This window comes from Microtus oregoni, unplaced genomic scaffold, assembly GCF_018167655.1.
Source record: "Microtus oregoni isolate MIOR12 unplaced genomic scaffold, Mior012 000046F_ref0000063, whole genome shotgun sequence".
Taxonomy (NCBI): domain Eukaryota; kingdom Metazoa; phylum Chordata; class Mammalia; order Rodentia; family Cricetidae; genus Microtus; species Microtus oregoni.
The window spans coordinates 4128572-4189519 of NW_024543220.1; the positions used below are offsets into that span (position 1 = coordinate 4128572).

At 40.0% G+C, this 60948-nt stretch overlaps 1 protein-coding gene and 1 pseudogene across 1 annotated transcript in view; both read right to left on the reverse strand.

Annotated features, from left to right (window-relative positions):
* LOC121435532 (TRPM8 channel-associated factor 3-like) overlaps positions 1 to 1475 on the reverse strand; it is an 11635-nt gene extending 10160 nt beyond the window's left edge. The window contains exons 1-2 of the mRNA XM_041634939.1: positions 1364 to 1475; positions 235 to 871 (exon numbers count right to left, since the gene is read on the reverse strand). Of these exons, the coding sequence (XP_041490873.1) occupies positions 235 to 871; positions 1364 to 1394 (668 nt within the window). The 5' untranslated portion in view covers positions 1395 to 1475. The remainder of the gene's footprint in view (positions 1 to 234; positions 872 to 1363) is intronic.
* A 37385-nt stretch (positions 1476 to 38860) lies between these two features.
* On the reverse strand, positions 38861 to 60569 carry LOC121435678 (annotated as a pseudogene).
* Positions 60570 to 60948: the final 379 nt, after the last annotated feature.

The following is a 60948-nucleotide window of genomic DNA, read 5'->3' on the forward strand; positions in this document are numbered from 1 at the left end:
GACGTGTAAGCCAGCCCTGATTAAATGTGTCCCTTTCTGAGTTCCCATGACCATGGTGTCTCATCACAGAAATAGAACAGTAACTAAGACAACTACCATAGGTGAAAACTACATTAGTATTTATAATTATTTAACTCCGTGATAACCAACTTATCCACTGCTAAACTGAAAGCTCCTTTTAAAATAGGGTAATTGGGTAATTGACACTTAACAAGAAAGGGAAACGTCACTTACTTGACATAAAGCGTGAGATTGGGTATCTCTTGAGAGACATCGAGCCAGTCTCTACTCCCACAGACATCTGTGAAGTACACGCCAGCCACACTTGTCACCTGGTTCCCGGGGAAACTGGACAGCACTTTGTCATGGCCATGTTGACTGGCCCAATACCAGGCCTGGCCCCCGATGAGCAAGCCCCCACCGCGCTTCACAAACTGGACCAGCTTCTCAGTCAAACTGTCATTGTAGGCATCAGTGCAGTAAACACCCGGAGCCTCTCCAGGCTCAGGCTGAACCAGCGCCTCTAGACCAGAATAACGAAGGATGTTTACCAGTGATGCCAAGGAGGAATGCACTGTGATGGGAGCCCCTTTGGAGGGGCAGAGCCAGTTCACTGCGTTTGCAAGAAATGGGGCCAAGTTAGTATGCAGCAGGTAACTCTCATGGGATACGACAACCAGGCGGCCTCGGCCATAGGAAGAGGCAGCAATGAGCACCTGGCCCTTAGCATTCACCATCACTGGGAAGGCAGCCTCCCCAATAAGAAGGAGTTCACAAGGGATGTAAGTTTTAGGAAGATCCCAGCTGGTCACTCCATTCATGAGGGTCTCAAAAGCAGCATCAGGATTTGTTGCCATGGTTCTTCCAACTGCTGCAGAAGACACAGAGACTCAGGATGTGAATGAATAAACAGGAACTAAATGAATAAAAGCAATATGTATTCTTTTACAGTGTTTTGCACAAGAAAGTCTGGACTCAAGCTTAAGAAGTTAGAGTGCATCCATCTATGTGTCTAGGAAGGAGAAAAAGAAAAGATATCCTGAGTAAATTGGGAGCATGGCAACCACAGGGGAGGGGAGGGGAGAGAGGGAAGAAAGGAAAGGGAGTGAAGAAAATGTATAGCTCAATAAAAATATTTTTTAAAAGAGTATAGAAGGAAAGAAGAAGAAGAAGAAGAAGAAGAAGAAGAAGAAGAAGTGTAAGAAGAAGAAGAAGTAGAAGAAGAAGTAGATGAAGAAGAAGAAGTAGAAGAAGAAGAAGTAGATGAAGAAGAAGAAGTAGAAGAAGAAGAAGTAGAAGAAGAAGAAGAAGAAGAAGAAGAAGAAGAAGAAGAAGTAGAAGAAGAAGTTGTTAGAGTACTTACCTCTCGCTTCTCCCTTAGGATGTATTTTCATCACTCAGTTCTTGCTTTCTCTTTCCTTACTTCTACCCAGATGCTCCCTATAACTCTCTTCCATTGTTTTGACTCTTTTTTTTCTGACTCCGTGCTGCCCACCAGCTGCTCTTCATTTATAAGATCCCCATGGCTATGGCTTCTTTAAGGTACACAAATCCTTTATTTTGCTAGGCATATTACAGTTATCAGCTCCATTTCTTATTTGTGAGGAACTAAGCTCATCTTTCCAAAAGAGCAAACATATGAACTTATTTCTTTCCGTGTAAAGATGATACTATCAGCCTTGAGAGGTCTGATGTGAAAGCTGGTTTGTTTAGAGACTGGCGTATACATCTGTCAAAAGCCGACTCCTGTTTGTTTATCATTCTCCCCAGTTACTCAGAATGATGGGGAGCAGCACATTTGCCCTCTTCTTTTCTCCATTTCAAACACCCCATCATCAAACTTCACAGCATATGAATCCCATCTCTTTCCACTCTTGGCATTCCTAGCCTGTTTCAGGACCTTAAGATTTCAGGCTTGGACTACACCAGTTATCACATGAGCTCTCCTGGTAAGAAACCCTCACTGTTGATTGGCTTTAATGTCAAGTAGGCACAACCTAGACCCTCCTGGGAAAAGAATCTCAACCAGGAATTATCCTGACTGAGTTGGCCTGTGAGCATGTCGTGGGGATGGTTGCCTGGACTGTGAATTGGTTGGTTTTTTTTTTAATTTTTATTGATTTTTATTAAGCTCTACATTTTTCTCTGCTCCCCTCCCTGCCTCTCCTCTCCCATTCAACCCTCTCCCAAGGTCCCCATGATCCCAATTTACTCAGGAGATCTTATCTTTTTCTACTACCCATGTAGATTATTAGATCTATGTATGTCTCTCTTAGGGTCCTCATTGTTGTCTAGGTTTTCTGGGATTGTGGTTTATAGGCTGGAGTGGAAAGACCCAAGGAGGCCCTTCATGTGTTGGGTCCTGGATTGTGCAAGAGTGGAAGAAGCTAGCTGGGCCCTCAGCAAGCAAGTAGTAGGCATGATGCATTCATTTCTCTATGTTCATCACTGGGGATGTGGTGTGACATTCTTAAGCTCCTACCCATATGAATCCCCTGAAATTATAGACTGCAACCCGAAACTGCAAACTAAAATAAATCTTTCCACCCCTAAGTTACTTTTTTGTCAGGGTCTTTGTTGGCTCAGGAGAAACAAAACCAGAGAAGGCGCCTCATTCCTGGAAAATGGGAACCTTTCTTTCAGCCTGCAAATGACGTCCCGGTGTGCCTCGCCATGGCCTTTCAGCTTTATATCCCATTCTAGTCTCAGTAAAGACTATTTAAAAACAACATGAATCTGCCTTGCGATTTTGAGTCTGCAGCAGCTCATTTCCTGCACACTGCCCTTTTTTTCTTTCCCTGGTTTTACAGTTTCCCAATACTCATTTACTAAGAGAAGTCAGGTGACCAAGTTTCTGCCTTTATACTGACCACAGAGACTAGTTCATAGAAAGTACAGGATACAGGATTTTAGATGCAAAACATGACTTTGGTTCATGTTGAGGTCACATTGTGAACAGGTCTTGTAATAGGAATAACGTGCCTTCCCAGTGAGAGATCACTCCATGCACTTAGAGATGAAGGGAAAGCTCTTTGCCAGTGTGCCTAGCTGACTGCGCCTAAGGCCCAAAGAAGAGTTGGGCTTGAACAGAAGGTTTTACCAGCTTATGTACAATTTAGGCTTATGCATTCCCCAAATACTGTCATCTTCAAATCTCTTTTGTCTTGGCCCCAGGACTTTGAAGAATTTGGACATTTAAACAGAGACAGGAGACTGTAAGTCTGGTAGCTTAGGCAGATAGGATTTACACAGCAAAGCTGTTGCCAGAGTTATTTCTTAAGTACACCTGTGTTGCTCTTTCAAAGAGTTGCTACCCAGGATCATCTTGCTCAACTGGAAGAATTGTGTTTTTCCTGATAAGAGCACAGGGAACTTAATGGCAGACTAGACTCAGTGGTGGTTGTAACCCTGTGCTGCCCCTCTTCAGCTGCCTTGGAGGTATGAGTTTAGGGATGGGCAAAATGACTGAATGTAAGTCAGGGCCATTTCTTTATTATTGGCATGGAGCCTCATGATAGGTGGATAAGCATGCACATCCTAGCATCCTAAATGTAGCTTGTCTCTCACAGGCCTGATTATCAGACTTCTTTGGGGTATTGTGGAGGCAATGTTCCTTTACTTAAATTCCCATTGTGTGACTTAATGTCTCCTAAATAAATCTACTAGTAAATCTTTTATAACCAAGGTTCTCAACCTGTGGGTCTCAACCCTTTGTCAAACTTTTGTCTCTAAAAATATTTACTTTACGATTCATAACAGTAGCAAAACTACAGTTATGAAGTAGCGATGATGTAGTTTTATGCTTTGGGGTCACCACAACATGAAAACCGTATTAAAGGGTCACAGCATTAGGAAGGTTTAGAGCCACCGCTGTAGAGCATGCATTTGATTATTTTGCATTTCTTTGATATCCATAAAGCACTGAGAGTCTTCCCCAGCTGACTGCACAGCCTAACTGCACAGCACCTTTCTAGTTATCAAGGTTGTTGAGTGAGTGAGAGGAGAGCCTTATCCATTTTGAGAAGAATGAAGGCTAAACAAGATGCTTCAATTTCAGCACTATCTCAACCTGTCAGCTATAGCAGGGCGACTGGTTTTCAGACAGTTCATAGGCTTGCTTACCCCATGCAAGTTTCAGAAAGAGCAGGTGTAAGCACACTGCCCTCTCTGAGTTCTTTCATGTAGCTGCAGATTAGCTCTGCTTAACACAAGGATTCTTTGTCTCTTATTGAGGTAGCCAGAGACATAGGCAAAGAAAGCTTTACTTTGACAAAGAAATGGATAATTTCTTCCCTTTAAAAATATTTATTTTTTATTTTATGTGCATTGGTGTTTTGCATACACGTAAGTCTGTGTGAGGGTTCAGATCTTGGAATTACAGACAATCGAGAGCTGCCATGTGGGTGCTGGGAATTGAATCTGGGGCTCTTGGAAAAGCAGACTTAAATCGTAAGCCATCTTGCCATTCCAGAAATGGATACTTCCAATCAACCAATTCTAGAAGGAATACTATTCACATTCAGCATCATTTCAGAAGCAAAGCTAAGGATCCAGAGCGAGGTTTAAAAACCCATCTACTGGCTTTGCTTGAAGGGGAAAGGGTAGTGTTTGGTTCCTCAGGTCAAAGGAGATCTTATCAGAAATTATAGGTGTGAGAGAACCAGTCCAGAATGTGGAGAGAGAAACATGTTGTTACTACCTAATGATAGGGGACAGGAGGCCATGCATAGGGTAGGTGGCCCATGGAATCTGCTAACTTCAGCATGTGTAAGTGAAGGATAAGGAGCGGGCATCTTGGATGAAAGGGCATGTGTAAAGATTTGTTTTAAGGACATAGCACAAATCTTTTTTCAAAATCTGGTTATCAGGGTGGGTGAGATGGCTAAGTGAATTAAGGGGCTTGCCATTATTAAACTTGATAACCTGAGTGTGGCACCTAGAACCCATATGGTGGAAGGGGAGAACTGGCCCCCAAGAGTTGTCGAGTTGTCCTCTGACTGACTTCCATATGGACGGCACCTCTCTCTTTCTCTCTCTCTCTCTCTCTCTCTCTCTCTCTCTCTCTCTCTTCTTTTTAATTTTTAAAGCAAGCTCTCTAACCCAGGCTGGCCTCAACATCTCAACTGATGATGACCCTGAACTTCTGATTCTCCTGTCTTCACTTCCTGAGATCTGACGTTACAGACATGTACCACTATACCCATTTTTGCAGTGCTGAAGATCAAACCCAGGGATTCATGAATGCTAGTCACGTTTTACCAACTGAGCCCAAACCCAACACATATGCCTTTCATGGATAGATGGCTCAACATGACACCATCTTTCTGTATGCTGTGGTTTGTGTACAATTTCCCCCCTCAGAACTTAAACCGAGACTGATTGCTAATGTAATATTAGTGAAAAGTGATGGGCCCTTAATAGGTGATCAGGTCTTCAAGAGGGATTTATGCCTTTTCCCAGGAACTTGGAAAATTCTCTCTTGGGTCTAGATGACTTCTGAGAGGATGGGTTTGCACAAAGTGAGGCTTCTCCTCATGTTTTCTTCCATATGGGCTAGTGTGCCCTTCCCTCTTTCCAGTATAAGGTGAAAAAACACAAGACCCGGACTATTGTCTGCTAGATCTTGGACTCTGAAGCCTCTGGATCTATGAACCTAAATTACCATATTTTGTTTATAAACCACACGTTTTAGGGTATTTTTTTACAGTAATAGAGAATATAATGAACCATAGTGTGACCACGACTGGTTTGAGAGATCTGCTGGCTTATACAGGGAAAGAATAGCTTAAAGAGAAAGAAGCTGATTTCTTAGGATAGAGCTAGCATTGCAACTGAAGAGGCTGGAAAATCTCAAAGCTCAGGTCACTTAAGCAAGGGTTATGGACATAGATCTCTCAAGACATAAATCACAGACTCACAAGAAGCACAGTCTCCGTGTCCCTTAAATGTTTAAGGAAGTCTCCAAGCCAAGCACCACCTTCCAAGAGGAAGCAGGAAGAAGGATATAACTCAAAAATGATCATACCTCCTTTTTATGTACAAAATCTCCAGATCGTCCATCCTATGTCCACACAGATATCCTTTCTCCTTGGGTTGGCCTGTGATCATATCTATAGAGGAATGCCTTAATTAAGTTAATTGATGTTGAATTAACCAAGACACTGTGGGTAGTACCATTCCTTAGGCACTACCTAAAGGTACAAACCTTAGGGATTGTGGTCAAATTCCATTGAAGAATTTCCTCTGAAGACCCATTCCTTTTCTTTGATCTTCAATTAGGAACTGGAATATCTCTACTAGTCAGATGGAGCCAACTGGGGAATTGTGAGTTGGGTGTCTGTCACTGGGGTAAGAGGCACAAAACAATGTGCTGGTCTAGGTCATGGGCAGATTAGCTGTGACTAGCTGTGACCTCTCTAAGATTCCCAGGATGAGTGCTGATTCATCCATGACAACTAACTCACCAAAATCAATAGGTTAAACAGCCATTCACTAGAATCTACTCACCAACACATTGGCCGATGTGCCTACTACCTAATTTATTGAGTTCAATGGTTTTTGTTACTTGTACAACATTCAATGTTTTATACCGAATGAAGGACATATTTTAATGAATTATGAAAACATATGTCTAATCTAAATTTGGACTAGTTTTTATTTTAATTAGTTAACTTTGTCTTATTTTTCTTTTTCATATGTGGAGTACATATTCATCATATTAATGTGGATATGTGTGCTTGCATAAGTTTTCATAGGGTGCACATGGACAGGTGTGTATGCATGTCACAGTCAGAGGTAGAATTTGGGAATTTTCCCCAGTCAGTCTTTCATATATACATTATTTCATGGTCTCTCAATGAACTGGTCCAGCTAGTTGAGTTTGGAGATTCCTTGTCTGTGCCTTATGTGGCACTATAGGGGCTACCATGCCCACACAGCCCTGACATGGATCTATAGGTGCCTAAGGACACATTATAGGAACAGCTTTGTCCAGCCAGTATTGACATGGGATCTGCTGGTTCCCTAGAAAGCATTATAAAGGCTGCTGTGCCCACCCAGTGTTGACATGGGATCTGCAGGTCTTCACACTTGGATGGCAAACACATGAACTGCTGAGCCATCTCTCCAGTCCATACTTTATAATCCATATCTACAACTAGAAAATTTCTCAATGATTCTTTCTACCAAAGACCTCTTACTGTGTTGTTCAAGAGAAACAGAACATAGAATAAGCCCTATTATGCAAAAGATAGGTGAAGAGGAAAATATACACTTTTAAGAGTTAATGTTTAAGAAGAAAAAAAAATCAAAAACAGATTAAACTAGACACCATCTAAAGCACTTACAAAATGATGGTATTATCTTAGTGCTTTCACAAAGCAGAAAAAGTGGCATGGAACTTAGGGTAGAGAGTTTAAAGAGAAAGTAAAAACAAACAAGCACAAAATTAGTTGTTTGAAATAACAAAATTTTTGCAAAGAAAAAAGGAGGAATGAGAAAAGCATAAATAATTGTTATTCCAATTGGAAAAAGGAGCAAAGTGGGAGGGTGATACAGGATGGCAGAATAGCGTGGAGATACTGGGAGAGATTTTAAACCCAAATGTTTGAAAATTCAGACAAAAATAAATGGGGTGTTTAACACATAGCTTCCAAAAACTGAACTGAAAATGTTAGCTGATATGAAAATAAAATTTATTATAAAGAAAATTCCAGACTGTGGCTTGTGAACTACTTGAAAAGTTCAAAGAACAAATAATTTTAAAAGTTATGAAACATTCCCAATAAGGTAAAGTAAGAAACACCACATAACTTATTTTATGAAGAAGAGTATAAGTTTGATGTCAAAACATGGTCAGAACACTAAAATGATGATCACAGGTCTGTCAACCGGTAAATTTAGATCAAAGAGTCCAAAGAGCAGCATTACAACTGTAAACAGTAATTATATAGCTCATAATATACATGCCTAATTAGATTAACACTAATTGGGACTGAATATTAGTTTAACATCAGAAAACACATAACTATATCCACCTGTTTAATATAAGAAAAATACATTATGATTTCAGGTGTTGAACAAATACTTTTTTGTTAAGTTCAAAGATTTTTCATAAAAATCTCTTAGAAAATAAATGCAAATTTTCCAAATCTGTGAATAGGTATGTGTAGAATTTTAATTAAACACAATAGTTAAGTGATGAAAAGACCAAAGCTTTCCTTTTGAGATCAGAAATTAAAACTATGTTTTATTTTAAACTGGCACACAATCGTTGCACCCACTTTGGGAATGCATAATGACATTCATTTCTGAAAAGAATTATTTTTACATATGTGTATGTTTCTGTAAGAATATGCACATGCATTTTGTGAGAGACTGTGTAGGCCAGAGAGGCTGGGGCTACAAGTAGTTGTTGATGGTCCAATACAGATGCTGAGAACAGAATTCTGTTCCTATCCTGAAGTATAATTTATACCTGTGAGACTCCACTGGAGAAAACTGGTTTTTTCCCCTTGGCCCAGTAGGTTTCAATTCCAAATAGCTTCCTGGATATGGCTGGGTACCTGTGTACACTTTCCCTTCTCAATGATGGGACCCTGTCTGGCTTGAACCTGGGCAGGCCATGGGTGTATTGACACAGTCTCTGTGAGTTTATAAGAGTTGTGTCTGGAAGACAACGTTTCTTTGGAGTCAGTCATCCATCACCTCTGGCTCTTGCTATCTTGCTACCTCCTCTTCCAGATAGCTTCTGGACCCCCAAGGGAAGGGTTTGATGAAAAAGTACCATTTAGGAGTGGGTGCTCCAGAGTCTCTCTTTACATTGTCCAGTTGTGAGTCTTTTTATTAGTTCCCATCTTTTGCAAGAAGAAGCTTCCCTGAAGATGACTGAGTGAAGCACTGGCCTCTGAGTATGGAAGTATGTTATTAACAATCATTTTTTGACTCGTTACGTTAGCAAAACAACTATACTTGGTTTTCCTCTGTACCCATATCCAGTTACAAGAATTTTACCCAGTTATCTTGCATCAATAGGGACAACTGTGTGGCTTTTGTTCCTCGTTCTGTTGGTGTGATAAAATACATTTATTAATTGGCACATTTTAAACTCACCTTGTACTCTTGAAATAAATTGACCATAAACAGATAAGCTATTAAATCCAATTATTCTAGTATGTATCTTTTTTCAATTCGTGTTTTTCAGGGATATTGGTCTAAATTTAGTTTTTGTTGGTGTGCCCTTATTTGATTTTAGCATTTCAGTAATTTGGGGCAGATAGAAAGGGTTTGGAAGGGTGATATCCCTTCCAATTATTTGGATCAATTTGATAAGATTTGGAGTTATTTCTTTTTATATGTATTCCAAAGAATCAAAGCCAGTGATTATAGAGATATTTATATATCCACACTCATTATGAAATTAGCCCAGCACCCACCAATGGATAATGGATAAAGAAATTGTGGTATATCCACACAGAGAACTTTTTACTAAGCTAGAAAATAAATGAAATTGTGTTATTGTTAGAAAAATGTCTGAAAGTGAAAATCATTGGATGAGAGGAACCACTCCTACAGAGACAAGTATCGTGTTTGTCTCATATATGAATCTTGTAGAGGAAGGAAAGAAAGGAACAAAGGGTGGGGCTATTAGGATGTTCAAGGAGGAGGGGCAATGGGGAGAGGTAGATGAGATTAACAAAAAAGAGCTAGAGAAAGAAGAGGAGGAAGAAAAGTAATAAGAAAATATGATCAAAGTACATTAAGTGCATCTATGTGAATTACATAACAAAGCCCCTTACTTTACATAATTAATGTATACCCATGAAAATTTTATGAAGTTGAGTAGCATAGCTATCATCCCTGAGCTTTTCTTTGTTCAGAAACTATTCATTGCTTGTTCAAATTAGTATTCGTTATAGGCCTGTTCAATTCTACCAAGTCTTCATATGTGGTTCAGTTTGGGTAGATACCGTTTGTATATGAAATGTTACATTCTGGCTCACATAGCTAACAACTTGGTCCCCATCTAGTGGTCCTGCTTTGATAGGTCCTAGAACCGTTAGGAGGTGGATGGAGCCCAGCTGCTCAAACTGTGTTACTTGGGTGTGAACCCTGGCAGCTATTTCCTGACACAGTTCCCTGCTCTCTGGCCTCTGAGGCATGAAGAGCCTGTGATGCTCACTGCTACGGCATGGTCTGCTGAGGCATGAAGGGCCTCTTACATGTGCTGCTACTGGCATGAATTCCAACCAGCTTTTCCCCTCATGATCAACTGAATCCTTTGAAACTGTGAATTAAAAGAAATCATTTTTATTAAATTGTCCTATCAGAAATGTTGTTACAGTAATGAACCAATAGAGTGGATTACATCAGTCCAAGAATTTATTCATGTTTTCTAAACTTTAAATGGCACATAATTCTCATGATATTCTCTTATGAGTCTTTTATTTCTTGGTATAAACTATAATTTTTTCCTTTTAACCACTACTTTTATTTATTTAAATCACATCTTTTCCCCAATTAGTCTATAAATAAGATCTGTTTATTTTATATTTTCATTAAAAATCTCTTTATAAAATTAATATTTGTATTTTTATGTATCAATTTCATTTACATATGCACTAGTCTTTGTTATTTCATTCCTTCTAAAAGATTTATTAGATTTTGTTCAAATAATGTTCTCTGATAAAGTAGAGTATCAAAGTCATCAGATATTACTGTATTGGGGTCTATCTCTCTATCTATTTAGTTCTAAGAATTTTCGAAATATACAATTCTGTGTTCATTATTAGGCATGTTTATGTCTACAGTGGTTATTTCCTGTCAAATAGTTGATCTTGATTAATAAACAATGAATTTTTTTTACTTAAAAGCATTTTAACAGCTGTAATTACCCTACATGCTTGCTTTCCCCACAGTAAATCCATCTATGTATGCCTTCACCACTGAAAGAATTTCTTTTCTGAATACAGCATTGAGTCTTGTTTTTAACTCATTCATTCTTCAAAGCTTTTAACTTACATGCTTTTTGTTGCTAGAGAAGGACTTTCTCCTGTCATTTAATGAACATTTTAGTTGCTGCACATATTCATCTCTTTGATTTGGTTTCTTTATTGATGAAGTTTGATTCTTTTTCTCTTGTGTGTATCTGCTCTGCTAGGGAGAATTATTCTTGTGTCTATTTTTATGATGATAACTACCATTCTTCTCACTCTAGTTCAGCATCATGTTTTGTCTTAAATACTTCTTGGAGGACTGGCATGATGCAATGAATTCTCTTGCTTTTTGATTCCCTGGAAAGACCATTCCTCCTTCATTTCTAAAATATCTGCTCACTGAACTAAAGGCATACATAGATAAAAAATGAAGTTATGGGCTAGGTAGTGTATATCCATAACATGAAAGTGGATGTGTGTGAGAGAAAGAGAGGGAAAAGGGAGAGAGAGAGAAAGACAGAGAGAGAGAGAGAGAGAGAGAGAGAGAGAACAAGTAGGAAAATGGGAGGCAGAAGAAGTAAAAATATGGAAAATAGAATCTTCATTAGCACAGTTAAAATATGTATGAATTAAGAAAAAATAAAAAGATCATATATTTATCTTGGAAACCCACAAATCTGTAAAGAAAATTATGAGAGAAAGTATCAATATGTAAACTTGAGGTATAAGAGAAAAAGTAATTGTGATAAACTCAGTTCTCTCAATGTATTGATCTATGGTCTGAAGAAATCACTCAGGATAAAAATTCCAAAAGGCTTCCTGTTGCTGTCTTTATTTGCTTCAGTAGAAGCCATGAGGAGTGTTGAACGGGACCTCAGAGATAGGGATTGTTGAGCATTTTAAAAGAAAATCAAGTATAATAAATACTGGATTAATATAATAAATACTGAGATAATACAATAACGTCCCACAACACAAATGTAAAATAGAGAATCTATATACAATACTAAGTTTTAAAAAAACTATAAAAACACGTTGGAGATTTTACCATGTTAAGTTAATTCTGGTTGATTTTCTTCATTAATAAGATCGGCTATTCTTCACTGCAGAATAGTTATGTTAATAATGGATTCATGTTCTTTGATGATATAAAGGAGGACTGAGGTTCTAAAGGCAAGTTAATAATTAATCGTCATATTGCAACCTTCTGGGTTACAGGGTTTTATACATTTGGCCTCCTATGAAAGGACAAAGATAAAGCTCTAAGCTATTTGGACGTTCAGACAGAAGTCCAAACATGTTTATTAAAACTGTCAGCATCACATATGTGATCTATAAATGAAAACTGTAGTCTCACTGGTCCTATAATGATTATAATTAGGACAAAATGCTTTTTAAAGATTTATTTATTGCACATACAGTATTCTGCATGCAGGCATGCTTGCATGCCAGAAGAGGACATCAGATCTCATTATAGAATGTTGTGAGCCACCATGTGGTTGGCTGGGAATTGAACTCAGAACCTCTTGAAGAATATGCAGTACTCTTAACCCCTGAGCCAATCTCTCCAGCCCCTGGACAAAATGCTTATATTATGAGTCTATATACATTCTTTTTTTTTGTCTATATACATTCTAAGGTTCTAAAATATATAAAAGCCCGAGAATATCAATAAAGATTATAAGGATCTGAAGGCATAAAATCTTGGATTAAATGGATCTGAGAGAATATTATGAAAAATATAGAAACAATTTATAAGAAATAATGGCTTTACATGTATATACATTGTTACAAGATTTTTTTTCCCTTCCATAATATCACTAAAGTAGGATTTCAAAGTTCAGAGTTTAACACTAATAGAATTCTGACAAGCTAAGAGAATAATGATTGCTTACTGATTGGGTCACAAGCTCAAGATTTTAAAATTCTTTTGGTTGTCATCTGAGTATAGTCTTACATGCTGTTTGATGTGGGAATGATTTCTCTCTAATCTGTTGCTTTCATTGGTTAATTAATAAAGAAACTGACTAGGCCCATTTGATAGGCCAACCCTTAGGTGGGTGGAGTAAACAGAACAGAATGCTGGGAGAAAGAAGCTGAGTCAGGGAGTAGCCATGATTCTCCCACTCCAGACAGATGCAGGTTAAGATCTTTTTTGGTAAGCCAGCTCGTGGAGCTACACAGATTATTAGAAATGGGTTAGATCAATATGTAAGAGCTAGCCAATAAGAGGCTAGAGCTAGTGGGCCAGGCAGTGTTTAAGAATACAGTTTCCATGTAATTATTTCTGGTAAAGCTAGCTGGGTGAAGGGACACAGCCTGCCGCAGTTCCTTCTATGGAGTGGCGCTCCAACGTGATGGGCTAAATCCACTTAAAAACCTAAGAGAGCTTAATTTTAAACAGAGATAAAACAGAGTTTAACACAGAGTTTTGCTGTTTGTTGGTAGCGTGCCTTTGAGAGATTTCCTGATTCAGCAACAGCAGCAGAAAAAAAAAGCTGCGTCATTTTAAAGCGCAGCTTCCTGGGGCTGTGCTGCCAGTGTGAACTCTGGTTTTAAAGCATTTCAATGGATTTTATGGGACTGGATGTTTCTGTTCCCAGTTGAGATCGAAAGGAGAGTGCTCTGAGACCATGCTGATGGCTCAGAGCTCCCCGCCTGCACCTGGGCAGACAGCAGAATCAGGCTTAGGCAGGCGGAAGAACATGGCAGATTCCTGCCACCATACAGAGACGTGTTTTCAGACTGTGCAGTGTTCTGCATGTCAGATTTGACTGTAACTTGGATGAAAAGTGTTTCTGTGCTGCACGCTCAGTCTCAGAGTTAAAGCGCTGAGTGCGGCTCCTACCTGGCAGCCCCTGAGCTAGTAGAAAATGGTACATCCTCCATTTTGAAATTGGAGAGAAGTGGAGCCAACATCCAGAGCAGCCCTTCGCCCTGCAGCTCAGAGGCACAACTGATTCAGTCACAAGTGGCTCCGCCATGTTGGACTGGGCGGGGCAAGCCTGCAATACCTGTTTTTGACCTAGGAATGTCACAACTTAGATTCTTAAGTGCTTAGTGATTTAAAGGTGCAAAACAAATTGCTCCTGGATAGTAAAGAAATTACAGATTCACAATAGGACAGATTCAGACATAAAAGACCTTTATGGATCACAGTGTTGGATGAATGTACATAGGCTTGGGAGAGAGAAGAAAAAAAATATAGAGAATAAAGTTAATGCCTTTAAAAAAAGGGGTAAAGTCTTTAAAGAGACAGAGTCCAGATAGTTAAGAGATTAAAAGAAATAAAGAAAAATAAGCCACCCAAAAATGGAAAATTCACAGAGTCTGGATTATGTACATTGTGTTTTCTTTAAAATTTTTGACTGTGAAGGAGCTAAGTACAGAGAGACATTTCATTATATGGGCTGCCAAGTGGAACCAGAACCAATATCATGAGGGTATGGCTTCAGAATTTGGGTCTAAGGATATGATGCTTTGGAAAGGGTCTTCTTTTGTTTTCACAGAGGATGAGACCCTGTGGATTGCATCTATCCCAATATGGTATGATAGACCACGCCCTCCTGAAAGGTTGCTGTGAACACCTTCAAAAAATTACTTCACTCAACTGCCAACTGAGATGACCCTGGCACACAGGTTATACCATGAAAGACCTAATTAACGATGCCCCCATTCAGCAGGAAGCAGTTTGGAGAGAAAATACTGCGCCCATATTCCCAAATACTGTTTATAAATGTTCTTTTACATTTAAAGGGGGATATGATATAGATATGAGTAATTTGCATTGGTATGGATTTTAAGGTCAATTTTGTTATATGTATATGCATATTTCTAATCTTAATTAAGGTATTGTGATTGTGTAGTTCATGTAAAAATGTAATGTATATAGGTTGTTAATGGATAATCATCAATAATAGCCAAGCTTGTAGTCATGTTAGATTTTCTAGATATATAGAGATATATTTCAGATAGGCATTCTTCATATCTTTCAAAGATTACAGAATAGGACATTTAATGTTTTAATAACTTAGGACTTTTCATGACAATGAGACACTCTGCTCCTGGCAGCACCAATCTACTTCAAGAGGAAGATGGGCATCGAAGAGGCACCTTATGGAGTTTGATAGCCATTTGGGCAGGAAACTGCTCTTGCCTGGACTATTGCATAAACTGGACACAGAGAACCCGCAGAGAGAGGACTACTGAACTTGCCTAAGGTGAGATGATCTTTCGGGGTTCCTGATTCATGAAAGAGTCTGCAAGACATTCTACAGGACACAACAGATAGTGACTGAACTGACTTTGAATTTTCCTGCTTTATGGAAATGTCTGCTGGATACCATGGGCCTGAAGGCTGAAGATGGATGCCCCAACAGTACAGAGGAACTTTGGGTGACTGTCCAGGCAGCGAGATGTCTCTGCCATTTCTAGAGTTTTAAAAGTTGCTTTTTTCTTGTTTGCTTAGGTAGTATTGTATCTTTCTGGAGTCTTTGATGGAGTTAAGAATAGTTAGTTATAGTTATAGTTTTCCTTAGTTATGATAAAGATTATTGTAACTTTTACTTGATAACTGTTTTGTTATATGTAATTTTACTATGTTAAAGTTAAAGCCTTCCTTTTTTTTTTGTTTAAACAGAAAAAGGGGAAATGATGGAGGAAGGTCATTGGCTAATAAAGGAACTGCCTTGGCCCATGTTATTGGTTAGGACATAGGTAGGTGGAGTAAACAGAACAGAATGCCGGGAGGAAGAGGAAGTGAGCTCAGACTTGACAGCTCTCCTCTCCGGAGCAGATGCCTCAGAGAGAGACGCCATGCTCCCAGCTCCCAGGCAGACGCATGTGATGAAGCTCCGACCCAGGATGGACTTAGGCAAGAATCTTCCCGGTAAGACCGGTGCTACACAGATGATAAGAAATGGGCTAGTCCAGGTGCGAGAGTTAGCCTAGAAGAGGCTAGATAGAAATGAGCCAAGCAGTGTTTAAAAGAATACAGTGTCCGTATAATTATTTCAGGGCAAAAGCTAGCAGAGCAGGCGGCTGGGGTGTTGGGGACGCAGCCCCGCCGCTGCCCATATTACTACAATTTTGTCCTCATTCTCATTTCCAAGTTAAATAAATAATAACTCCTATATGGGTACCATTAAGCTAATGCTGCTAAAATTCCAATATCAGCATCTTAAACAAACCTATCTCAAAGGTTTAAGATGATGCACTATTGAAAGGCAAAAAAGATGTTAAAAGGTATGGGAGTCTTAAGACTCAACCTAAAATAAAATAAAAACGGGGAAGTTATACCCATAGTCACCATTTATACACTTTATTTTAGATTTTTAAAATGTGGATGACTGTGAGCAATCTCCCATAAACAGATTTTAGCATAAAAGCACCACCACATTATTTGCTAAGTTCTAATGGAAAGTTCCATCTACTGGCTTATGAAAGGGTCTTGATACTGTTTTGGTATGGGAAAAGGGCATGTTTGTGGTTTGTTTTCAAAGGACAAAATTGAGGCGCAATTGGTACATTGTGCAGAAATAGAGGATGCTGACCCTGATGTTATGGTACTATGTTTAATGAATCATGCCCTGATGGTGTTTCGATTGTACTTCTCAAATAGATGGTCATACCCATGTATTTGTGTTAAAACCACCATCTTTTGTAATGTTGCCAGTGCATGTAAATGATCTATGGTTTGATGACTAAGGATTACAGGTAATTAAAAAAATGAAAAAAGCTTTAAGTAGACAAAAACATGCTACTGGATTAGTCATGGCAGGGATTTCAACTCTTGTTGTTATGCTTATTACTACTGCAGTTGCTTCAAAGACTTTGTCTCAGTCTATTCAAAATGTGGAGCTCCACACACTTCCCTAAACTTGATGCTAGAGGCTGGCAGTCGAAGGCAGGTACGGTTTCTTTGCCTCCTTTCCATCTCAGACAGGACATGAATGATAAAATTCTTGCTCCTATGATGGGTAAGAATGGAATGTGGTAAGAGATGCCCTAGACAGATGCAGTCATCTGTGGGACTCTGAGGAGTCTTTAAAATAAAATAGAAAGAGAGAATGTGTGGGAACACATGTATGACTTGGTTTCCATCTGGAATCCTTTCTGACTTATAACTCATTTGAGTCTAAGTTTACTTGCTCTGTTTTTTTTTTAAGAACCTTGAGGGCTTTGAGAAACTTCTGATTTAGCCTGTGAAAAAAGAACACTCTAGTAGAAAGGATGCTGCTGATGCCAAGCCTCAGGAACATAAAGATAGAAAATAAGGCTACTTCTGAGCAGCAAACACAAGTTAGATAGGAGGCTACTCACTCAAGGACAGAAATGATCTTGTGGTTAGATTCCGACTGACCATCTGTGCCATGCTTTCTTCTGCTTTCGCATATAAACAAGTTTTGAAATAAACTCTGGGCTGTTTGGCTGCTTCGGCATGACCAGACAGACCTCCTGATTCTATCCTGTCTTCTGTCTTAGCTTCTATCTGACTTTCCTTTGGCCTTGAGGATCCCACTCTAGGAACCCTAGATGACTTTGTAGGAGTGAGCTTTTGCACTTCAAGTACATTTTTGTGAGCATGTTATATTTTACGATAATAGGAATATTATTGGATGCTTTAGTTATAAGAGACTAACTTGAGTAAAAACTGAGATAACGATCCATAAAAATACATTTCTCCTTCATCAAAGTATATTTCACAACAACAAAATTAAAGTCTTAAACAGTTCTTTATGTTTTGGATTTTATTTTACTTCTTTTCTCCTAAAGCTAATAGTCCCTGTATTAATGTATAATTTTATGTAACTATATAAAAACTAAAACCAAAAATGAGCAAAACCATGCTATGTTTGTCTTCTTGAATCTGGCTTCTAATCTTCTTAACATCTCTAGTTAAGTTAATTTTTCTACAACTGACACATTTTTATTTCTTTTTATGGCTGAAATAAATCCAAATGGGTCTACCGCATTGTCTTTATTTGTTCCTAAGTTGTTAGACATGTAGGTTGGTTCTTTGCCTAGCTATTATGAATAATGCTTCAATAATCAATGATATACAATTGTCTCTATAATATGTTGACTTAATCTTAGTAGTGTTTAGGATAAGGGAAGCTGTCATAACTCAATAATTTGTACTACTTTGCTGTGCTTTGGACATGGTTTGAATGTTTTAAGCCTTTGGGTGTTGAAATTAATACGTAGTGTAAGAGATTTAAAAGGATTAAAGCTTCATTTAACTCTAGTGTTGAGACATGGGACCTTTGGAAAATGATTAGGATTAGATAAATTATTAGGATAAACTCCCCATTATTGATTCTTAATAGCTTTAAAATAAGAAGGAAAGAGAATACAGACACACACACACCATGTGTATTCTTTGTCTTTTGTCCTGTACACCGAGACTTGAAGACGACCATTACAGGCTACAAGTTTTGGTCCTTTGTCCTTGCATCTCCAGAACCATATGCCAAATGACAACTAACATTTGTCCAGTAGCCAGCTCTATTATTTTGTTACATCAGAGATAAACAGACTAACTCATACTCTATGCTATTCAGAGAATAAAGTTATTTTATTACATCAGAGATAAACAGACTAACTCATACTCTATGCTATTCAGAGAGTAAGGTTATTTTATTTGTCTGGCTCAAGTTGAGGTTCCTTCTGGCCAAGTGTCCTTTTTCATGCGAGCTAAACCAAATGGAAAGGCAGCCCTTGCTGTGTTTCCATGAGATCTTGGGTTTCACATTACACTCTTTCTCCAGTGTATCCCAAGATCTTGAATTCATTCGAGCACAATATATGTGAATGTTTCCATCAAACTGAAGCATATTAATTTGGGAGAGTTTTAGAGACAGAAAATGAAAATCATAGTGAAAAATAATTTGCTTCAGGAGAAGGGAACTTTTCTTTTTCACTGAAACTAGGGTGGGAGACTGAATTTGCCTTGATGAAACAGTTTCCAATGTATTTGAAGGGCAGAAGCTGCAATGTTCATGCAGGCCACAAGGGGGGAGAAAATCCCTGTAGACAGCACACTACACGGGACCTACTCATCATAGAATTTAAGTGATTCCCTTTAGCTGTATTTGTTATTTTATTTTAGCAGTATTTCCCAGCAGAAGGCTAATTGGAGGTTCACTTAGTGAGACAACATACCAGTGTTCTGGTTTTATGATATTTATTGTCCCTTCCTTTAACAAGTTTCTGACTGTAACACCTTCGGCAAAGAATGTAGAGGTAGATCTTCCTTACAATTACTAGTAAGTACTTCCCTAAACTAGGCTAGGGTAACTTTTTCCCTTAAAATCCATCCATCTTGGTGGGATGTAGGTTATTCATGCACTGGGTCTCCTGCTCTATATGAAGGTTGGGGTTTTCTCATCTAACACAGTAATGGTGGAGTTGGAATATCCTTAAGAAAACAAAGGTCCAGAATTTAAGACCAACTTTATCCAAGTCCTCATTTTTGGAAATTTTAAATTAGTGTAGGTAGGACAGGATGTTGATCGTACCTTAAGTCAGTGGTTTTCAACTTTTGGTCGTGACCTCTTGGGAAGTGAATGACCCTTTCACAAGCATCACCTAAAACCATGAGAAAACACAGATATTTACATTACAATTCATAACAGTAGCAAAATTACAGTCATGAAGTAGCAACAAAAGTAATTTTATGGTTGGCAGTCATCGTGACCCTAGGAACTGTATTAAATGTTACAGCATTAGGGAGGTTGAGAACCAGTGACTTAAGGTATTTGTGCCTTGAATGAATGACCTTTATTATCCAGTAATAGTTTTCTGCTTGAATCCAGACTCTGCAGTCCAGAAACTGGGCAGGGTCTGATGCAGGCAGAACTGTGGGCAATGGTGGATCTGACAGCAGGTTAGTACTATCCCATCAGAAGGTCCAACTTCCACCTTCCAGATCCAGAAATACAGCTGTTCTGTTTGTTAGCTTTGTGTCTCTGCTTTCTCCTCGATAAATGGGGACAGTAACAAAACTTATTTGGTTCTTCTGAGGAAATGTAAGCACAATGTGTTTTAAAGAGAACATTCCTAGATCCTTGGGAGAAAATAAATGCTGAAATAGAATTTTTAGGTTGTTTGGTTTCAGTGAAATTATATAAGGGAAGATTATTTTTACTTTGCTGTTGTTACAACCGTCTCCTCTGTGTTAATATAGTTCACTGACCTGATTCACAAATAACCAATTCAGTTCTCAAGGACTCTTAATGACCACACACCACATCTGTTCAAATGGTCTGTTAAGGATTATTCAAGAGAAATAAAAGTTGTGTTACTGAGGAAGGAATTCCATGGCTATCCTAAAGGCAGCATCTCTGATAAAGGTGTCCCTTATAGCCAACTTGCATTCATGTGACTGAAGAACATAGCACCTGAAGTTTCTGTCTCCGCAGAAACAAGAAAGCCTTGCTTTGCCTGAATGCCATTCCCAAGTGTAGACAATTTACTTTTAATTACTGTGAGCAGCCTGGCATAATTTGGTTGTCCACAATGAGGCCACTTGTGTTGATGCTAACTTTCCATGGTCTACCTTTGCTGGTTCAGTAATAGAGACTTAGTCATCTTGGAGCTACTCATGGACTAGAAATAAAGGGAATAAGTTTTCTTGTTGTTGTTATTGCTTCATTCTCTACTTTTACATATAACCTCAATAAAAATGTTTGGATTTCCTTAAGCTATTCTTCATGAAAAAACAATAAATTCCTTTACGTATAATTTATTTATTTTATTTATTTTTAATTGAAAATAACTTTTTTTCATACAATATATTCTGTTTATGCTTGTCTCTCTCCAAATTTCTCCCAGGTGCCCCTCATCTCTCTATCACTTGAATCCACATCCTTTCTTGCTTTGTTTCTTTAGAAAACAAACAGGCATCTAACGAAGAAAGAAGTGATCCCAAAATAAAGAAAAAAATAACAAAATAAGATAAAACTAAGAAAATCAACCAGAATAAAACAAAACAACAAAAAATAAACAACAACAAAAAACCAAAGAGACAAAGAATAAGGCCAGGAAACACAAATAGATGCAAAGACACATACATTGGCATGAACGGAAATAACAGAAAAATCAGAAACAATATTAGAGAAGCTTGTAGGGTAAAGAGGGGAAAAGGCCAGTCAAGACACTATGAGACAACAAACAAATAAACCCCCAAAAGTATCCTTGAGTTCATTTTGTGTTGGGAATCTGCTGTTGGGCATGGGACCTGGCCTTAAGAATGGTTTGTATCACTCATGAGACTCTGCTAGAGAAAATGAATGCTTCATTTGTTGAAGAAGGACACTAAAAAGAAATCCTATGTATGAGAGTGATAAAGGATTATTTATTTAAAGGTAGATTCACAGATCACAATCCTCTGCACAAATAGGGAACAAGAACCGAATCATGCCATGAAAAGAGAGGCTGGATGCGCGCTTTACATAGGCATTTATAGTATAAGAGGCCAAGCTCAAGAGGATGGGTAACTTGAAGGCTACTGGTGGTAGGAATTCCCACAGCACCTCCCCCTTTTGTTTAAATAAGAAAGTTCTAAGCCTAATACAAAATTATACACAAGAACAAATATCAGGTATTGTTGTAATAGGAGCAGCGGGCTACGTTCCCGGCACCTGGCCACCCGCACGGCTAGCTTTACCCGAAATAATTACATGGAAACTGTATTCTTTTAAACACTGCTTGGCCCATTAGTTCCAGCTTCTTATTGGCTAGCTCTTACATACTGATCTAACCCATTTCTAATATTCTGTGTAGCCCACGAGTTGGCTTACCAGGGAAGATCTTAACCTGCGTCTGTCTGGAGTGGGAGAATCATGGCGACTCCTTGACTCAGCTTCTTTCTCCCAGCATTCTGTTCTGTTTACTCCACCTACCTAATTTTATGTCCTATTAAAGGGCTAAGGCAGTCTCTTTATTTAACCAATGAAATTAACACAAAACAGAAGATTCTCCCCCATCAAGGTATAAAAATTAGAATTACAGCCAGCATAAACAATATCAAGCAAAAACATGTGATAAATATTTCAGTAATTATCCAATCCTAAAGAGTTTAAGTCTTATATTATAAATAACTTGGTCAAGTCATGAGAGGAAAGTAACTACAACTACCTAGTCTTCAACCCCATTGAAGACCCAAGAAGGGGAATACTATTACTTGAGTAACCAGGAAGTGCAATTAAGAAACTTCCAAAATGTGCAACGAATGACAGAGACAACTGGTTACCTGGGCAGTCACCCAAAGTCTCATTGTAACTTTGGCCAAGGCCTAGAGTAACTGACAGACTATTTTCAGAGGTAGGAAACAATCATGTCTCAAGTCAAACAGAACCCTAAGTTATTTAAATGCAAGCTCCTTGAAGTGGTTGAAGATTACCTATCTGTGCAGAATACAATCTCTATGTATCTAAAGAACCTGATTAATCTAAGTACGACAAATATGGATGACTATTGACCTATAATTCTTAATATCTATATAACTGAAAGACTAAGACTTCATATTAGAATATTAAATGATTTATTTATTTATTTTTTTTATTGAGAAAATGAGAAAAAAAAACAAGTTTCCACCTCCTCCCAGCCTCCCATTTCCCTCCCCCTCCTCCCCCTCTACGCCCCCTCCTCCCACCCTTCTCCCCCTCCCCCCACTCCTTTCCCCCTCCCTCTCCAGTCCAAAGAGCAGTCAGGGTTTTCTGCCCTGTGGTAAGACCTAGGACCTCCCACCTCCGTCCATATCTAGGAAGGTGAACATCCAAACTGGCTGGGCTCCCACAAAGCCATCACATTACATAGGATCAAACCCCCGTGCCATTGTCCTTTGCGTCTCATCAGCCCTCATAGTTTGCCATGTTCAGAGAGTCCAGTTTTATCCCATGCTTTTTCAGTCACAGTCCAGCTGGTCTTGGTGAGCTCTCAATAGATCAGCTCCACTGTCTCAGTGGGTGGGTGCATCCCTCGTGGTCCCGACTTCTTTGCTCATGTTCTCCCTCCTTCTGCTCCTCATTGGGACTTTGGGAGCTCAGTCCAGTGCTCCAGTGTGGGTCTCTGTCTCTATCTCCATCCATCACCAGATGAAGGTTCTATGATGATATGCAAGATATTCGTCAGTATTGCTCAAGGATAGGGTCATTTCAGGTTCAACTTTGGTTCTAAGCTCCTAAACTAAGGCAACCCACCCAGAGCGGTGAGTGCCTGCCTACCGGGCAGGCCTCAGGGTCCCCTGTAAGGGAGCCAGGCACCTTCAGCTCCGGGCCAGGCTTCCTGCGCGCTCCTGGATACCACCCCCCCCCACTTGCTCCATTCATCCTGTTGGCCCTGGATCATTGGGCTACCGGCGGCCCTGTTTAGTTGCTGAGGAATCCCATCAGGATGGTTGCTGAGGAATCCCATCTGGACGGGAACGGTTCCTGCTTCTACACTGAAGAGATATACCCTGAGAGTCAATCACAGCAAAGACTGGACCAAGAGACCAGGCCTCTCCTGGCTCCATTTGAAGGAAGAGATGGGAAGGCGCCAATACAAGAATTCCTCCAACAATCTGAAAGGCAACATGACACCACCAGAAACCAGGGATCCCGAAATAAGAAGAATTGTACACCCTACTCCTGAAGAAATAGAAGAAATCGACTCAAAAGTGAACTATATGAAAATAATAGAGGACCTTAAACAGGAGGTGAAAAACTGCCATAAACAATTAGAGATTACAAACAAAAAGGTAGAGGAAATGAATAAATCGCTCAAAGACACGCAAGAAAACCAAGAGAAACAAGAAAAAGCAATCAAACAGGTTAGGGAAGCGGTTCAAGACATGAAGAATGAAATGGAAGCAATGAAGAAAGCACAAACCGAGGGAAGAATGGAGATGGAAAATCTGGGTAAACGAACAGGAATGACAGAAACAAGTACTAACAACAGATTACAAGAGATAGAAGAGAGAATATCAGACACTGAAGATACCATAGAAAAAATAAACACACTGATCAAAGAAAACAGCAAAACCAACAAATTCTCATCACAAAACATTCAGGAAATTTGGGACACAATAAAAAGACCAAACCTAAGAATAATTGGAGTAGAAGAAGGAGAAGAAGTGCAGCTCAATGGTACAGAAAATATACTTAATAAAATTATAGAAGAAAACTTTCCCAACCTGAAGAAAGAGGTACCTATGAAGGTTCAAGAAGCATACAGAACACTAAATAGGCTGGATCAAAAAAAAAACATCCCCTCGCCATATAATAATCAAAACACAAAATATACAGAATAAAGAAAGAATATTAAGAGCCACAAAGGAAAAAGGCCAAGTTACTTATAAAGGTAAACCTATCAGACTTACACCTGACTTCTCTATGGAAACCATGAAAGCCAGAAGGTCCTGGATAGATGTACTGCAAAAACTAAGAGATCATGGATGCAAGCCCAGACTACTATATCCAGCCAAGCTTTCGTTCACTATAAATGGAGAAAACAAAATTTTCCAAGATAAAAACAAATTCAAACAATATGTAGCCACAAATCCAGCCTTACAGAAAATTATAGAAGGAAAATCACTAACCAAGGAGTCCAACAATGCCCACAATAACTCAGTCATCTAGAGACCTTTCACCAGCGCAACTCAAAGAAGGGAAACACACAAACCCTACTACTAAAAAAGTGACCGGAGTTAACAACCACTGGTCATTAATATCACTTAATGTCAATGGGCTCAACTCACCTATAAAAAGGCACAGGCTAAGGGATTGGATACGAAAACAGGATCCAACATTCTGCTGTCTACAAGAAACACACCTCAACCACAAAGACAGGCACCTACTCAGAGTAAAGGGCTGGGAAAAGGCTTATCAAGCAAATGGTCCTAAGAAACAAGCAGGTGTGGCCATACTAATTTCTAACAAAGTTGACTTCAAACTTAAATCAATCAGAAGAGATGGAGAGGGACATTATATACTCATAACAGGAACAATTCATCAGGATGAAGTCTCAATCCTGAATATCTATGCCCCGAATATAAAAGCGCCCACGTATGTTAAATGATTTTTAAACAACTGTGTAATAAATGAGGACAATGACCTCAAAATGTGAACAATGTATAAATATCTTGATCAGAAGTAGAAATGTATATTGCAATATGATAAATATATTCTAAAATTGTATCAATATACAAAATGTCTTAAGCAGAGGTAGAAACATATATAAACACAATATGACAAAATAACTTTGCCTAGGTATACCAATATTGTAGATGAAAATAGGAACATATTCAATATCTATACAAATGTAAATTGCCTATAAATAATAGCTCACAAGTATTCACTCCATTACTCACTGTTATTATTAGTGTAAGCTCACACTAATCTATTATCCCATCCAATTTCCTTTTTTTCCCAAAGAGATCCTGAGCTTACATAATTTTCCCCTAACCCCCAACCCTATAACAATTATAATCAACCCCTAAATGATGTCCCTAACTCTGAGGACAAACTTTATTGGGAGAGGGGACATTGTCCTCTAGAACTACTTCCATTTGTTATAGGGACGATGTACTTTCTATGGGATCCTGTGAAAGTAAATGATGGTTACGTTTCAAGATTATTGTCTGGTATAATTGCAAATAGTCTCTGAGTACTCCGTAGGGTTTTTCTGAGGTTCTTAATTGGAGTTCTGGCCACAATGTTGTAAAAAAAAAAGGGGGGGCACCATTTCAGCTAACCAAGTTGGAACCATCTTGAGCAGGTTGGTACCCCAAACAGGTTTTATAGTAGCACTGTTAGCATCATGACATCATATCAACCAGGTTGTTGTGAGTAGTTGTTGTGAGGCAGCATCTTCTTTCTGGAAGCTTTAAAGATTACTGCAGGAAAACTCATTGTTCATTGTGGAAAACTTAAACTTTATTTATACAGACATACATTCAATGAAAGGTATGACAGAGACAAAAATAGGTATGAAGAAAAGTAAATTGTTTTCTAAATTCTTTCTTCTTTCTGTCCCATACCATGGCTCCTGACATGAGACAGAAATTCTGAATTTTTATTTTAACAACAGGCTTGGATTTAGAGAAGGACAAAGTCATTGTCCAACTTCAAAACTAGCTCTCTATATACATATATATTTAAATGTATATGTTTTTATCACCTGTCCTTATAAGTCATATTTCCTTTGCTTGATGATCCTTATTGGATAGTTATTTTTCCTTCTGTCAGCATCCAAACATCCAGGATCTCGTAAATTTTTTGAAGATGTGTATTTTCCTGTTAAGACAAGAGCATAAGCCTGCCACAACATTATATGGTTATTTTACCACCTGTATGGTTGTCACCTCTGTGGATGAACAGTCATTTCTCTTTCTCAGGAGATTTTTCTTTTTCAAACCAAATCTTTGTTAATTCTGATGGTATCCATAACTTTTTTTCTCCTGTTGAAACAAGAACAGAACCCCTTCCCTACTGTAGCACATCTCTTGGCTTCCATTGTGAGGTACCTTGAAATACTCCAGCTGATTTAATTCAGAATTCTTTTTCTATTATTCAGTCTCTCTCTGCTGCTGTTGTTCCTTTCTCATTAGTGTTAAGAAAATTCAAGGTTGAGTTGCTGAGGAATCCCATCAGGACGGGTGAGTGTGTGCTATCCAGGGGCTGACTGTCCCGGAAGAGAGCACAAACCCCCTCCCCCAGCTCCTTCTGCAGGGCTGTCTTTCTTTCGCAAGACCCAGCACCCCCAGCACCCCTCCCCAACCCTGCCCTGCTGTATGCTAGGACCAGTGCTCAACTTTAGTTTTAAGATCCTAAACTAAGGCGACCCACCCAGAGCGGTGAGTGCCTGCCTACCAGGCAGGCCTCAGGGTCCCCTGTAAGGGAGCCAGGCACCTTCAGCTCCGGCGCCAGGCTTCCTGCGCGCTCCTGGATACCACCCCCCCCCCCCACTTGCTCCATTCATCCTGTTGGCCCTGGATCATTGGGCTACTGGCGGCCCTGTTTAGTTGCTGAGGAATCCCATCAGGATGGTTGCTGAGGAATCCCATCTGGACGGGAACGGTTCCTGCTTCTACACTGAAGAGATATACCCTGAGAGTCAATCACAGCAAAGACTGGACCAAGAGACCAGGCCTCTCCTGGCTCCATTTGAAGGAAGAGATGGGAAGGCGCCAATACAAGAATTCCTCCAACAATCTGAAAGGCAACATGACACCACCAGAAACCAGGGATCCCGAAATAAGAAGAATTGTACACCCTACTCCTGAAGAAATAGAAGAAATCGACTCAAAAGTGAACTATATGAAAATAATAGAGGACCTTAAACAGGAGGTGAAAAACTGCCATAAACAATTAGAGATTACAAACAAAAAGGTAGAGGAAATGAATAAATCGCTCAAAGACACGCAAGAAAACCAAGAGAAACAAGAAAAAGCAATCAAACAGGTTAGGGAAGCGGTTCAAGACATGAAGAATGAAATGGAAGCAATGAAGAAAGCACAAACCGAGGGAAGAATGGAGATGGAAAATCTGGGTAAACGAACAGGAATGACAGAAACAAGTACTAACAACAGATTACAAGAGATAGAAGAGAGAATATCAGACACTGAGGATACCATAGAAAAAATAAACACACTGATCAAAGAAAACAGCAAAACCAACAAATTCTCTTCACAAAACATTCAGGAAATTTGGGACACAATAAAAAGACCAAACCTAAGAATAATTGGAGTAGAAGAAGGAGAAGAAGTGCAGCTCAATGGTACAGAAAATATACTTAATAAAATTATAGAAGAAAACTTTCCCAACCTGAAGAAAGAGGTACCTATGAAGGTTCAAGAAGCATATAGAACACCAAATAGGCTGGATCAAAAAAAAACATCCCCTTGCCATATAATAATCAAAACACAAAATATACAGAATAAAGAAAGAATATTAAGAGCCGCAAAGGAAAAAGGCCAAGTTACTTATAAAGGTAAACCTATCAGACGTACACCTGACTTCTCTATGGAAACCATGAAAGCCAGAAGGTCCTGGATAGATGTACTGCAAAAACTAAGAGATCATGGATGCAAGCCCAGACTACTATATCCAGCCAAGCTTTCATTCACTATAAATGGAGAAAACAAAATTTTCCAAGATAAAAACAAATTTAAACAATACGTAGCCACACATCCAGCCTTACAGAAAATTATAGAAGGAAAATCACTAACCAAGGAGTCCAACAATGCCCACAATAACTCAGTCATCTAGAGACCTTTCACCAGCGCAACTCAAAGAAGGGAAACACACAAACCCTACTACTAAAAAAGTGACCGGAGTTAACAACCACTGGTCATTAATATCACTTAATGTCAATGGGCTCAACTCACCTATAAAAAGGCACAGGCTAAGAGATTGGATACGAAAACAGGATCCAACGTTCTGCTGTCTACAAGAAACACACCTCAACCACAAAGACAGGCACCTACTCAGAGTAAAGGGCTGGGAAAAGGCTTATCAAGCAAATGGACCTAAGAAACAAGCAAGTGTGGCCATACTAATTTCTAACAAAGTTGACTTCAAACTTAAATCAATCAGAAGAGATGGAGAGGGACATTTTATACTCATAACAGGAACAATTCATCAGGATGCAGTCTCAATCCTGAATATCTATGCCCCGAATATAAAAGCGCCCACGTATGTAAAAGAAACATTAATAAAACTCAAGGCAGCCATCAAACCACACAGACTAATAGTAGGAGACTTCAACACTCCTCTCTCACCAATGGACAGGTCAATCAAACAGAAACCTAACAGAGAAATTAGAGAATTAATGGAGGTAATGAAGCAAATGGACTTAACAGACATCTATAGATTATTCCACCCGAAGAGGAAAGAATATACCTTCTTCTCTGCAGCTCATGGAACCTTCTCGAAAATTGACCACATACTCGGTAACAAAGCTAACTTACACAGTTACAAAAAAATATTAGTAACCACCTGTGTCTTATCAGATCACCATGGATTAAAGTTAGAATTCAACAACAATGCTACCCCCAGAAAGCCTACAAACTCATGGAAACTGAACAGTCAACTTCTGAACCATACCTGGATTAAGGAAGAAATAAAGAAAGAAATTAAAGTCTTCCTTGAATTCAATGAAAATAAAGAAACAACATACTCGAACTTATGGGACACTATGAAAGCAGTGCTAAGAGGAAAGTTCATCGCACTAAGTGCCCACTTAAAGAAAACAGAGAAAGCACATCTTGAAGACTTAACAGCCCACCTGAAAGCTCTAGAAAAAAAAAAAAGAAGCAGACTCACCTAGGAGGAGTAGAAGATTGGAAATAATCAAACTGAGGGCTGAAATCAACAAAATAGAAACACAGAAAACAATCCAAAGAATCAATGAAACAAAAAGCTGGTTCCTGGAGAAAATCAACAAGATTGATAAACCCCTATCCAAACTAATCAAACGGCAGAGAGAGAATACGCAAATTAATAAGATCAGAAATGAAAAGGGGGACATAACCACAGACACAGAGGAAATTCAGAGAATCATCAGATCATACTACAAAAGCCTGTATAACACAAAACTGGAAAATGTAAAAGAAATGGACACTTTTTTAGATAAATACCACATACCAAAGTTACACCAGGACCAGGTGAACAATCTAAACAGACCTGTTGGTCGCGAAGAATTAGAAGCTGTTATCAAAAACCTCCCTACCAAAAAAAGCCCAGGACCAGATGGTTTCAATGCGGAATTCTACCAGAACTTCCAAGAAGAGCTAATACCCATACTCCTTAATGTATTCCACAATATAGAAACAGAAGGGTCATTACCTAATTCCTTTTATGAAGTTACAGTTACTCTGATACCAAAACCACACAAAGACTCAACCAGGAAAGAGAATTACAGGCCAATCTCATCCATGAACATCGACGCAAAAATCCTCAACAAAATACTGGCAAACCGAATCCAAGAACACATTAGGAAAATTATCCATTATGATCAAGTAGGCTTCATTCCTGAGATGCAGGGCTGGTTCAACATACGAAAATCTATCAATGTAATCCAGCATATAAATAAACTGAAAGAAAATAAACATGTGATCATCTCATTAGATGCTGAAAATGCATTCGATAAAATTCAACATCCATTTATGTTAAAAGTCTTGCAGAGATTAGGGATACAAGGGTCATATCTAAATATAATAAAAGCTATATACAGCAAGCCGACAGCTAACATCAAATTAAACGGAGAGAAACTCAAAGCCATCCCGCTTAACTCAGGAACACGACAAGGATGTCCACTCTCTCCATACCTCCTCAATATAGTACTTGAAGTTCTAGCAATAGCAATAAGACAACATAAAGGGTTCAAGGGGATTCGAATTGGAAAGGAAGAAGTTAAACTTTCGTTATTTGCAGATGATATGATAGTGTACTTAAGCGACCCCAAAAACTCCACCAAAGAACTTTTACAGCTGATAAACAGCTTTAGTAATGTGGCAGGATACAAGATCAACTCCAAAAAATCAGTCGCCTTCTTATACACAAAGGATATGGAAGCAGAGAGGGAAATCAGAGAAGCTTCACCATTCACGATAGCCACAAACAGCATTAAATATCTTGGGGTAAATCTAACCAAGGAAGTGAAAGATCTATTTGACAAGAACTTTAAGGCATTGAAGAAAGAAATTGAAGGGGATACCAAAAAATGGATGGATCTACCTTGCTCTTGGATTGGGAGGATCAACATAGTAAAAATGGCAATTCTACCTAAGGCAATTTATAGATTCAATGCAATCCCCATCAAGATCCCATCAAAATTCTTCACAGATCTGGAGAGGACAATAATCAACTTTATATGGAAAAACAAAAAACCCAGGATAGCCAAAACAATCCTATACAATAAAGGATCTTCTGGAGGCATTACCATCCCTGACTTCAAACTCTATTACAGAGCTACAGTAATGAAAACAGTGTGGTACTGGCATAAAAACAGAGAAGTCGACCAATGGAATCGTATAGAAGACCCGGATTGTAACCCACAAACCTATGAACACCTCATTTTTGATAAAGGAGCTAGAAGTATACAATGGAAGAAAGAAAGCATCTTCAACAAATGGTGCTGGCACAACTGGATGTCAACCTGTAGAAGAATGAAAATAGACCCACATCTTTCACCGTGCACAAAACTCAAGTCCAAATGGATTAAAGACCTCAATATCAGCCTGAACACACTGAAAAGGATAGAAGAGAAAGTGGGAAATACCCTACAACAGATGGGCACAGGAGATCGCTTCCTATGTATAACCCCAGAAGCACAGACATTAAGAGCAACATTGAATAAATGGGACCTACTAAAACTGAGAAGCTTCTGCAAAGCAAAGGACACTGTCACTAAGACACAAAGGCAACCTACTGACTGGGAGAAGATCTTCACCAACCCCTCAACAGACAAAGGTCTGATCTCCAAAATATATAAGGAACTCAAGAAACTAGACTTTAAAATGCTAATTAACCCAATTAAAAAATGGGGCACTGATCTGAACAGAGAATTCTCAACAGAAGAAGTTCAAATGGCCAAAAGACACTTAAGGTCCTGCTCAACTTCCTTAGCAATCAGGGAAATGCAAATCAAAACAACTTTGAGATATCATCTTACACCTGTGAGAATGGCTAAAGTCAAAAACACCAACGATAACCTTTGCTGGAGAGGTTGTGGAGGAAGGGGTACCCTCATCCATTGCTGGTGGGAATGCCATCTTGTGCAACCACTATGGAAGTCAGTGTTTCGGTTTCTTAGGAAATTCGGGATCAACCTACCCCTGGACCCAGCAATACCACTCTTGGGAATACACCCAAGAGATGCCCTATCATATGACAAAAGCATTTGTTCAACTATGTTCATAGCAGTATTATTTGTAATAGCCAGAACCTGGAAACAACCTAGATGCCCTTCAATGGAAGAATGGATGAAGAAAGTATGGAATATCTACACATTAGAATACTACTCAGCGGTAAAAAACAATTACTTCTCGAATTTTGCATGCAAATGGATGGAAATAGAAAACACTATCCTGAGTGAGGTATCCCAGACCCAAAAAGATGAACATGGGATGTACTCACTCATAATTGGTTTCTAGCCATAAATAAGGGTCACGGAGTCTACAATAGGTGAATCTAAAGAAGCTAAATAAGAAGGTGAACCCAAGGAAAAACATATAGTTATCCTCTTGGCTAAGGGAAGTAGACAAAATTGCCGGCTAGAAAATTGGGATCTTGGGGTGGGGTGGGTTGGGGGTAAGGGGAGATGGGGAGAGAAAAGTTAGAAGGGAAGGAGGTCGGGCCTTGGGAAAGCAGGAGGATTGGGATAAAGGAAGGTTGGACAGGGGTGCACGGAACCACAATTCTTAGTTAAGGGAACCACTTTAGGGTTGGCAAGAGACTTGACCCTAGAGGGGCTCCCAGGTGCCCAAGCTGAGGTCCCCAGTTAGTTCCTTGGGCAGTTGAGAATATGGAACCTGAAATGACCCTATCCTTGAGCAATACTGATGAATATCTTGCATATCATCATAGAACCTTCATCTGGTGATGGATGGAGATGGAGACAGAGACCCACACTGGAGCACTGGACTGAGCTCCCAAGGTCCCAAGGAGGAGCAGAAGGAGGGAGAACATGAGCAAAGAAGTCGGGACCACGAGGGATGCACCCACCCACTGAGACAGTGGAGCTGATCTATTGAGAGCTCACCAAGACCAGCTGGACTGTGACTGAAAAAGCATGGGATAAAACTGGACTCTCTGAACATGGCGAACAATGAGGGCTGATGAGACGCAAAGGACAATGGCACGGGGGTTTGATCCTACGTAATGTGATGGCTTTGTGGGAGCCCAGCCAGTTTGGATGTTCACCTTCCTAGATATGGACGGAGGTGGGAGGTCCTAGGTCTTACCACAGGGCAGGGAACCCTGACTGCTCTTTGGACTGGAGAGGGAGGGGAAAGGAATGGGGGGAGGGGGGAAGGGGGGAGGAGGGGGCGTAGGTGGGGAGGAGGGGGAGGGGAATGGGAGGCTGGGAGGAGGTGGAAACTTGTTTTTTTTCTCCTTTTCTCAATAAAAAAATAAATAAATAAAAAAAAGAAAATTCAAGGTTAATAAAGCATTATGTTATCTATTTCTGAGGGTAATTTCCATCCCTTTCTGTTTGTTTAACTTATTCTTTATAGTTTGATTTGATCATTCTATAACTGCCTGATCTGTAGGATTATTTGACAGACCTGTAATATGCTTTATATTATAATAAGCAAAAAAGTGTTGCTTTTTAATATAAAAAGTCATCCTTGGACATTATTTGGATAGCATGCAGTTTGCCTTCCTGGAGAGATCCTCTATCTGCTAACCTGTCATAACTTTTTAACAAAGTTTGATTGTCAAATTCAACAGTATGAATTCTTTCAGAAAATTTCTCAGTACCCTTACACATGGATTCAATTTTGTCTGTCAAATTAATGTTTCCCTTTACAATAGTATACATTTTTTCAGGTAACTTTTGATTTTTGATGGTATTAATCTTGTCAGCTAGCTGTTCCTTATTAGTCTGTAAAGACTGTATCATTTCTAAAAGTGCCTCATTCTTGGCTCTGTTAGCAAATTGTTTTATTAAGGATATAATATGAAGAAAAAAACTAAGTCCCAATATCCAATAAATGGATTTGTTACAATAACTATATAAGCCTTGCGGGATACAATCCATAGTATTAGCAAAAAAGTTACTAGAATCCTCTATGACAATATTGTCTACAATTATATAACTTTCAAGTTTATTGATTTTTTTTAATTAATAAAATTTTTACCTTATGTTATGTTATGAGGTCCGGAAAATTGTCTTCCGGTGTAGTAATCTTAATTGTCCAGCAAGTGTCATGGTTGCAGAGTCATGACCAACCTGGTGCCATGAACTGTCCTGAGCTGCTTCAGTGTTTTCATCTTGATGTTGGTTAAATACTGAAAAATATGATTTGTTTGTCAAATTCAAAGCAGTTAAATTACTTCTTTACATGGAACAAGAAGCCCAGAATTTATGGGCAGGGAGCACAAACTGAAAGCTGAACAAATCACCACGCAGCAGGGAATATGGTAGTGGGGCAGGGGCAGGATGTTCAAGAGCTCTTACAAAAACCTGCTGAGGGCCGGTTGTGGTGGCGCACACCGGTAGGTTTTACTGAAGGAGGCAGAGGCAGGAGGATCACGAGTTCGAGGCCAGCCTGGTCTACACATTTCAGTCGGGCGGTGGTGGCGCACGCCTTTAATCCCAGCACTCGGGAGGCAGAGGTAGGTGGATCTCTGTGAGTTCGAGGCCAGCCTGGTCTACCAGAGCGAGTTCCAGGACAGGCTCCAAAGCCACAGAGAAACCCTGTCTCGAAAAACCAAAAAAAAAAAAAAAAAAAAAAACCTGCTTAGGTAAAAGCAACTCAAGTGGGCGGGGGTAGGAGACTTTTTGGGCTGTGAGCTGGTTAAGCTTTTGAGCTGGTCTACCTAGTAGGTATGGAGTCCAGTTCAACATGGGCGCCAGATGAAGGATGTTAAAAAGAAATCCCACACTAGCTCAGAACTGAGTTTAATAGAGGGTTATTTATTTAAGGATAGACTTAAAGATTACAATCCTCTGCACGAACGGGGAACAAGAACTGAATCATGCCCATGGAAAAGAGGCCGGATGTGCATTTTACATCGGCATTTATAGTATAAGAGGCCATGTCCAAATGGGTGGGTAACTTAAAGGTTATTGGCTGGTAGGAATTCCTACAGCAATTTGTGAGTGATTATCATCTGGAGATAGCTTCTGGCCTAGGGATGGGGCCTTGTGTCCACTTCTCCCCCTCACACTGGAGGCTCCTAGGCCCAAATCTGTGTAGGTTCTGTGCATAGTGCAACAATCTCTGTGAGTTTATATGTGCATTGATCCTGCTGTGGTTAGATGTAGTGAGCCGGACAGGATCGCCATTACAACATGGCACCGACATCCTGTCTTGTTGGAAATAAACAACTCCATATTTGGGTATGCCTTTGAGAGCTGCGTGCCCCCCACTTCCCAAATGCGTGGTGGATGAGGATCCTTGAGCCTATCCCGGTCTGGTGTCAGCTGTTGGTGGCAGCCAATCACAGGGCGACCCGTGTGCCAATTCCCTATTTAAGCAGCTGCCTCAGTGCCCTTCCCCCCTTCGCTTCATGCTGTCTCTCCCCTTAGCTCCCTGCCCCTTCTCTCCCTGCCCTTCGCTTCCTGCCCTTCCCTTCCTGCCCCTCGTTTCCTGCCCCTTTCGTTTCCTGCTCCCCATCAATCAAGGGCACTCCAGTAAAGCGTGATCTGAGTGGAATCCTGGTGTGGTGGTTGTTCTTTCTCGCCGGTCGAGAAGTCCGCCACAGTTAGAAGATCTTTCTTTCCTTGGTGGTTTCTGTCCTCTCTGGCTCTTACACTCTTTCCTCCTCCTCAGAGTTCCCTGAGCTGTGAGTGATGGGAATTGATGGAGACACCCCAGTTAGGACTGAGTGTTCCATGGTTTCTTGCTCTCTGCACCTTGTCCAGCTGGGGGTCTCTTTTTTTAGTGTTTATTTCTGTCTGTTTCAGGAAGAAATTTCTTTGATGATGGCTGAGCAAGGCACTGTTCTATGAGTGTAGCGGAATGTCATGAAGAGTCATTTTATCATTATGTCCTCTTAGCAAAATAATAGTATTTGGTTTGCCTCTAGATCCCTGGCCTAGCTAACTGTGGGTTCTTGGCCACTCAAGCAGTATCAGGAATGTGTTCTAGTGGACTTTAAATTCAATCAGATATTAGTTGATTAGTCTCATGAGATTTGTGGCACATCTTGCATGCAGCTCACCATTGCAGACTGAAGAATCTGTAGCTCAGTTGGTGGTTATTTTTCTCTTTGGTTGTATGCTGAGTACCTTCCAACACTGTTGACCTTAGTCAGCAGGTATGAATGTTCTATGTTAGCATCAGCTCAACTTCTCCATATTCAATGAGTTGTGTAGGTGTTGTCTTCAGCAATAGTGCCTTACATCTGTTTGCAGAGAGCAACTCATAGTCTTCGCATAAGCCTAGGTTGTCTGGAGGTTCCCATGGGGTACATTTGGCCAACAATGTGGTTACATGCAACTCATTCCTGGTACTGGAGGCTTCATTTGATGGTGAGAGATGCAATTCTGATTTCCCTGTTATTAGGTAATTCGATTTAGATCACCTTGATATATGTATATGTTTTAGGAAGTTTCTACTGTATTAGTTTTCCATATAATCCCTCCAATGGCCATTAGTTTCAGCTGTTCATTGTGTATATATACCACATTTTCTTTATCCATTCTTCAATGAGAAACTCTGCCATTGTTTCCAGGCTCTAGATGTTATCAATAGAGCAGCAATAAATAAGACTGAGTCAGTGTTTATGTAATAGGATGAAGTTTCCTTTGGGTTTATGCCCAAGAGTGGTAGAGGTGGAGCTGGGTGTTGAGGTAGATCAATTCTCAGCTTCCTCAGGAACCACCACACTGATTTCCATAGTGGTTACACAATTTGTATTCCCATAAAGAATGGATGAGTGTTCCCCTTCCTCTATGTCCTCACCAGTGTGAGCTGTAATTTGTTTTATTGATCTTGGTTATTCTGACTAGTATAAGATAAGATCTCAAGTAGTTTTGATTTTTATTTCCATGGTGACTAAGGATTTTGAGTATTTCTTGAAGAGCCTCTCAGCCATTAGTGCTTCCTCTCTTTTGAGAATTCCCAATACCTGTACTAGATTTTTAAACTGGGTTATTTATTTCCAATTTTTGTGTTCTTCATATTTTTAGATATTAGCTCTTGTGACAGCTATTCTTGGTTGCCAATTTGACTACATCTGGAATTAACAAAAACCCAAATTACTGGACATACCTGTAAAGGATTTTTTTAAATTAAGTCAATTGAAGTGGGAGGACTTACTTGTAATCTGGATATTTAAAGTGGGGAAATAAACTTAATCCATAACTATTAGCTAGGAAGATCTACCTTCAATCTGGACCACAACTTCTGCTGGCAGCCTACCTTAAGGACATGGAAGAAGGAAGCCCTTCCTAGCAAGTCCATTTTTTCATTTGTGGTTCTACTTCTTCCCTGGGACCATTGACTGCATTGGTCCAGAAGGATGGAGGGTGCAGAAGTGGGGAACAGGGTTAGAATGACTGTGTGTGTGACAGAGACAGCCTTCAGGAATCTGATGTGACAAGCTGGGATCCTGTGCTCCCTTCTGCAAGTAAATCGATCCCTTCCAAAACAGCTTGACCCTTTCTACTGCACACACAGGAGAACTAATGGGGCCTTGGCTCCAAGAAAGAAGGTGGCTCATGAGAGAGACCCAATCCAAGAAACCAAATGCCTCGTACAAGAAGGCGACCAAACCAAAGTGTCTAGTTTAAGAGAAGTTACAAGAACAAACTCCCATCTAGAAAAGCTGGGTGCATCTGGCTTGTTGTTCTTTTTTATTGTTTGATAATACCATACCCACACATAAGGTGCTTTGATCAAAACCACTCCATGTTTTCCCCACACCTCCCATCCCCAGATATCTGTTCCCCCCACATTTATATGCTCATTGATTAAATGCACAAAGTCCACTTAGTGCAGCCTGTAATGTGAGTGATGTAAGTCATAGGTTGCCTCTTGGGGGCTACAGCTCTGAAGAAAGTGGACTCCCCTCCCAGCAGCCACCCATTGCCAACAGTTCTTCAGTTGGGGACCCCCCTCCAATGCTCAGACAGGGACTTTGACTGCACTTAATTATTCTTGAATATATTTTCTCCTCATAAGGTTTCTAAACTTAGAACAATAAAACTGTGAGCAGAGAATGGGTTTTTATGCATCCAAGAGTAATCTGTTGCAGCCACAGACTCAAAATCATGAGCATTAAAACAGAGGTTAAACTAGCATTTGTCTGCAGGAATTAGAAGAAACCACCACAGAGCTCCAAGTCCTACATAGAGATGATGTGTACAAGCTTAGGTTTTGGTTTTGTCTCCTAAGTAACCTGCTAATTCCAGCATTATCCCTGGACTCATTCCCTCTTCCCATCACAATTAAGAATACAAGTATCCTGAGAACTGAAATACCTTGGTTCAAATTTGTTCCCAAGGCTGGTCCCCCTAAGACAGATGAGTCTATGTTGAGGTATAGAGAAAATTATATACCAAAACCTTTGAGAGATTTGATCTGGTATTTAGTCAAAATGCAATAATGAACATAGGAAAAGAATAGAGATTACCAAACTTTTGTCTATCTTTTGGGCAAATTTTTGCTAAAATTGGAAATTTGTTGAGAATAAGATATACAGTCTGTCATTGTTATGGACATCTGCCAAACCATGAATCTTTCTCTTTTCTGTTTTGACTCTAAATCTTGTTTAATATCCCTGTCATTTTCTCCTGTATGATGATGAGGTAATGTTAACTGTATTGGCCTTGAAACTCTGCTGGAATTATTATCCATGTAACTCAGAAAACAACATGCACAGCTCCTAGGATAATGGACTGACTCTTCCTTATGTCCAGAAACCTTCATATTCTTTTATATAGTGAGTATTTCCTCAACACCTTTCAAATGCAAAGCACACATCAAGTACCAATGGAATGTTAATATCTAAGGAAATGGTTCCTGAGTTGAGGATGTGCTGATGGGATGTCAGAAGGGACATTCTCTAGGTTCTTTATCACAGGAGCTCTGGGCTCTAAAGAGAGACTGGAATGATATTGAAAACAACCCAAAATACATTTTAAAGACAAATGATTGAGAAAAATAGTTAAGGCAGTGAGAATCTCAAACCAGAACACAGTGGTGAAGCTGGCAGTGTGGTTCTTTCTCATCCCACTGCACCGCTGCCCCTCCTGCTCCACATCCCTTACTTCTCCACACTCATGTACACCTTCATGGGGTGATCCTGCCAGGAGGGCAGGTGGGCCAGGCTCTCAGACAATTCCTTCTGGACAGGCCAGCCCCAGGCTTCAAAGAAGGGGACCAGGTTTTTCTGCATGGTTTCAGAGAACTTCTTCACCCATAAGTTCATCTTGCTCTCATTGTCGTTGGGGAGATCAGAAAGGGTTTGGTATTCAGCAAAGAGCTGGATGAATGGCTCCCACCCAAAGGTCTCCTGAAGCTGGAAAGATAAAGAAAGGGAGGAATATGGTGTTGAGTTTGCAAATGTGAATGCTGCCTGTGTGCATGGTCCTAGATATATCTCGCCATCAGGAACCACTTTCCATCACCTTCGAACCTGTTGTTTGTCCCATCTCCAGTTCTGTGTTTCCATATAAATGCTGCTTTTTTGGATCACAACAGCCCTTGAGAGTCAAACTCTATCCCACAATCTAGGAAAGATGCTCTCTAAAACCCTAATGGATAAAGAGCCACTCAATAAAAGGCAGTTACTATTATTAGCTTTATTTTTTAATGTATTATCCAGATCTTAAGTTTTTTCCCAACCTGACTGAGTTGAGTTGCTCATTGACTGAGACCATATCTCATCCAGTCTTCAAAATCAGTGAAGGGAAACATTAGAGTGTAGCAGTCTACGAAGCCAGGGCTTGCTGTTAAATCCCAACACTAGGTTCCAGATCTGCTGTGATGTGGGAGTGTCATATATCAATCTGTTGATTTCATTGGTTAAGCAATAAAGAAACTGCTTGGTCCTAATAGGTTAAAACATAGGTGGGAGGAGTAAACAGAACAGAAGGCTGGGAGAAAGAAGCTGAGTCACCATGATTCTCCCACTCCAGGCAGATGCAGGTTAAGATCATTCCTGGTAAACCAGCTCGTGGGCTACAGCAGATTATTAGAAATGGGCTAGTCCAGGTGCGAGAACTAGCCTAGAAGAGGCTAGATGGAAATGGGCCAAGCGGTGTTTAAAAGAATACAGTTTCCATGTAATTATTTCGGGTAAAGCTAGCTGTGGGGGCGGCCGGGTGCCGGGGACTCAGCCCTGCCACTCCTATTTCAACATTGCTGTTTAAGTAGGCACTTTTGAACACTTTGGCTGAATTCTTAGCTTATGGTTTATAAACCTCTGTGACAAGTAAGCTCTATAAGCCTTTTGCACAGGATTGAAATATATAGCACAAGATGTCTGATGTGACCAGAAATGAAAACTGGAAAACTGGAAGCTTGTTTTTAGTGAGGGGACAAAGCTAGATGCTTACCCACAGGAAATGTACTAAATTTTATGACTTCATTGCTCTCCCATTGGTTGGTTATCATTTATGTAAACAATGCTTCTGCTTACAGTGAGGTAGCCAAAGCCTGGAACCTTGTTAGGAGATACATTTTCTACAATACCTACTTGTAATGCAGTTGCCCTGTATATATGTCTTTGCTGTTATAGAGGCTGGTAACAGTCACTCAACCCATAAAGGTGAGGCAAACAAATCATAACCAAACAATGGCTATTTTGAAACTTCTTTAAGGATGAAGGGCAAAGACTGTAAGCAAAGGAGTCTAGAATATGACTCAGGGCCTTACCTCTACATCAAAGCTGAGTACAGCACAGAAAAACGTGCTATGTAATTTCTCAGAATACTTTTCATTTCCTTTTATATTCTAAAATCCGGGGTCTGGAATTGGGAGAGGTGTCAGTTTTATCGTACAAATGTATGAGCTGAGAGATGACAGGAATGACCCACATCCAGGGGTGGCCACAGATTTTGGGGGTCATGTAGGAATTGGAGCACTCTTAGGAGGCAGGTTACTACATGACTGATTCATCTGTCAGCATCCTCTCCTTGAATTTGTGCTCCATACCTGCAGATATGTCTCCAGCGCTGTCCAGAAATTCCAGTTATCCAGAGGTGCTCCCTTCTGAAGATGGTCTCTGATCCTCTTCTCTCGTTCTTTAGGTTTCAATGCAGAGTGGGCCTGAGCCCTGGGAATCCCCAGGACTGTCTCATGCACATAGACTGACCAGAGATTGCAGGTGGCGTTGGTGGTGTGGGGAGGGAACTCCCAGCCACGGCGCTGCTGATTGTGACCCAGCTCATGGATGGGTCCCCACAGGCCCTTACTTTTCATGTCTTCCAAACTGACGAGCTCCTGCACAGACTCCAGATGGCACATGATGGGGTACCCTGAATGCATCCAGCCTGAGGATGCAAAGACAAAGATGGAGCATGAAAGCACAGTTTGCCTCCACTTTCTCCTTCTACTGTTGAGCTTTTCCTCCACAATTCTGCTCATATCCACTGATTCCAGAATATCTGTGCTGTTTGACTTTTCTTCAGCAATTGACACCTTCACAGATTCAACCAATTAGGTTTGTCTTCATCCTCACTCTGACTCTAAAGGGTGGGAAGATACTTTACAGAACTGTCCTTGCTGGAATTTAATTCTTGGTTTTCAAGATCTTCCTTTGCCTGTGAGGTTATGACATGATGCCCTATTGTCCAGACTAGAGAAGCTAGGGTAATGTCAGTTTTCCCACAAATCAGCATTGTTAACCAGATTTGCATGTCATGATAGAGATAGCTTTGTAGATAAAAATTTAGCTTCCTTATCATAGGGAACAGGACTCTGAATTGATTCCCGACATTTATGTATCTTCTCTGCAAAGTCCTTGGTTTCCATATCTACCTCAGACTGCTTTATGCACCTCCCCTCCATTTCAGTTTTGATATATGTCTGAGGAAAGTAGTCCATCTTAAATACTCTTTTTGAAAAGATCTTGACAGCCCCTGGAGACCTCCCAGCACCGAGTTTCTGGTCATAATTACTGTCTTGCAAAATTGCATCATGTAAGATGCCAATTATTGACCTTTTATTTATAAACATCTTTCTGTCCATCGTGTTTCATGCATTTCTGTTCTTCTCCCTTGCATTTTAATAACAAAATTATGTTTTACAAAGCTTGGGTACTACAAGAAAGGTAAAATAATAACAAAACAGAGTTTGCTTACTGGGAGCACTCCCCTGGAGCACTCACCAGCTGAGATCTGCACATCAGCAACGATTCTCTCAGGTCTTTGGAAAGGGAAGGGCTGGGCTGCCAGCCTCGCCACAGCCTGCATAATCTCATCCCAGAGCTGCAGCAAAGGCTCTGGGTCCTCCAGAGTCTTGAGGTTTTCAGTTGGTACTGTCAGGATGATGTTGTCTGTAGCCAGTTCTCCCCAGGGGCCCACGTTACCCTGGATACAGCTCTTCCACTCCTCCAGTGATGTCTTCCCTGGAATTATATAGCATAGAACCTGCCACCCATTTTTTATTGACTAGAGAGACAGAGACATAGAAAAACAGAGAGAGAGAAAGAGAGAGAGACAGAGACAGAGAGGGAGGGAGGGAGGGGGCGAGAGAGACACAGAGGAATGAAATTCTAGAAGGAAAACACCTAAACAATGTCATGCTATCATGCAGGTTCATAGGCTGTAGGTAAAGGACAAACTACTAGACCCCTCTCCTTTTTACCCAAAATATCTAGAGACAAGGGTAATTCTGCCCCCTGCCTGTGGATTTGTGAATAGTTCTGCCTCTCCCCATCTATTGATCCTTGTTATACTTCAATAATAACCTCATAGTCACCAAAGCACCTGCAACTCAATCTTTTTCAGTGCCCAGTCGACTCACCTAGCTGGTAGTATGGGGCAGGTACTGCTTTCTTGATGGTAACAGAGAAAGGACCAAGCTGACAGTCCTTGGGCACAATGATGTACAGGAGACCACCCCAGCGGCAGGAGACTGACTGTTGTGTTTTGTCTATACGATATTTGCAAGTTACGACAGGGGCTCGAGATAGCTTCTTGGCCTTGCTTAAGTCATCAGTGTGACATCCAATCTGCACCTGGACAGACAATTATACCACATGAAGGAAATTAGAGCACTCAGGAAACATATAGAATTTAGTTAGGGGCATATGTAAGGTGGATGTCATACAGGAAATCCTAACTTCCCTTTTCCATGAAGGATGCATGCAGGCTACATAACTATAGCAATCCAAAGTCTTTTGGACTTAAAAGTACCTAAAGTGTTGTTTGGGGGGTGTACAACAGTCCAACAGTGACTTCCATTCAATGGGAGTTGCCCAGTTTTCAAGCATAATTGATAAGGGGCTCATGGTACCCCACTACCAGGCAGAATCCTGGACTTTTACATGGGACATAAATAAAAGGGTGGCTCTGATATTTTATGTGAGACAGGTCTTCTTAATCTACCCGTTGTGAACAGACACAAGTCAGTCCAGATGCTGCAGAGTCTGGGCAGGAGGCAGAGACCTCATCCGCTTCCCTCTGTTCAGCTCATGCCAATGTGCTCTGTGGGACTGCATTTTTGTTGTCAGGTTGAAGCCGATAAACCTGATATCTCAGAATGCTGATATAAGAGCCCCTACGTGTAGCAGAAAATGACGGTCAGAACTAAGAGGGCAGAAGAATTCTGCTTGGAGGTCATTTCTCCTCATGATACAGGTAATGGGATTAATCATACCTTGTAGGAGTCAAGGTGAAGGGGACAAATTCAGGCCTCTGCATTCAGGAAAAAATGGTTAGTACTTGTTTTAGGAAGCTGCTTGTTTTTTCCTGGCTGCTCAGCCCCGAAATATTCACACAAAGACCATATTACTTGCAATACTGTTTGGACAATAGCTTAAGCATATTTCTCACATCTTAAAATAGCCTTTGTTAATCTGTGTATTGCCACAAGTCTGTAGCTTACCAGGAAAGTTCTGACATCTGTATCCGACAGGGCTACATGGCTTCTCTCGGATCCCACCTTCTTTCTCCCATCATTCAGTTTAATTTTCCCTGCCTCCCTCTGTTCTGCTAAGTCACTGGCCAAAACAGATTTATTCATTAACCAATAAGAGCAACACATAGACAGAAGGACTTCCCTCATCAAGTAATGGTATGTAAAATAACTCTTCCCCATCCCTCAAAGGAGCTAAAATTGGAAATCAGGCTTAGGAATGACCCTGGGTCATTAGAAGTTTGGAGTTTCTGTTGTTCCATCTATAAAAAAGGCAGAAGAACCCTCCCCTGGAATCCTTCTGTGTAAAGGAGGAAGATATAAACAAGTAACTGTGGTGTGAGAGAGTCTTGGCTATGTTTGGGGCTGTGCTGGTTCCAAGTGTCTAGCCTTACCTTCAGGCCAGCAGAGGCTGCAGCTTCAGAGAGAGAGACCTCTGCGCTTTGTCCTCCCAGAAGGTAGAGACCAGTGCTCATCCAGACATCACTATCACCTGACAAGACACAGAGAAGGCTGAGTTCTGTGTTCCTACTGGACTGACTCTACCTGGAGCCTCCCACAGACACAGCTTTTCTTCCATGACCTCCAAGTCAGCATCCACACTTCCTGTATCCTTTCCTCCTTGGCCTTAATTAAGCACCACCCCAGCTTCCATTGTCTTGGAAGTATGTAGCAAAGCAAGGAGCTATCCTTGTTGAGGATCAGAACCTCCCAGGTTCTGCAAAGTCAGCCAAACCCACCTTCTGCCAGGCCAAGAATACTGCCAGCATTCTCTGCCCACTCTGTACCTGGATTGGTTCCATTGATCTCCACAGTGATGGGGTGCTCCGAGGGGCAGAGATTGGAGGAGCTGGTCTGAGAGCCATGACCCTCAGCTAGCTGGGAGCAATCAGTCCCAGAATGTGCCAGTTCTGTGGCCAGATGGAACATTGCAGCCTCACAGAAGTGACTAGAAATTGGATTTTCTTGCTCACCGCTGGAAGGCCAGTTTGTCACAGCATCTTCTTCAGGAGCCGATACAGAGATATATAAGCAGGAACACCCTGTGCAGGAATCTGAAGGAAGGCTGTGTCATCTACTCCTAACCTTGCCAAACACTTCTTTTCCAAGTTCTCACCCTTGTGTTTCAACATAGCCTGGAACTTACAGAGAGCCTTTTGAAAGTAGTAGTTCCTTGTCTCTGTAAGAAGGACAGGGAAACAGCCTGGGCTGAGGGTAAGAGACAGGATGCTAAGACTAAGTTGTTGAGGATGACATTCCAAGGGAAATCAGTCAAAGCAGAGCTGACTGGGTTCTGGGAAGCCGACCACCAGGACTGGCCACCAATGAGCAACCCCTTGCCTTCAACAAAAAATTCCTGTATTTTCTTGACATCCTGGTCACTATAAGCCCCATAGCAAAAGACACACGTGTCATTGGTCAAATGGGACCCCAGACTGCAATTCAAGCCATGCTCTAATCATACAAAATACAGACTCTTGAGACTTTTGTTCACCCCAATATTTTCTCTCTGGTCTCTGGCCAACCAACATACAGCATTGAACAAAAGGGCTCCATCTTAGGAGCTGAGAGCATGGCCTCGTGGGCAGCCAATACCACACAACCACGGCCATAGTGGGCAGCTGCTAGGAAGCAGCCAAGGGAGGTATTGAGCCCCAGAGGGAAGGTCAGGGACCCTTGCACCAACAGCTGTGAGGGGACACCTCCAGTCTTAATGTCCAACTCAGAGATGCCATCCAGAAGCTGCTCCTGGTCATGCTTAATCTCCTCCCAACACCTGGGAAGAAAGTGAGAGAGCTGAAGAGACTGTATTCAGGTAATGAGCCGCTCACTCTAGCACACCAAGTAGAGAAAGATGACAAGGTTCACAATCTTTGTTTTTTTTTACTAATAGTGTTTGGGGATTAAATAATGTGTGTCTTATCAACACAGTGCATATTTTATCATCTCAAAATTAATCACATATCATTATTCATCTTTGTTCTTTCTTAGCAACACACTGAACACCAGTTCTTCTCATAATTGAGGTTATTATAGATTTGAAGAGAGAGGCAATGGTCTTATTCATATATATTATAATACACATTCTCCAAATAAATCACTCCAAGAATTCTTGATTTTAGTCAGCCAAGTGAATATTCTAGCTCAAATTTCATATGTCTTGAACATTCTAAAAGCATATAAACAATGCTGGAAAACCCAGCATATTGGAGAGAGACAGCACTCCTCCTATGCACAGAAACAGGAACATGTTACAAATATTTTTTTACTTATACTTAATTTATATTGCCATATATTTTTTAAGGAATTCTTATTTAGGGCAGGTGAGATGGTTCAGAGGGTAAAGGAACTCACCACCAACCCTGATGATTTGAGTTCAATCCCTGGAAGGAGAGAACCAACTGCCATAGCATGTGCATCCACCCACAAACATTTACATGCACATAAGACTCATGTGCACACACATACATGTACATCATATACACAGTCACTAAATTCATTGAAAGTGGATAGGGTTTTTTCATTCCTGCCTACCCAGAACTGAACATTCACACAGAAACTATATTAATCAAAAACTGGCCAATAGCTTAGGCATATTCCTAGCTAGCTCTTTCATCTTAAATCAACTCATTTCTATTAATCCATTTATCACCACAAAGCTGTGGCCTACTTGTAAGGTACCTGCGCCATCTTTCTTCTTCAGCAGGCACATGGCATCTCCTTGACTCTGCCTACTCTCTTTCTATATCTCTTATCGCCTGACTATATTCTGCCCTACCATAGGCCAAAGCAGTTTTATTCATTAACTAGTGTAGGAGTTCCTTCTGTTTGTGTGTTGTTTTCACTGGATAATGAATAAAGAAACTGCCTTGGCTTAGTTGATAGGGCAGAACTTAGGTAGGTGGAGAAGACAGAACTGAACTCTCAGAGAAGGAAAGCAGAGAGAGAGAACTGCCTTGGAGCCACCAGAATCAGTTCTGTTGAACCTTTAGTGGTAAGCCACAACCTCGTGGTGATATACAGATTAATAGAAATTGGTTAAATCTAGATGTGAGAGTTAGAAAATTAGAGTTTAGAGATAACGAACCAGGCAGTGATTTAATTAATAGACTTTTGTGTGGTTATTTTGGGTGTAAGCTAGTCAGGCGGCCAAAACAACAATTAACCAATAAGAGCATCAGATATACAGAAGTATATCACACATCATATCCCCTTTTCTGTTTAAATAAAAAGGAAATTTTGAACTTCACACAGTAAAATTACATATAGAAAACTGGTATCAAACAAGATTTTACAGTAACAATATTTCTTTATGAGTCTAAATTTTCATATCTAGTTTATCTTTTATCATAACTAAGGAAAACTATAACTATCTGTCTTCAACCCCATCAAAGACACCAGAAAGATATAATAAATAGTACCTAAGTAAATAGGAAGTACCTTTTAAGCAACTTCCAAATCTCTAGAATTGACTAAGACGTTTTGCTGCCTAGACAGTCAACCAAAGTTCCTCTGTACCATAGGGGCATCCATCTTCAGCCTACAAGCACATAATATCTGGCAGACTTTTCCATGAAGCAGGAAATCTGAAAGGCTGTTTCACTAAATTGGCAGTTTGCCAGTCACTTTCTTGTGTATCTTGCAAAATGATACTCTTTCATGGAGTGGGAACCCTAAAGGACTGTCCCAACTTCTTTAAGAAAGTTCAGTAGACATTTTTCTGTGGGTCTCGTGTGTCCAGTTTATACAACTTATTGTCAAGCAGTCTAGACAAGAACAATTTCTTGCCAAAATGGCAAGAAAACTACTTTGTCATATTGAAGGCAAATTCCATAAAGAGTTTCTCCAATGCCTATCAACCTCTCTGAAGTAATTGGTGCCGCCATAAGCATACATGTCTCATTGTCGAGAAAAGTCTAAATTCTAAAAAACCTTTCAAATGCCATATTCCATAGGTCATTGAAATGTTAAAGATTATCTAACTGAAATATAGCTCTGTATATCTAGAAAACCTAACATGACTACAAGTTTGACTATTATAGATGACTACTAATCTGTAATTTTTAATTATACATTACATTTTAAAATGAGATATATAAGCATAATAGATTTAAAAAGCATAGAAATAAACATATAACAAAATGACCTGAAATATGTATCAGTACAGGAACCATACCATGGTAAAATATTCATCTCTATATCATATCCCCCTTATTTTCATTAACCATTTATAACCAACCCTTTAAAATAAACATAAACATTTATAAACAATCATATTGGGAATTTGGGCACAGTTTTCTCCAAACTACTTGCTGCTGTTTGTTGGGCAAAGTATTTTAGGGTTAGTGAAGGCCTTTCAGTGTGTGGGGGGGTTTGTTCCATCAAGCCACATTAACCTAGAAGGAATCCACAGGTTCTCATCTTCTGTAGAAACAAATGCAGAACCGCTCTTCCAAAACACCCTATCCTTACACCCAAATTTTAAAATCAAGATACCTTTATGTTGGTTTAACTTAGAGGTCCATACAACGAAATATCTCTCTGTATTTGCTCACTTGTAGTCAAAATATTTAAAGAAAACACAATAATAAACATAATCCAGACTCTCTGTGTATATTCCATCTTTACATAGCTTACCTTTTTCTTTATTCTTTTAATCTATATCTGTCTGTACTTTTTTATTTTAATTACTATCACTGTACGTTTGAAGACTTTCATTTATTTTTAAAAACTATTTACTTCTTTTTATAACTGTCTATATTCTTTTTCCTCTTTCTCCCAAACCTATGTACATTTTTAAAACACTCTGTGTCTTATTTGGAAGTCTTTTATGTATGAATCTGTCCTATTGTATATCTGAAATCCTTTTCTGACAAGAAGCACTTTTAAAATGGTAAGCAGTGTGGTCTCTGCCCTGGGTGCTGGCTCCACCTCTTGCAGCCTTTTAATATGGTGGAGGTACATTCACCACCTCTGCTAGCCACATTCACCACCCCAGCTCCAAGGACACAGCAGGTCTTTATTACCATTAAGCAACTAGTAGCACACTGCTCACAAACTCCATTTAACTACAGGACCTTCCAGAAGAGACAGAACAACCATCTTTTAAAGAAGCAGTGCAGGTTTTGGTGCTAATGCAGAGTCAGGTAGCCCTCTCTTAAAGGAGTAGCATCTCTGCTCCATGCCAGGCAACAGAGCCTACCTAAGAAAGAAATGTGGCTACCAAAAAGCTGTGTTTGCCTCCCACTTTTGTGGGTCTAGAAGCCCTCTTTTATTTTTAAGCTTTTTTAGGTCTAATGTGGATCCATGCCCTAAGACAGTGGGTGCCATTTTGTAAGCAGAGACTGCTCTTTGGTTCTCAGTAACTAGATAATCAGATGAAAACTACTTTCCTTCTCAAAACCACCATTTCTCATCTATTTCTGAGAGTTTAAAGAGATCACTAATGCACTACCTAATATAGTTTCTGATATACGGTAAGGCACTAACATGCTAATGATTGTTTATGCATATAAGTACACTATGAAGATGGGATTTTTAGAGACCCTGTATGTGATAAACAAGGAACACAATACTGATCATTGTCATGGTTTGAATTGCATCCAACAACAAATTCATATGTTGAAGTGTAGACTGCAGCACCTCAGAATGTGACCTAGATTAAAATTAGCATCGTAGCTAGCTAGGTTAAGATCAAAACATATTCAAGTAGGGTGTCCCAATATGGTCAGCATCCTTATATACTGAACACTCATCCAAGAAGAATACCAAGTGTCAATTGTTATGCCCAAGTTTCTGGCCCCCAAATAAATTCACAGAGCTGTATTTCTGATGCAAATTATGTGAGGGTTTTTTAATATATAAACTCAAGTTTGGACTAACACCTTTCCAGCACCCCAGCATGGTGGGTAAGGAAAGTGTGGCAGGGAGTCCTGGCAGGGTAGAACTTTCAAAAGGGAAACAACCTAATCAGAGGAGTTCACATCCTTTCAGCTTGGGATTGGATAAGGAGGGTATAGGGGAAGATAGTTTCTGAAATCATTGTTCAGGTTTGGGGATGCGAAAATCCTAACAAGGGGCCATAAATTACTGACAAGTTATTTTCAAGGACAGATGCCTTTCAGAAGAATCTAGACCTCATTAAATTTTATGATCCTAGCTCATTAATTGGGTATTTTCTAGGTATCTGTTCAAATTCTGCTATTGCAACACATTTCTGGAGCTGAAATTAGCCCCTGCTCCTTTTATGGCTTAAGACGAAGCCTTTTCTTTAAAACAGAGTTTGCAAAGTCAGGTCCTCACGCAATGATATCACCAAGATGATGCTTCTAGAAGCTAAGGGATAGACCAGCAAAGATGGCCTTCAAAATACAAGAATTAGAGAAAGGCACTGTACAGTCATTCCCACATACTCAAGAGGGATTAACTTACAAATATTTTGATTTAGATAATAGCCTTCAAAACCTATGAGATGATCAATTTCTATTGCTTTAGAAATGTGTCCTTTGGGACAACAGTTTGAACAAGCTAATCCAGTCCTTGGCTAGGTACATATAGCATGTGCCTTAGCCATGTATAGCATCACCAGCAAAACCTTCCATGTCCACCTGCTTATGTGCTATTTCCCAGTCACAGGTTTAAATTTTCCATGACCGTTGGTTGTGAGTCCTTGTACAGGACATTGGTTCATTCAATTCACATACATTCTTTCTTGGAAATGTTCAATGTTTATGGATTATATGAAATATAAAAGTACGAATTGAGGGACTGGGATTTAGTTTTCCCGGTAGGCAACGAGTTAGGACAGGGGTCATAACTAGACAATAAAGATGATGAAATTCCAAGATGACTGGTTTCTTACTTACCCTCTGAAGCCTCTCAGCTTAAAGCAAAGGTCTGGTGAGCCTTTGTTATTATGAGTAGGGGCCTGCCAAGGGACTGGCTCAACAAGTTCACAGTCTAATCTGGATATGTTCCACAGTAGCTGTGGGCAGATTTGCTATTCTGTCTTTCTTCAAACTGACAAACCATAAGCTAGGGAAGGAAGAACCTTCAAAGATTGCAAAAATCCCCAGGACTCTAGGAGAGGTATCCCTGCTCTGCTTTGTGAAGGATCTTTCTTGCTCTGTCTTTTTGTGCATTTATGGGCCTTTGTACCCCTTAAAAAAGCCTTCCTTTACCAGCTGAATCTGTCTGCTGTGTTTGAGATTTTCCCTGCTGCTATTTGTCTCCTAGAGACTTTTCCTGCCTGTTAATTTTTAACTGACAGGGAAAACAAAACTAATCAAGACCCCAATGTGGTGACAGAATGAAACATTGGGCAGGACAGATGACATTCAGATCTTGTCCAAGCTGTACATTCTGGTAGACTAGAAGAAACATTAGCAAGTAGTGGCCAAGTGGCTAACATGGAGTCAGTGCCAGGCGATGTGCTCAGGAGTGGGAAGTATGGTAAAGTGGAACTCCAAGACAATTCTGGTTTAACAGGGATGGGAGAGGGCTCTGTCCTCAGGGTGTTCATGTTGAGTTTGTATAAAGAGGATCTGCATCTTCAGAGCTAAGAGATGCATGATAGAGAAAGCACCTTGAAGTCAAGTGTTTGATATTAATTGTTTAGATTTTTAATAACCAGATTTTCAAATACCATGATACCTTAAATTTTTTAATAAAAGACATTTTACATTGCATGTTATCTTGTTTGCTTTAATAGAGAAAGTCAAACTATTTTAAAGATGTGACATGATCATGAAAGGATTATAGGGTTCCTTTCTTTCTCCCTTAAAGGACAAAACTATTAAATTCTTCACATTCAACAAAAGAAAATAAGTTTCTATGGAAAATTTTGACATTATATTGTGACTAAAAATTCTCACTATGAGGTTCTTCTTAAATAGCAAATTATTTTTAACCAGAAGACAAAGTAGGAGTGTGTAATGACACCAACAATTGGTCGCACACATAGACACATGTGAGTAAATTCTTTGTGAGAAACATTAATGAAAATTCCAAACACTCAACTACTTCAGTGTGGCATTGCTTTTCTTTCAGTTGTTTTTTAAATCAGGTTATAAAAAGCAGCAACACAAAAATTTATTTACATAGCAATTGTTTGTGTTAAGGTCTAAATACCATTGGCAAGAATGATGTATAGAATTAAGCAAACATTCAACAAACTTCATATGAGCGAAGTAAGAGATACTATATACTGAAGAAAGGAAACAACAAGAAAATCCATTTGGGGTTGTTCCTTTAATAGCTTTCAGCACTCAAACACAAGGCATCAATTAGTTAATGGTGCTTAATGAGGTCAACTAACTTGCTCATGGGCATAGGACCAAGAAAAATGAAAAACTGGGGTTCAGATTCAGGACTCTCTGATTCAAGCACCATGCCATTAGTTAAGTCTTGTTCGGTTATCTCAGGAATATTACCAAGAGATAAACAGCTACACAGTAACACATTTGCAAATGCATCCTTCATATCAAAGCATAACACCATAGAAGCACAGAGTGAAACATTAAAATTCCACTAACATTAATTGATCTTTATGAAATGAAGTAGAAAATAACCTCCACCTGAAGTTGCTTGTTAAGAGGAGTTTAGTTTTGCACGCACACACACACACAAAGAAATGAACTGAGATCTACTGACTGCCAATGATTGTTACTTAAGCATAGTAAAACCACTTTTCAAAGTATTTTTTCTAAAATTATGAAATTCCACCATATGTCATTTTTATTTCTGAAAATATTTTCTAATATATTAAAATTCAATTAACAAAAAAACAGTGAGTATTTAATGTTCTTATTCAAATTAAAACATTTTCCATGGACATATATAAGATGTAGGTTTATGTGAATTATATTAATTTTATATTAACAGAAATTCTAATATATTCTTAGATTATTTGGCAACTTGCATTTTTTGCATATTGGTGCTTTCAAATGTCACTTTGGACTGTCTTCAATAATTTATATCTATCTAGTCATCACCTTGTTAGCTAAAGGGTAAAATTTTAGGTTAGAAATGAGGAGTTGATTGTACGGTCTATCACACACCATAGCAATGATACTAAATAGTTCTGTGTATTTCAAAATCACTAAAAGGAAATTGTAAATGTCCTCATTACAAGCAGTGATAAATATGTGAGGTAATGGATATGCCAATTCTTTTGATGTAATCATTTCATATATATATAATATTTTTATGTACATCATGGCATCCTATTGTGTGTATGTTGAAGCAGCTGTGGGCTGGCATTCCTGCCACCCAGCTCTTGGCTGCCTGGCTAGCTTGTGCCCCAAAATAACAACACACAAACTGTATTCATATAAACACTGCTTGGCCCATTACTATTAATGTGTGTAGCACCGTGAGGTGTGCTTACCAGGAAGATTCTAGCCTACGTCCATCCTGGGTCGGAGATTCATCGTGTTTGCCTGGCGACAAGCAGCATGGCGTCTGCCTCACTTCCCTTCTTCCCAGCATTCTGTTCTGTTTACTCCACCCACCTATGTTCTAACCTATCAGGCCAAGCAGTTTCTTTATTGATTAACCAATGAAATCAACAGATTGATATATGACACTCCCACATCATTTCCCCTTTTCTGTTTAAACAAAAAAAAGAAGGCTTTAACTTTAACATAGCAAAATTACATATAACAAAACAGTTATCAAGCAAGAATTACAGTTACAATATTTACATCTATTTTATCTTTTATCATAACAAAGAAAAACATCTATAACTGTCTATCTATATATAATATTACTAAGTAAATGAGAAGTAAGCAACTTACAAAACTCTAGAAATCACAGAGACATCTTGCTGCCTAGACAGTCACCCAAAGTTCTTCTGTACTCTTGGGGCATCCATCTTCAGCCTACAGGCCCATAGTTTCCAGCAGACATTAGGCAAGTTCAGAAGTCCTCTCTCTGAGGGTTCTTTGTGTCCAGTTTATGCAACAGCCCAGGCAAGAGCAGTTTCCTGCCCAAATGGCTATCAAACTCCATAAGGATCCTCTTTGATGCCCATCTTTTTCTTGAAGTAGATTGATGCTGCCAGGAGCAGAGTGTCTCATTGTCATGAAAAGTCCTAAGTTATTAAAACATTGAATGTCATATTCTGTAGTCTTTGAAAGATATGAAGAATGTCTACCTAAAATATATCTATGTACATCTAGAAAATCTAACATGACTACAAACTTGACTATTATAGATGATTATCCTTTAACAACCTATATACATTATATTTTTAAATGAACTACACAATCACAATACCTTAATCAATATCAGAAATACATATACATATAACAAGATTGACCTTAAATTTATATCAATAAAGTCAAATCCATACCAATGTAAATTATTCATATCTATATAATTTCCCCCTTTAAATGTAAAAGTACATTTATAAACAATATATGGGAACATGGGCATAGTTATTTCTCTCCAAACTGCTTCCTGCTGAATGGGGGCACTGTTAATCAGGTCTTATAGAGTATAACCTGTGTGCTAGATTCATCTCAGTCAGGAATTGAGTTAAGTAATTATTTGAAGGTGTTCACAGCAACCATTCGGGAGGGCGTGGTCTATCATCCCATATTGGGATAGAAGCAATCCACAGGGTTTCATTCTCTGTAAAAACAAAAGAAGAAACTCCTTTCCAAAGCATGATGTCCTTAGATCCAAATTTTAAAGTCAAGGTATTTTCAAAATATCTACCTCGGATTAGTTCAGCAGCATTTATAAACAAATATCTTTTAGCAACTGTTGCTCTTTACTCAGCATTCAAACAATTCAAAGAGAGCATAATAGCGTACAGTATCAAGATCTCTGAGTATTTTCTATCTTTGTGTGGCTTTATTTTAACCTCTATTTCTTTTACTTTTACTTTTTGAGACAAGTTCTCTGAATATCTTTGTCCTGGAATAACTCTGTAGAACAGGCTGGCCTTGAACTCTCAGAGATTCTTCTATCTCTGCCTCCCAGGCATTGCGGTTAAAGGCATGTGCTACCACACCTTAAAGTCACAGAGGTCAATCTACCCCTGCCTCCCAAGTGTTGGGATTAAAGGTGTGTACTACCGCACCCAACTACTCTCTTTCTTCCTTTTTTTTTTACTTTAAGAACTTTAACTTTTAGCCTGCATATATTTTTAACACACTGTAAATCATTTAATCTCTCTTTACTGTATCTCTCTCTCTTTTTCTGACCACATGAGCCTTTAAATTACTGAGCAATATGGTTAGGATTAAAGCCATGGCTTTGATGGCTGAATCCAGCCCATTCCTTAGCTTTCCAGCCTCATGGCGGAGGTACTAACTGTAGCCATTTTTATTGCAACACTCTATGGTGTTTCAAGGTCCTTGCCAGCAAGCAAGCTGCAACAGTGTTAAACAACACTCAAAAGCTCTGTAGTCAGGACCGCCTGCTTGAAAGAGTCAGAGTTTGCCCTGGCAGGATGGTCCAGAAAGCTAGCATTTTAAATTGGCATAGCTTTTTCCCTGCTACGGCTAAAAACCGAAAAGCATGCATTCAGCTTTTCGTCAACAACATTTAAGTGTTTGGTGGCAGGACCTCTTAAAAGAGCTGCAAGGTTTTGCAGCTAAAGCTGAGTCAGGAAGCCTCTCTTAGATGAGAGCACTTGCTTGCCTCTAGCAAGCAGAGCAGACCCAAGAAATTGCTGCTACCAAGAAAACATGCTTTATTCTTTCCCAAGCTTTCTCAGGCTTTCTATGGATGTAGTTATCCATGTCTGGGCGCCATTCTGTTGAAAGAGCTGTGGGCTGGCGTTCCTGCCACCCGGCTCCCGGCCGCCTGGCTAGCTTATGCCCCAAAATAACAACACACAAACTGAATTCATATAAACACTGCTTGGCCCATTTCTATTAATGTGTGTAGCACCACGAGGTGCACTTACCAGGAAGTTTCTAGCCTACGTCCATCCTGGGTTGGAACTTCATCGCTTTTGCCCTGGCGACGAGCGGCATGGTGTCTGCCTCACTTCCCTTCTACCCAGCATTCTGTTCTGTTTACTCCACCCACCTATGTTCTAACCTGTCAGGCCAAGCAGTTTCTTTATTGATTAACCAATGAAATCAACAGATTGATATATGACACTCCCACATCATTTGCATGTATATGAGAAAAGAAAACTCACCATAAAATATGTTAGCCAAATTTTTGTAATTGTGAAAAGGTACCTGAAGAAAATAGTTTAAAAGAGGAAAGTTCATTTCAGCTCTTGGTTTGCTCAGGTCAGCTAATTGCATTGTTTTTGGGCTGTGCTGAGTCAGCACATCCAAGCTGGAAGAACACTGTGAAGCAACCCTGCTCATATCAGATTTCTTGGAAGCAGAAAGAACAAAAGAAAAGGAAGAAGGAAAAAGGCAGAACAAGACACTCCCTTCCAGGAAATGCCTTCAGTGTTCCTGTGACCCATGTTCTAGTTTCTAGCACCTACTAATAGAGACATCAAATTATGACTCAATCAGCTGATTAACCTACTGGCAAGGCCAGAGCCCTCATGAGCCAAAAATCCAGGCCTTTGATGCAAGCACCTGTGAGGGACATTTCACATTCAAATAATAGCCTGATTTTGGGTGAAAGGATTGCATCTTAACGTGATCAAGAAGCATTTTCCTAATGTCAAGGGCTTTAATAAGGAAAAGTTATTTAAAACGCGATTTTAATGTTGTAATTATAGGGAAACTGCTGAGAATTTAACATGTTTTTAGTTGAAACAATCACCAGTTATACACTGCCTGTTTCCACATTTGTTTTCTCATGCTCATATTCCACCTGCACATGTATCATTTCCATGAATTTGGCATCGTTTTAACAGAACTGCATGTCTTAATATTGCCTACTACATTGTGAATATTTTCTCTCCCCTTGAGGTCTCTGAACACATGATTTCTAATGGCCACATAATCATCCACTCTATAACTGCAGTATTCACCCAGATTATTAGAGTCCTCTGTTGCAGACAATGTGTCTTTCTGTGTTTCACTTGATAGTGACAGTGTCACTAAGAAATACCTACTGAATACTGCCTCATCCCTTACCTTCTGTCCCTGCCCTGTATTTGTTCTTTATCTCCACTGGGGATGCTTCTTAATGAGGGCTCTGCATACCAGTCTCTGTCTCTGTGTAAGCTCCTTAGGAGCCCAGTCTCTAACAGTGGTAACATGGCAGTGCTAACAATATTACACATGCATGCCCCATCAGCCAGCCATTCCAATTCCACGGACATAGTGAGGTCATAAAGATGTATCTATCATGATATTCATTGCAGCCCCTCTATGGGAGTAAAAATACTGGAGAAATAAAAACTCATATTGGAAATTCAAGTCTATCATTAAGGAACTTAAGAATAGATCATATGGTATCTACACACAGAAGCACAATAGATCATTCATGGCATCTTAGCATTCTGTTATGTAGCCATGCCCAGCTTGATAATCCAGAAAACTATTGAGTGGGAAGAGTAAGTGGAGAAAAATGGAGAGTGTGTTCCACTGTTTCTCAAAAAAGAGAGAGAAAGAGATGAATACTGATATGTATGTATATGTCTGCTCATGCATATAAAGAAATAATGCAGCATGCACTTATTAAGCTGGAGGGGAGGAAGAAATTTCACATGGAAACAGAATATAGTTTTAAAAATTTATTTTTGAGATGCAGAACTTTTTGGCTTTATTCTAAAAAGTAAAACATCAAAAGTAAATAAATAAGCAACTGGACATTTCCAGATACCCAGTGATAAAGCACAGAAAAGGGAACTGTTTTAAAGGGCATCAAAGTTCAGCAACCTAACTTAACATATCCCTAGGATGAAAGGCACAGGAAATAATTATTGTTATGGTTTATTGTTAAGAAATCTCTGTTAGCCGGGCGGTGGTGGCGCACGCCTTTAATCCCAGCACTCGGGAGGCAGAGGCAGGCGGATCTCTGTGAGTTCGAGACCAGCCTGGTCTACAAGAGCTAGTTCCAGGACAGGCTCCAAAACCACAGAGAAACCCTGTCTCGAAAAACCAAAAAAAAAAAAAAAAAAAAGAAATCTCTGTTACTATTTGCCTACATTTCCCCTCCTGGCAATCTTGTCTACTTCCCATATCCAGGAGGATAACTATATGTTTTTCGTTGGGCTCACCTTCTTATTTAGCTTCTTTAGGATCACAAATTATAGACTCAATGTCCTTTATTTATATATCTTGCATATCACCATAGAACCTTCATCTGGCAATGGATGGAGATAGAGACAGAGACCCACATTGGAGCACCGGAATGAGCTTCCAAGGTCCCAATGAGGAGCAGAAGGAGGGAGAACATGAGCAAGGAATTCAGGACCGTGAGGGGTGCACCCACCCACTGAGACAGTGGGGCTGATCTATTGGGAGCTCACCAAGGCCAGCTGGTCTGTGACTGAAAAAGCATGGGATAAAACCAGACTCTCTGAACATGGCGAACAATGAGGGCTGATGAGAAGCCAAGGACGATGACACGGGGTTTTGATCCTACTTCATGTACAGGCTTTGTGGGAGCCTAGCCAGTTTGGATGTTCACCTTCCTAGACCTGGACGGAGGGGGGAGGACCTTGGACTTTCCACAGGGCAGTGAACCCTGACTGCTCTTCAGACTGGAGAGGGAGGAGGAGAGGAGTGAGGGGAGGGGAAGAGAAGTGGGAGGAGGGGGAGGGAAATGGGAGGCTGAGAGGAGGCGGAAATTTTTTTTCAATAGAAAATAAATTAAAAAAAGAATAGAGCCTGGAACTGTGTTGTTCGTGTTGTAACAAAAGGTTAATGCAACAGTGGAAATGGGACAGATGGAAAGCATGGTGCTGGCTACATCATGGAGAACATGCCATTATCCTGAACTGGCTACCTATGCTTCATAAGAAATATAAAATGAGAAATTGTTAATCCACTGTGGTAATTTCTTTACATATGGCAAAAGCAAAATTAATCTTTAATATCTCACCCCCACAAAAAAATCTAAAATTAAATTCTTGATCTTTTCTATGAAGTTTCAGTAAATGACATCATTGTTAATCATTATGATCAAAAATGTCAGTTCATCTTTTTCATTTCTTACTCCATATCTGGTCCATTGACCCAGATCACTAGATTCTATCTTGGCAACAAAGCCCCAACTATGCCTCTTTCTAGGAGCTCAACTATCATCATCCTAGATAGGTCACCGGGAACTCTCACATGGTCTATTTCAGGGGCTACTTATGGATTCCTCCTCTATTTTGCATCCTACTCTCTATTTACCAGCCATAGGATTCCTTTTGCTGGTCACTTGTACTTATGGCCATTGTCTAGACTCTGCCTTCTTTTGTGCTGCTTTTGCTGGGCTACCTTACCTTAACCCAGGTGGGTTCAGCTAGGTGAGGCAGAGGTTGTCCATGCAGTGAAGCAGGAAGAAAGAAGGTCATAAGGTTGATGGTTTCTACGGGATTTATCTCTATTAAACACCATCTATTCTCCAGGACTCCAGTTAATGCCAGGCAGACACCTCATCTGGGGACTTACTACTGTTTGGCAGGCTAATCACAAGTCCAGCATCTATAAGGTGACCACCAAACCTGGGTCCTGACAATGCCACTATTTTCTTCAGTCTGTCCTACTATTTGGGCTGAGGTCCAGTCCTGTGTACTTTTCTAATGTTCTCTCACCTGAACTATGAGTTCTGTATACTCAATTTCTTCTGCTTGAAATACCATAGAATTCCAAACGAACTTGATTGCCGCCTTCCCTGAAGAGCCTAACCAGCCTTTACTCATTGTTTATCTCAGGTCACGCCTTTTTCCCTTGTGGCTTCTATCAATATCTGATTGAATTCTTATTTATTGCTTTGCTTACCTGCTGATTTTTCCACTGATATGCATGGTATCACACAGTCTGTTCTGATTTCTGCTACATTCCCATCTGCAGTAGGCTGGGCCCAACTGCATATAGATACATCAGTGTTTTCTGACTCATTTAGGACACTGATGAGCAGTCTATGTTTCAGGCACTCCAAGTGGAGAAACAATTGCAAATAGGGTGACCTTTTCTCGTAAGTGATTGCTTTCCCATAGAAGGGAGTGGCCAGATGGACTGGCTTTTCTTGTGCCTTGAGGCATTTTCGTGAGCATGTTTTTGATTTGCAGCAGTTAGAATAATGACTAAAAATAATTGCTTGCATTCAAATGGACACACACTGAAGAGGGGACACCAGCGTTATCTACAAAGAGTTAGAATCTACAAGGGGTTGTAATGGCACACTCACCTGAGGTGGAGTGGGATCTTGGGTACCTTCTTAGAGACCTTGAATCTGTCTCTATCTCCATAGACATCTGTGAAGTACACGCCAGCCACACTTGTCACCTGGTTCCCGGGGAAACTGGACAGCACTTTGTCATGGCCATGTTGACTGGCCCAATACCAGGCCTGGCCCCCGATGAGCAAGCCCCCACCGCGCTTCACAAACTGGACCAGCTTCTCAGTCAAACTGTCATTGTAGGCATCAGTGCAGTAAACACCCAGAACGTCTCCAGGGTTAGGCTAAACCAGTGCCTCTAGACCAGAGTCACCTAGGATGTTTACCAGTGATGCCAAGGAGAAATACACTGTGATGGGAGCCCCTGGCGAGGGGCAGAGCCAGCTCCCTGCATTGACAAGAAATGGAGGGAATTGAGCATGTGGCAGGTAGCCCTCATAGAATATGACCACCAGGCTGCCTCGGCCATAGGAAAAGGCAGTAATGAGTACCTGGTCATTCACCATCAATGGGAAGGCAGCCTCCCCAATAAGGAGTTCACTAGGAATGGGTTCTTTGGGAAGATCCCAGCTGGTCATTCCATTCATGAGAGTCTCAAAAGTAGTGTCAAAATTTGTTCCCATGCTTCTTTCAGATGCGACAGAGTAAGCAGAGACTAAGATTGGTCAAAATAGATAAAAGAACCAGTTAAAAAAATAAAAGGCAAGCAACTTAATGAATTCTGTTTGCAAATTATTGTGACCCTGCTTTCATGTGCGATCATTCTTCATCATGGGACCTTTGGGGCAATGATTAGGATTAGATTATTTTTTAGGATAAACTTCCTATTATTGGGTCTTAATACCTTTAAAGTAAGAGTGAAAGAGAATACACAACATACACATACATACACACACACACAGAGGGAGAAAAAGAGAGAGAGAGAGAGAAAGAGAGAGAGATGATCTGTGTGTTCCTTGTCTTTTGTCCTGTATGCCTAGACATGAAGAAGGTTATTATAAG